The 72,089-nt window shown below is 38.7% G+C and overlaps 1 protein-coding gene across 1 annotated transcript in view; it reads left to right on the forward strand.

Moving 5' to 3' along the window:
* Nucleotides 1-119, forward strand: part of LOC114696907 (apoptosis-inducing factor 1, mitochondrial-like) — a 1,047-nt gene extending 928 nt beyond the window's left edge. Inside the window, exon 1 of the mRNA XM_037205161.1 lies at nt 1-119. This exon is cut by the window's left edge and continues 928 nt beyond it. The gene's annotated coding sequence lies outside the window, so the exon portion shown is untranslated.
* The last annotated feature ends 71,970 nt before the right edge of the window (nt 120-72,089 follow it).

The raw sequence follows: 72,089 nt of genomic DNA on the forward strand, positions 1-72,089 counted from the left end.
AAAGAACCTTTTTTATTTAGCATACTTTCTCTTTATGTAGGAGCAGGAATCGAACAAGCCTCTGTGAATATTTTCATATATATAGATGCACATCACAAATTAAAATCTGATTCTTTAAAAAAAAAATTTAAGATAATTTTTTGCCATTCCACGAGTTCAAGGCCAGCCTAGGATCTGGGATACACGAGGCCTTATCTCCACAGAAACAAAAACAAACTTTATAAGTTAACATTGTTCCACATAATCACCTGTTGATTCCTTTGGTTGCAATTATGTGGGAATCACTGGCTAACATAAATGAATGTAATTATTTCTCAATGATTGTAGTGCTACGTTTAAACTGCTTCTACTGGAATGGCTTTCAATTTGCAGCCTGGAGTTTCAGGACTCTGTTGCTACTGTAGGTAGGACATGGAGTTGAAAGGGAATAGACTCAAAAAGGATGTCCCTTTTCTAGCAGTTTGAGTCTTTACTGAACAACCAGGAAAAATGTCTGGAAGTTGTCTTACCCACAGTCGAAAAGATTCATTGCGGCTTGAATGATATCTTCTTTTATTTTGTTGGTGATTCTGGAGAGCAAGATTTGCCTAATCTTTTTCAGAGGTAAATGAAGAACAAGGAAAGGAGGGAGGGAGAGAGAAATGTCACACACACACACCTCAAGATATGAGAACTGACTCCAGAAAAATTACATGTGCTCTGGTAGATGTGTACTCACACTCACACATGCATGCATACATGTGCACTCACATCCAGAGTAAATAAATCTTTTTTTCAAAGCAAGTAGAAGATGAATAACAGAAGATTGAAAACATCATGACCTCCTTCCTAACTGTAAATGTGTGTGTGTGTGTGTGTGTGTGTGTGTGTGTGTGTGTGTGTGTGTGACACAGACTCAGAAATTTCTGTATTTATTCTGTTCTTCTTCTTCTTCTGAGAATGATAAGTGAGCAGGAAATCTAGGTATTCATAGAAGGTATTTTCTTGAGAGTATACTTAGGAGCTGTCCTCTGAGGAGAATGTTTCAAAGTACACAGAGAATAAATGGCTGTTTCTCAGAATTCCACATGCAATATAACAATACAAAGAAATTTCCAGTGTCTACACTGCAGAGCCATAATCTTCATCACTAACAATGTAGAAACTTAGATGCTTACAGAAAATGTAATTCATGAAGATTAAGAATTTTAGATACTGAAAATACTTAAATATTGAAAAAAAAATATTTCCTGCTTAGTGGAATGGGATGAGAAAATAATGGAGATGAGGTTTGACCCAATAATACATACATTCCAGATAGACTTGCATTTGTGCTTTAATGTATCCCTTGGGAGGAGTTAAAAGTAATGTCTAGAAGGAATTAAAATACAAAATAACTCCCAAAACACAGAATAAACCAGGGATCTTTGAAGGGAGACATATTCAGAGTGCACCTCACAGAGAGTTGGTAAGGATTCTAGCTACTCAGTAAAGGCTTACCCTTGCTCTAGGGTCAGCTTGGCTCTCTTCCCTTGACCTGAGATGTAACCTGTAAATTTACAACCAAGAAGCATGCATGGGACTGACCTAAGCACTCTGTATATGTGTTACAGTTGTGTAGCTTGGTTCTCTTGTGGGACTCCTAACAGTGGGAAAATGGGCTGTCTCCAAATCTTTTACAAGCTTTGGGGAGCCTACTTCTCATACTGGGTCACCTTTCCAGCCTTCGTAGATGGGGAGGTGTTTAGTCTTACTACAACTTGATATGCCATGTTTTGTTGATACTCACGGGAGACCCGCCCTTTCCTAAACAGAAATGAACTAGGAGTGGATTGGGGGAGTGGGAGATGACTGGGAGAGGAGGGAGGGGAAACTGCAGCTGGAATGTCAAACAAACAAATGTATTTATTTAAAAGAAAGAAATGTCATCAGACCATGGCAGCTAGGACAATGTGATGTGTGTGGGAGGGAATGCTGAGCTCCAGAGAAGATAGAGATTAAGGTCAGTCACACAGGCAGTCGGTCCTGTTATTATGGCTGCCCTCAGCATAAACTCTGGACACTCAGGTTTGGGTGTTTTTCCTTGGTGGGCACTCTTCCGTGCTCACTGTCCACAGCATGCTGGCAGCAGTGAGTGCTGTCATATAGTTCATGGAAACTCATATCCCAACAGAGTCTGAACGCTCTCGGTTGGGCCTGCCTCCCATGTCAATTCCGTTGCTTCTCTCAGCCTGCGAGCCCTTTAGACAAGTTAGTGAAGTTGAAGGTGGGGATGGGCAGGGCCTCTGGAACTTCAATGTCTATTTTCAGGGTTGGTTTTTGGTAGAACCAAGAAAAAGAATTAATTCTCTGAAAATTACTGACCAAAGCCTAGATATATCAACATACATTTAAAGCCGGAATTCATAATAATGATATACTCTGGCAAACTTACAACCTTCAGTCTATCCCAGTTCAGTTGAAATTTGACCTGGATTGGTGATTTCTGTGAGATATCTAACTAATTTTTAAAATATTGTTGGAAGATTAGAGAGATGATCAGTCAGGAAATTCTTGCCATGTAAGCAAGAGGACCTGAGTTCAGATCCCCAGCATCTAGGTAAAATATCAGGTACAGTAGAATCTGGAATTCTTGTGCTGGGGAGAAATAGACCAGAGCAGTTTGCCTCAACCTTCCTGATGATGCAACCCATTCATACAATTCCTTATGTGTGGTGACCCCAACTATAATATTGTTTTCGTTGTTACTTCATAACTGTAATTTTGTTACTGTTATGAATCATAATGTAAATCTCTGTGTTTTCCTATGGTCTTACATGATTCCTGTGAAAGGGTCATTCAACCGCCAAAGGGATCATGACCCACAGGTTGAGAACCATGGCACCACAGGGCACTTGGAGTTTGCTGCCCAACTAGTCTTGATCAATCAGTGAACTAAAGGTTTAGTGAAAAACCCTATCTTGAAAATAAGGTGCCAAGGATATTCACCTTACCCTATGTGATGGTTTGAATATATAGACTTATATACTTGAATGCTTGGTCACCTGAGAGTAAAACTGAAAGGAATGTAAAGATTAGGGAGAGTGGCCTTGTTGCAGTAGGTTTGGCTTGTTAGAGGAAGTGTGTTACTAGGGATGGACATTTAGGCTTCAAAAGCCTATGCCAGGCCCAGTCTTTCTCTGCCTCTTTGCTTGCAGATCAAATGTAGCTCTCAGCTACTTCTCCAGCACCATGCCACCTGTTGTGTTGATAATGGACTAAGCCAGTCAAATGATAAGCAAGCCCCCAATCAAATGCTTTCTTTTATAAGAGTTGCCTTGCATGGTGTCTCTTCACAGGAATACATCAATGACTCTGAGGGAGGGGAAACTGTAGTTGAGATGTAAAATAAATGAAAAATTTAATTAATAAATATAAATGTAATATTAATAAAAAAGAGTATGTAAAGCATTTTCCTTGGTGGGATGGTAGGGTGTTCAGAGGCAGGAACTCAGGTGAAGTCCCCTACTATTTTGCAAGCAGTAGGAGTCTCATGGCTGTCTGCAGTTGGCTATCCCAGCACATTCTACAGGTTTTATTTTGGGGATCAGTGGCAGGTTACTAGAAATGAGGCCTTTATTCCCTTGGCTTACTAGAGAGATTTGCTTTGGAAAAGTCATGAAGACCAGAGATGTTTAAGCCAAATGACTGTGGATATTATTTCACATTGTCAATTAACAAATAGTCGTGGACACCACTGTCATATCACCAATTAACAAAACTTTAGTATAAGTTCCACCTTATAGTAGAGGGTTGGTGTTTTCCTCACCAAGACCGAATGAAGCTTTTTCTCACAGCTCCTCATGAGTTCTAGCACTTCAGTGGTTCTGGGAACAAAAGACCAATGAGGTATAAGTTTTTAATCTTTAAGCTTGGGATATATTCCCTTCAAAGATTTTTTTCCTTTAAAGCCTCTGTTTATCATGAGGAAACAGGAAATACTATGTCCTAACCTCATGTCTCACAACCATTTGCTGAGAGAAAGGAATTATGGGGTAAAGAGACTTACTCATGGGGCATCTTAAGGTTTTTCTTCAGGTGTTGTTCACCTGCAAACTTCAAAGAGTCAAGCTGGATCAGGTAAGTTAATAGCCAAAGGTCAAAAGGGACTTAGCTATAGGCAAGCAGCTTCTTTATGACTTTGGCCTGACTGGCTGGAAATGACTCTATTTGAGGCAGGAAAAATATTTTACTCTTGACAAGTTGAAATAATCTGTTGACAGTTCCCTTCAATTCCTTCTCTTCCCCTACCCATTTCTTATCTTTTTTTCATGTGCTCAGTCTCTACTCTGGTGAGCATAAATGACCAAGATGATGGACATGTTAGCTTGGTGTTCCTACAGCTTCTCCAGGCTTCATTCCTTCTCTGCTAACAGTTTTGACTCTTCAAGCATTCATTTATTTTACTCAGAATCAAATTTGAAACTTTGGTTAATTTATTGCTCCAAATTAAATTGCCAAGTGGCTTCAAGACAGTAAGAAAAACCAACTACTTTAAACAGCATGGGTAGAAAGGATGGAGAAGTAACTTTTTCTTGAAATGATAAGTACGATCTCAGGCAGTTTAATTAAAAGATGCTCCACTTTATCAATTCCTGTATCTACAGTAACCATCCCTGGTAATCTGCCTATTATGCATAGCAGCAAGCAAAGGATGTCAGTCTACTATCTATAGTGTCCAGCACAGGAAGTCAGTCTACTATCTATAGCAGCAGTTCTACTTTTGTTTCTTGGTGATGTGATACAATACACTTACAAAAGGTAGAAAGGGTTTATTTGCCTCATTACAGTCCATCATTGTAGGGAAGCTAAGGTGGCAGGCACTTTAAGGAGTTAGTTCCAACTGCAGCCAAGAACAGAGAGCAGCAAATTACCACGTGCATGTTATTGCTTAGCTTGCTTTTTTTATTCTTATATAGTACAGGATCTCCCATCTAAGGGATGATTCCACCCACAGTAGTTAAGTCTTTCCACCTTAATTAATGTGATTAAGATGCACCACACCCCATTAGATATGCCCACAGGCCAACCTAACCTAGCCTGTCATTGAGACTCCCTTCCCAGGCGATTCTAGGTTGTGCAAAGTTGACAAAACTAATCATTCCAGGAAGCCAATCTATAGACTATAGGCATGAGTCTGGGTCCTTAGTGTACTATCTCTACATCTGTTCTAATAAGTCAGTGTATCATACTGAGCACCTGTCCTGGGAAGTTTGTCTATATATCTAGGAGGTCAATTTACTATGTGCATTAACCAGGGCAGAAAATCAATCTACTATCTTTAGCAATCAGCCTAGGTATTCAATCGACCATCTATATCAACCACGCCAGGAAGTCAGCCTATTATCTATCCTGTAGATTCTACAGTAGTCAGCTCAGGAAGTTAGTCTACCATCTGTGCAATCATATTAGGATTTCAGTCTTCTAAATACAGCAACCATCTCAGGAAAATCATCTGTTATCCACGATAACCAGTCCAGGAAGTCAGTTACTTGGTATTACAACTAGCACAGGAACTCAGCCTATCCTCTGTAATAACACTTATAGGAAGTCTGTTGACTACATATAACACATTACCCAGGTACTCATACTAGTATCATTAGTATCCAGACATGGAAGTCACTTTACTAGCTCCAACAACTAGTCCTGGAGTTAGACTACTATCTTTAGCAAGTAGACTGTGATGGCCAACAACCCATATAACTAGTGACTAATACAAACTAGAACTAGCTATTTTGAAGCACACAGGCATCTTTCATAAATTTGGTCTGCTAAGTCAAATATAGAACAGCCTAGAGAGTGCCAAAGATGTACCCTAAATGTTTCACAAGGTGCCCCACTTTTAGTAGCTGGCCTCCAGTTCTCCTATCCTGACAGCCTCCTGGTAGAGTATGATGTCTTCCATTCTTCCTACTAGGAGGTGTTCTGGTTCTCATCTGCTTTGTTTCTCTACCAAGTGTAGTTAAAAAGTTCTTTTTACTCATCTTGGTGAGCCTTCACTTATGTGCATGCCACTGTCTAGTTTCCCATCATCTTGACTGCAGTCTAAAGTAATGACTTGTTAAATGGTCTCTCTTCCTTCAATATTGCTTATTTAAGTGACATTATGTCATCAGTGACCCAGAGATTGTCAGAAATGCAAAGTACAAGATCCTGCTCTCAGTTTTAACACTTGTTTTCTTTGACATTAGTCTCAGCATCAGAACTTCCTCTTATGACGCTCAGCTCTAGGTTTTTAAGGTAACAAAATGCTTTGGTTGCTCAAAATGTACAATATTGTCTTTTACTTCAACACTCTTGTACATACAATTTTTTGATCAAAACAATTTTACATTTTTCCTCATGTGCTGAATTCTAATATTGCCAGAGAGTTGTTTTAGCTGGGCTGGAGAGGTGACTCAGTCTTAAAGTGTACTTCTCTTGCAGAGGACTGAGGAGGTGACCAGCAACCACATTGGGTAACTCATAGGCACCTGTAGCTCCTACTCCAGAAAATCAGTAGGCTATTTTTGAACTCTGTGGGTACCTGCACTTACATATACACATACACATGCACACATCATTTATAAAGAACTGTCTCCTTTTCACAGACTTTTATAACCTTCCCAGTTTGCCCTATCTTCAGCAAACATATAGTTCTACATTTATGCAATTCTGATTAACATTTGTTTCTATGCTTTTTAATATTTGACATGTTGTATATATCAACTAAATAGTAAAACTGAGTGAGTAATTAAAACAATGAATTTTCAGTGAATGAGTTTGTATTATATATCTATGATAAATTCACAGGATCTACTTATTTTTCAGTGGTGGTCATTGTAATAGGGATGACTAAACCTTTTAACAGGCTAGGTAACACAGTGTTGTTTTATATTCACCACGTTTTTACTTTACCATAGGCATCCTGATCTTTGGTATTATTTATTTCCATGTATACATGATGAGTCTGACATTCTAAGATCTTAAACTGTTTGGGAGAACTGGGCATTGAAAGCAAATTAACCTGAAAATCAAAGTGGAGTTTTTCCAAGGAAAAGGGAAATTTATCTTCCCACATGAAACTTGTAAGTATGATCAAGCTAGTCTATAGTTCAAAAGAACATTCTAGAGGTCAAGAATTCTGATGGACACATTCAGTATAAAGTATAATATTGTGGTATAAAAAACATGTTCTCAGGACTTGGAATATAGCACTAGTCATAGATTTTTATTCCTCCAAATTTCAAAGCTACAAATTAATACTTAGATTTTTACCCTGGCTCCCGAATACTGGCTCCTAAGACCTTTGTAATAATTTCCCAAGAGAGGGGACAGTCTGATACAGTTTCCTGACTTCTTGGGAATTTCCTTGATAATAGGAACATCATTTGTTTTAAGGAGGCAGTTCTTATGAGATGCTGGGTGGCCTCATTGTTGAATCTAATTCCCAAAGAAACCTACTGTGTAATTAGGGGATTAGACATTTTGGCCCCACCCCAGGACCTCAAGTGAGGAGAGTCTGAAGAAAGGCACCTAAGGTCTCTAATGTAGTAAGTCTTTGTAAATCCCAGTGGGCACAGGGCAAAGAGCTCTTTAGCGGCAGCTACATCTGGGAAGTACATGAAAGGTCTATGAACATTCTGGGGAGCCTTGCCCTATGCAGTTTTCCATTTGGCCTGTTTAAGGGATCCTTTGTAACAGTTTCCTAAGTGGTAACTTAAGTATCCTAGTTGACATTGACTGTCAACACAGCCTAGAGTCATCTGAGAGAGGAATTACCTACATCAGATAGGCCTATGGGCATGTCCGTGGCGATTTTTATTGATTGTTAGTTGATGTAGGAGTTACCAGCTCACCATGAGCAGCACCATCCCTGGACTCTATGGGGAAGTTAGCTAAGGACAGACCTGCAAAGGAACCAACAAGTGGCATCCCTCCATGGTTCTGGCTTCAAGTTCCTGCTTAAACTCCTGCCTGACTTCCATTAGTTATGAACTGTAACCTATAAGCTAACATAAACCCTTTTGTCTCCTAAGTTGCTTTTGGCCAGAGTGCTTTGTCCAAAGAACATAAACAAAACTAGAAAAGGAAGAAAAGTGTTTCCCAGGGTTCTGTAAGCTGTCCCAGCAAAGTCATGGAAAGCCCAGTTCATGTAGAGCTGACCATGTGGCAACGCTCTATGTTCATGGTAGCCCAAAGTGAGGAGAGCTCTTAAGGAGTGAGCCCTTAAACTATAGAGCTGACTTTACCTCTCCTAAGTCATGTTGGAATTGAGCTGGTGTCTGGAGCATAGACTGGTATCCACTGGAGAACTGTTTAATATGCCCATATAACTTGATCCACTATGTTGAGTATGAGAGTGAAAATTGTTTTTTTTTTTTCTTTCACCATCTGGATAGTCAGTTCACACCCCCAGATTCCATATTTGTACGTTTTCCTTCTTCCTTCACGTCTATGCAAATATCCACAGTATTTCCGTGGTCATTATGGTAAGAGCAAAGGGCCAAAATTTGAGTTGCCTGATTCACAAATCCCAGTGAAAGCAGAATTAGTGACTCTCACTCAGTGTTCCTGCTTCAGCTCTCACGTCCTCACCAAGCATCCTGTCCGTAGTCCATTTCCTACTACATTTCACATTTTGTGATTGTTTTGCAAGTTATGCAAACCCCAAGCCCAGCACAGTGCTGAATGCTCCCGGGTACATGGAATCTGTGCTCTGTTCAGTCAGAGAATGCTCATGAATTGACAATCACACCAGAAGAGGGCTATTGACTGACTAAGGAAAATGTCCTGACTTCGGGCTCACAGGGACCTAAACCCATTTCTCCTGGGAGCAATGGTTCAGCATTCACAAACTCATTGTTTTGGGAGACTTTATATAAATTAATTGTAGTGCATGATGAGATGGAATTGTATTCACTATTGCCTGGAGTGTGACTTTCAATGTTTCTACTTCATTTTCCCTGAGAAGCGATTAAAGAGGGGAATGAGACTGTCTGATTTTGTGCTGTTCAAGGGCTCCAGTGAAGTAAGTGTTTCAGTATGTCTGCTGTGACTCTTCTCCTCAAGAGGCTTCTCCCTTTCCCTTCCACAAGTGAGGGGAGGGTTGTGCTTTTGGCCTAGCACTTGGTTGGGACAGTTAGTTAGAATATAAGGAGTGATTGTCAAAAAAAATATTCTTGACTCCTCCTGATAACACCCAGAAGCCTTTCTTCTCTCCACCAGAGGGACTTGCAGAGGCCCTGAGGGAAGCACTCTGGCATTTTGTTCTAGAGTAGTGATAAGATGGAGGGCAGCTGGCAGATAACCTACACTAGGCATGAAACAGGTCTCAAAAGAAAACTGCATTCTTCTAAGTCACTGCTGTTTAAAGGCTGATTTGTTTATGTAAATTAGCCTCTTCTAGTTGATAGAGTGCACTATTTCAACACTTTAATGAAGATGATCACGCTCAAGGGGAGTCAAAAGGAAACAAAACGTATAAATGATCTTAAGGTAAACTTATGTTAGGATGTTTACTTTTTTTTTTACCACTTTCCCTAGAAGTATCATGGGAATGAATCATTTTTCATATCTTATCCTGCATCAGGACCACATAGGAATCCTGCTAATGTTTCAGATTCCAGACTGGCATGCCAGTTACTGTGAATGGACAAGCCTGAAATAACCACAGAACTCTTGCATTTAGCAGGTCTCCATCCCTAATCTTAAGCTAGTGACCCATGACCCAAACTTAAAAAGCACAGATTTGTTACTTTTGGTTATTATGAATTACTTATAGTTTTGATACTGTATACAATGTTACCTACCCTACTACAAATCTGTAGTTGCTGGGACGACACACCTCTTATGCTCATCATGATATATTTTCCACTTTCACTATAAAGATGAAATACATTTATGTGATTTCTGCCACTCTGTATTGGCAGTCTCTCTCATTTATAAGTGGAGTGGAGACAGCATCACTGCTCAAAGAAGCAAGCGGCAGCAGATGCAGTTACAGGACCTGCAGCAGTTAGCAAGACCACTAAAGCAGAGATGAAGAATCCCCTTAACCAATTGAACTGACAGTGGTTGAGCTGAAGATAATCGGATGGAATTGTATAATCTAGAATTGATTCAGGAAGTGAAAGGCAATGATGGGAGGAGACAGAAAGCAGGCAGGATAGAGTTTTCATGAAATACAGGACCAGTTCATTTTGTATTTTACATTAAAAATATATTTATCTCAAAAATATGGTGTCTATAGCTCACACTCACTAAAAAATGTGATCAGGTGCCCAAAGCCCCTTAAAACAGCACTGTGCTATGGAAACTCATACACATCTACAGAACACAGACCCCCCAACATACGCTGCAAAAGAAAGCTGCATGGGTTTAGTTCTGATTTTTTTCTTTTACCATTTGTTTTATTGTGTCTGCAACAATTTAGTTCTTCAGATTATCTTTAGAGAAAATAATGACATATTTTTCATTACTTAGTGGTCCTTGCACAAATGTGCTCTATGCACAGGGCCTTCCTTTACTATTGAGAATTTCTACCTTGACTCCCACATTCAAGGAATACTTGGCTTATCTTTTCTGGGTGTGACAGTATCAAACAGACAAGAACCTAGACTGTGAAGCAAATAAAGATTGAGATTGTTCAAAAACTTTACTCTTAGAAACATCATCTTGGGATGAGAGTGGGTAAGCGTCTTGGAATGGCACACCAAGTCAAGCTGAGCCTGACAGCCTGTTAACGTGACTTGCCACCAGTGATTGGCCAAAGCTGTGCTCCCATTGTCTTGTAATTCTTGTTACCTTTACAGTGCAAAGCAACTGTGTGTTGCTTCAATTGTGTGACTCTCTGGTTAGATCATGAACTCACTAAGTGATTCATGCTCACTGTTGTGTTCTGTTCCAATTAAGGTTGTTCTGTTTTTCCTGGAAGGAACTAAAGCACACTAAAGTTCAAAAAATAATTATTTAAAAATTCTAAATAATGGATAAAATGAAATAGTGGTTTTCATAAGAATATATGAAATGAAGGACAGCAAGTGAGGAACAGTTGGGCCTCAAGAAGGAATGATTTTGAAAATCACAAATTAAGGTCAGAGCTAGGGTATGCATCAGTGGTAGAACATTTGCCTAAATGACAATGCCCTAGGTTTGACCCCCAACATCACAATTTTAAAAATCTAGGAACATTCTTTTGATGTTTTTGTGACTTCATGGATTCTCCTATTTTTCTACTTTCTGGATATCAGCCTTATTTTTCTTTTTTGACCACATCATGGTGGTTATTCATATCAAATATACATCCTGTTTGCTTTATTTCAGTAAGACACATATGCTGACCAGTAACTTTCACCTGATAATAGAGTAATCTGCTTCTATAGCTCCTCTCTATGCAGTGCAGCATCCCACAATTAGTTTGTGTATAGCTGTCCCATTCAGGCTAATTATAAGAGAACGATACATTGTTCACTTCTAGATCTGCAGTGATTCCACGGATGATCAGGTTGTCTCCAAAAGGGATACAAACAAATTTCTTTGTAACTAAAACCTACAGAGTAACTGAACTTATATGCTGAGTACATAGACACAGCATTATGGCCAACATTGTAGGTATCATGCTCAGCAACAATTGCTTCCTCTTTCTCTCTAATATAACCCTACTTTAGTCTGAGTATGAAGTGGAGGGAGGCTTAGGGGAAATGATTTCAGCTTGGTGGTGTATTAAAGATAGTTCTGTCTGACATGTAGGAACTGACTGTCCCCTGGGTTGTCTAACCAATTTGGTGAAGTTATGTTGATAGTTTCAAATCAGCAATGATAAAAGTTTTTACTGCAGAAGGTAGTCAAGGCTCCAATTACAACTAGCTTTTAAAAATCACCTAATCTGTAGAGTATTAAGCAAAATGTATTGGCTATACCACTGGCCCAGCCTATGAGTCATGACTGCTCTAAGCCAATAATGTAACACTAAACTTTATTTGTCAAGAATTGGGTAAGCTGGAAAGCTAACCCCCACCCCATGTCTGTTATTTGGTGCCTGGGCAAAATAGTAGAGCTGGCCCTGGTGTGTGAGTGTGGGTGAAAGCATGAGAGCAAGAGAACTGGCCTAGCTCCTTGCTGCCTGCTGCACTGGGTGTGCTAGCCAGGGCAATGCTGGAGAGCTCACCCAGAGATGACAATGAAGGAAAGCTGGTGGGCTGACCAACCCAGCTACCATCAAGGCCCAGAACCAGTGTTACATCCTCCTCATCTGTGAACTGCTGGAGCATGTGAAGGGGCCAGACCTGCAGATCCAAAGTTACAGGATGTCCATGACACAAGGCAACAATAGGATATCCAAGATGAGTCACAGTGAGGGCCCATAATCAATAGTGTAGCAGAAGCCAGAAACTAGAACCAGACCAATGACTCACTGCAATGAACACTTACAAGTAAAGATGTATGGACTAAAGGGTATACTGTCTGACTCACTGGCCCATACTACAGCTTCCACACTGAGATATTTTTTTTCTTTCTTTTTTTTTTTTTTTTTTTTTTTGCTTGTTGGTTTTTTGTTTTTGTTTGTTTTTGTGTTTTGTTTTTACTTTTAAATTTTGTTTTGTTTTCGGGGGGGGGGCGCTGCAAGGGCAGAAGGCAGAAGCGAGTAGACGGGAGAAATGAGTGGGATCGTGGGATTGGTTGGATTGCATGATGTAAAATCCACAAAGAATCAATAAAACTTTTTTTTTTTTTTTTTTTTTTTTTTTTTTTTTTTTTTTTTAAGAATTGGCTAAGCAGTGAGCCTGTGACTTAGGTCTACCACTGGGGCCTGGACTTTCTGAAATTTCCTTCTCAAAAAAGAAGCATTCTGATTTCCTGCCTTGCAGCCTATTTATAGTGGAAAAGGTTAAGCTTAACAAACCAAAAACAATGCATAGAAGGAAAAGAAATTAAAAAAATATCTTAATATTTCAGCTTCTTGGGGCAGGTGTTGTAACTCAATAGCAAAGTGCTTTGACTACATGCTCAAGGTTCTGGACTCAATTCCAAGGAATCATTGTACTACATGTGGAACTCCTCTTATTCAGAGTATCTTATTAGTAAGTTAAAAGATGATCTGTGTATTTAAGACTCTTTTATTTGAATAGTCTGTAACTTAGAGTCAAAGTAGTCTGATATAGATAATAAATCTTATTTGTGTATGTGATCATTTATTTAGGTGCCAAAAAAAAATATGAGACAATCCCAAAATACACAAGTATGTGGCAAATGTTCTTGGGATTTCTATGTTATCTCTTTTAACATTATACTATGTACAGAGTTCTCATCTTTAAATCATGGAGGAATAAAGACCTTCTGACTGCAGAAGTTGGTCATTATCCTTTTAAAGGGTATATTCATTAGGAACCTTCTCAATGAAGGGCCTATGTTTTCTTTCACTCAATGACCATTAAAATACTTGAACTTTTAAACAAAAGATGTAGCATTTATGATACGTTTAACTTTCTTTACTAGAAGGTTACATTCTAAAGGGTAATTTGTACATACGTGTGCATGCATATATCTTGAACACAATGGTCTTCATTTCATATTCATTATTCATACTAATGCTATCAAGAGGAAGACTGAAATACAACAAACATCAAAGTCATTACATGCACTGAGGACTACTAAGCAGACTTTTCACTTGGCTTTTTCTTTTTCTATTTTGAGTCTAGGAAGTGCATTCAGAAAAACACAGCTCTGATTGCTGCTTATAATGTTCAGATGCAAAGAATCATGTCAATAAATTAAACTTTCTCCAGGAACTCCGTAAGTTGCAATTCCAGACAAGACAAGGTATTTCCACTGTACTTGAGGACAGAGGCTCCCTTAGCCTACTTTCTGTTCTGCAACAGAATTCTCGAGACCTGGTTAACTTGTAAGGAAAAGTGTCTGAGTTGGAATCATGGTTGTATAAATCTAGCTTCTGGAAGGGCTTTATAAAACCAGAAGGAAAGTGAGTGAATGTGGGCTAGAGGCACTTGATGTGCGAGATAAAGACCCACTTTCAGGATAACATGCCTAGTCCCACACTAGCCAGAAAAAAAAAATGCTAATCCATTTTAAAAATGTAATCACCTCTGAAATTGCCAATACTTCTCAATACAGCTACAATGAGGACCAAGCCCCACCATGTGCTTTGGTAGGAACAAGCCATATTTATACAGTAGCAGATGCCACCTCAGGGACATCTAATGAGAGAAAACGCATCACGGCCTGGGTACATTATCCTTCTATGGAAAAATTAAAAGTTCAGTAGCTAAGGCAAAATGCTCTTAACAGCATTCATTTTTTTTTCAGTCCTCCATCTAAGGACCAACTATTTGTATAACAATAGCTGAAATGTTGTTCTAGATATTTCCTCCTTCAGTTTCTATTAGCGTTGTAACAGTGCCTGCTTCTGTTATACATTTTTCCTTGTGTGTTTCAATCAAAATGTCACTTTGCCGCTGTTCCTAGAGTGCACTTAATATTTTCATTAAAACCAATAAAACCAAGAAATGACAAGGGTGCAGGTGGGAGCAGGCAATTAAACTCCTCCTCTCCGTATTGTTAAACAGCAGTTGGGGAAAGAAAGAAGCCCCCATTGAACACCTGCCCCTTCTTCTTTGAATGGCAGCTAGCAGAAATCCACTTAGCTGGCTATTGTCTGCTTATTTTCCTGACAGATAATGTGAAAAAGCAGGCAGTTATGGGGCCAGTAATTCAGAATTAATTTTCCCTTCACAAGAGTGCTGTGGACACTGAGTGCAGTAATGGTGCCTCCTGATCAGGATTCAGAGGGGTAAACAAGACAATTTGAGATGATGGGCAGGAGATAAAAGCCCTTTAAAGGGCCATTCCTTTTGCCAGTCTGACCTGTGGCTTTTTTTTTTTTTTTGGTACCTTTTATTATTATTTTTAAATGTGTCCCTAGAGAAATTAAGTCTGAAGGCTTAATCACTAAAGATTGGGCTGGTATGTTTATGTACCTGTGTGTTTACATACATGTGTGTATTGAAAGAGAAGACAAAAGGAAGAAGACTGTAATGTTACCCTGCATTTCCCTGCCAGGTTAAAAATGTTAGTGGCTGCAAAAGACAGCTGTGAAGCCACACATTACGATTGTTTATGGAGCTTCCTCCTGTGAGCTTCTACCTCAGTTGAGAAAATTACCACATTTCCTTTAATGAACCAAGACCTTTTGCTAACCTGCCATTATTGCTTATTTCATTCTGATAGAAAACATTCACCCCTAACATGCGTAGCAAACATTGGCTCTCATCAGATCAAATCAAGATTTTTCTCTTGCTCTTATTTCTCCTGTCTTCCTCCCTCTTGGTCCCACCCATCCCTGTCTCTTTTTCTCTCTTTCCCACTACCCCCTTCTTCATTCCTTCTCTAATTTCCTCTTCCCGAATGCTAACCACCCAAATCTTCTTCACAGACCAGCTGAGTGAAGACTCTCTGGGGATGAGGTAAAGAGGAGGATTAGATACAACTTTTGTCTGGCCAGGCTTCAAGACCCCATTGGCAGACAGACTGCAGACAGAGCTTGTGAATTATCTCTCTCCCACTCACTGACGCAAACCACTCAGAATAAATCAGCATTGGAGATTGATTTCCACAGAATTGCTTTATTCCTCAGGTAAAATTTATTGATCTGTTATAGAAGACTAAAATCAAAAGAAGACAAGCTATGCTAAAATAGCAAACACAAATCCTCCAGTAAACCCTGGAATCTGTGGTACTTGGTGTTTTGTGCAGAGTACATCCCTGGGGAAGTCTGTCTTTGTGATGCTTCATTACCTAAGAGAAAACTTACAGAATGCAAGCATCTTGAAGCTCATTCATTAGCTTATAAAATTTACCTTTATAAGGGTGATGTTCCTAATTCACATACCCCAACTAAGGATACATACTTTTAACTATTACATTTTTTCTCTCTCCCCTTAAAATATTAATATGGTAATATTTTGTTCATGGAGATAGTATGTGAGAATAAGACCACTGGACGCTTTGTTACTCAAAACACCTGAGTTACAGACTTTCCTTCCATGGAGTCACCCCTTATCTCAAACTTCTCAATATTAATTGCACAAATTTGCTTCATACACACATCACTCACTATTCAGGCATTCTTTCCTATATGCCTACCACATGCCTATTTGATGCTCTACCACTCTTAAGTTACTAGGTCCCCAAATAGCGTTCACAGAGTCAAATTCTGTTTTCTGTACACAGCAGAAGAAAGACAACGAATTTTGCCCCTGTAAATATCATCAATTCCCCTTCTTAGCCGTGATCTTTTCAGAGCCACATTTGAGGCAGACAACAGGGCATGCAGATCAGAAACATCCTAGAATGTATAGTCTTACATTAGAAACTTAACAGGAGCTATACACTCACATGTGTATAGCTACACACTCACTTTTATTACAGCAGTTCTCAATAGAAACTTACCTAGTTACCCTGTTTTGCACACATATCCATATTAGAATAGATTTAGAGAGCTTGGTGTTTAAAATATGTAACCTGGGGCCATGCCAGAAGGCTTAATGGGTAAAGGTGCTTACAGCCGAGCCTGATCACCAGAATTCAATATCCTGGGCCTACATGGTGGTAGGAGAGATCTGACTCTCTGAAATTATTCCCTGACCTCCTTACACATGCTGTAGTATGCATATACATACCCATACATAAATACATACATATATAAAAACTTCTCCCATATACAGACACATATATACACAAATCATACAAACATATGCAAGTGTTTAGGGTTCTTATTTTACTTGTCTATTATAATTTTATTTCAAAATGTATACAGGTTCCAACAGGTAGGGGGTTCCCATCAACTAAACATGGTAATATAAACAACATATACCTATTAGTGAATTTCATAGTTATTTCTACCAGTTGCTGATAAAACAGCAGGTGTATGATGGAAGCTGATGGAAATCAGGGGAGTGTTCAGGTATTGTTTGCAGTTAGAAGTGATAGCCTTTAACATTAGAAAGAATGAAAAGCTACATCCATGAAAGTTACCCTCAAGCTTCAGAGAGGATTATTATTAAAAATAAAACAGTTGCAGAATGGCTACTTTTGTGTGTCAGTGCACTGTGAGGATATACATACGTGTGTTATGGCAATTCTGCAGTCAGTGAAGCACAGCATATGGCAGTCATCACCAAGACAAAGATTATATACTTATGCCCAGTAGACACATGCCATCCATCATTGCTTTATGGAGAAATCATTCTCACCCAAATCTCCAAGCTTCCTTACATATGAAAGTTAAGATAAGAACCAGGATGAATCAAAATGTCTCTGAATAAGTGTGGTTGCTTGTGGTGTTACTTTCATAATCATTCCAAAAATCTTAAACCTATGTAAATGAAATGCCCAAATTAGAAGAAAACACACTCCTTGCCATATATTAAAAGACAGTGTCTATTTCCATTTCTCTTTCTAAGTCAGCTTAAAAATATAGAAGAAAATTTCTAAGGCATCCCAGGAAAGGAATTTGAGACTTACACAAATTTATAGCAACACCCAGTTTATTTAATGGAACATTGTCCACTATTGGTTATGTTTATCAAATTTCTTTTTGCATGTTGAGTTTCAAAGTATTAATTGCTGTAGATCTTGGAAATTTTTACTGACCAGAGTTCCATTTGAGAACTCTATGAGACAGTGATACATTGAATGATTAAACATATTTTGATGACAGTTGTTACAACTAAAGTGATATATTTTATGTCCTTCCTTATTAAAATACTTGCGGAGCTCTCTCTATAAAGGTAATGATGAAACACTACCACCCTCTTCAACATAACCTCGTGTGTAGCAACACACATTTTAATAGAGAAGAAACAATGGGTTACAAGCTGAACCTTTATATACAAGGTTCTGTGAACTACCATCCTGTTCTAGTTCACAGAAACTTTCAGGAGAACTGGCTCCTCAATTTCTCATGCTCACGTTTCCTTCACAGAGTTAGCAAGTTGAACAGGCAAACCAAAGTTGGTCCAACAACACTCGGGTTGTGTGTGCTGCTCACAAACATGACAGTAGAAGGAGAAGAGAAGACATGCCAGGATGGCTGAGAACGTGCAGGCATGGTGTGCTCCCCGGTGTGAATTACCAGTCATGATCGTGGCTGCTTGGTTACTGTTGTTTACTCAAATACTTCTGAATGCCTGTTGGGGCCCATGTCTCATGACTCCAAGAATTCCTTCCCCTGCTTATCATTTCTGAGTCAAGTCTTACTGGCCAACAATTTTTGTTTTTGTTGAATGTGACATGTTTGCCTAAATAAGCTCCTAAGGTAGATCTGTCTATTTAATTAATGAGATACAACATAGAAAATGGTTCTGAATTTTAGAAGTCAATCACAGATGCTTCTTACTATAAAGGATATTTCCTAAATATATGCAGCTTAAAATTTTAGCATATTTTAACATCCTAAACTGGAGATAGCTTTGTGGTAACACTTCTCATCAAAATCTCATACTCTCTCCTTTACCCTGAGATGAGGGCTTCATTCATAAACCTTACTGGTTTGTTTCAGTCTCACATGATTGTTTAACCATGCATATTATTCTTATATAGAATGGTATCTGAAAGAAAATTAGAACCAAAGAATATGAGTATATTATATATAATAGCTATATTTTAGAGATAGGAGAACAAAAATTGAACAATTTAGGTGATAGGTAAAAGTGAGTTTACAAATCTTTTTTTTTTTTAAAGATGAATTTGCACTGTATCCCAAGTTTGCCCTTCCAACACAAGATCCTCCTGTCTCAGCCCAGAGTGCTAGGACTGTAGGTGTGTACTGCCACAGCTGGCTAGTGTGCTAATCTTTTACAATACAACTTAAACGAAATCTTTAAATTTGTAAAGTAATGAGGCAGAACATAGGTAGATGATTTGTACAGCATGCTGACAGTGATAAGTATCATGTTAAGACATAATTAACATGATTATAATTTAAGAATGAGCGGGCATGAGAGTAGGGGAGTAGAACGGGGATAATTAGTTCACACTTTACACACATCTGTGCTAGTTGGATTCTACTTAAAGGAGATAAATGCATACATGCTTATCTTATAATTCCTAGAAAATTAAACAAAATATATATTCACCATAACTTACACTACCAATAATAAGTTGGAACTTGCTCATCAAATTTCATTCTAACTTTATTGCTGATCTGTAATTAGACACTGAATTTGTGTCTACCCTTCTATGTGAAAGGTCACCGGCTCTGACATTCCCCATTTCTATGAGGGAGACGACTGTTTCCACCACTTGAGCTTTGTTTTGTTTGTTTGCAGTGAAGTCTTGCCATGTAGCCCAGGCTGGGCTTGACATCATGCTTCCTGGCTCTGCTCCTCTCACCTGGAGTGCCTGGGATTACAAGCAGGCAGTGCCTCTCTGAGTTTACAGCTGATCTTGACTATAATTTCCTCCCTGGCTTCTTATGAGAATGGAGAGGACACAAAGGCATTTCAGTGCCTGGAGGACATCGAGAAGAACGCAGATAAAAAAATGTAGAAGTCTTGAGTTCAAGTTTGGATTCTATTGTGTTGTCATTTAATTTCTCCCAGCCTCAGTCTCTTCTGTATAAAGCAGAAGTGATAGAACCCAAAGTTGTTGAGAAGATCAGTAAAACCAGCAAGTAAGGGACTATTTTGCATTATATGCAATGAAGCAATATTGACAATAATAGCTTACTTGGCATGTTTTCCATGCAATCTGCATTTTGGTGATCACTATGGTTGTTTGGGGGTGCCTCTGAGTGCTTCCTTTCCCAGTGTCAGCCTGGCAGGAAGCTTTCTCAGTGGAGGCACTGCTATTCTTCTGATTCTAGCCTAATGTAAGCGAAATGGCTGTTTTCTTAGACGACCCACTTCACCTACCTACACATGAAGAAAAATAATTCTTGGCCTTGCTATATTTTAAATCTAAATTATTTATATTTACTTGGTCAAAGACATGCCCTGAGGGTGCTGGAAGTTAGTACCCTTCCCCCTAGGACATACACTGCAGGAAGAAGAGTGAGTCCTTGTTGACCAGGGATTGCTTTTAGTGGTCATATGTACAGTAAAATTGTGAATTGTAGTCTTCCTGCCTGAGCCCCAAAGGCAGGCTTCCTTCTTTAAAGTGGTTAAGTAGACATTATTGATGAAAACTCAAGTGAGATTTGACATCAAGCTTTAATTATACCTTAAAGGGCAAGAAAAATAGAAAATAAATTGAAGAGTTGATGACTAAGCAGTAATCACAGCCTCCATGCCTCCATGTGTGTTTTATTCAAGTGCTACCCACTTGGAAGATTGCTATCCATAATTACACTCCTATTGCTCTTCTTAAGATATTTTATTCAGACCAAGAGAGGGATGCTTCATTCAACAGTTTGAAACTGTGTGTTGGGAGTCTCCAGCTCAGGCCCATCCAAGCCCCGCCCAGATGTTTGGCTGGGGCTGGGCCCCACTCTTCCCATTCCAGACTCTGCCCATCAAGCAGCAGCTCTGCCCCCACCCCCAGGAAAGTTAAGGTCACTTCCTTGGGAGCAGCCTAGTGGTTTACCCTTTCCCAAGACCACTCAGGGGTGCTTTGCTCAGATTATACCTGGTTTTATTAATTCTGCTGGATTTGACTTATTGTATTGGGAGAGTTCCCTACTGGGGGCTGGGAGGATACTTTACTCATCACTTTGTTTGTGTTTTTTATGGACACACAGACCTGGACTGATCTCCAATGAGTGAGACTGAAGGTACACTTACATTATCCCAGCACTGCTGAGGACATTGATGGTGGCAATCAGAAGCTCAAATTTCAGGAATGTACCTCCCCAGTTATGATCACTAACACATCAAAACCATGGCAAAATACACTCCACACATCAACATTTGCTTCTCCGATTTTTGACAGTTTCAGCTCTATATTACCACTGAAAAATGTGTGTGGGCAGCCTGTGTGTTTCCAGTCTCTGGTAGTATCCGGATAAATGAAGCTACTTATATCTAATATGCAAGAACTGTATAAAAACACCCACAAAATTCAAGAAGCCTTTTGTAAAACTGTAAGAAATTCAGTAAGTTGAACATGACTTATATTCATATATATGTATACACATAGATGTATACTTTCTTATCAATGTGGCGGTGTTGATATGCTTCAACACATTGAAAACAGACAAACAACCACTGAATTTCTCCAGTTCTTAAACAAATCATTAGCCATGACAACCATGGCATTACTCTGGACAGTACTTTCTGTCTGAAGACACCAAGAGCACTAAGATTTATCTGTGGCTACTAAAAATGATAGTCTCAGAGCTGTGTTGGTTTCAGTGATTGTCTCCTCCCAGGTAAAGAGATTTCAGTTACAAAGCAGGACCACTAACAAAAGGCTGACATGGAAACCCAGGTTAACCTTCATCTTTATACTTTACAGCATGTCCTCAAATTTCCTCAGTGATTAAGTATTTTAAAATTGGAAACCACTTATAAATATTAAAGGAGATTTGATTTTAAACATCAGACTATCATCTAAACAGAGGAAGTTTTGTAATAATTGCTAGATTCCTGCAGACAAAATGACTGTGACTAATTCTGAAAAATGGCTTGTCTATTGGTAGGACCAATCCTCTTTTTCCTTCTGTTGACAAGGAGTCAGGGCAGTTGACAGGTCCAGTTTTCCTTGGGCTGATCTGAGACACTTATAGTCAACCAATTTGGAGCACAACGTGCTTTGGTGGTCTAATGCCACTCCGGTCACATATTAACCTCGTTTTGGCTTAAATGCTCCATTTAAATGGGAAACCTTATCCAGCTGGCAGAGGAATAGCACTCACTTTAAATTGGATATTATTTTGAATTACAGTCAACTCTGTAATTCAATTCAGTGTGATGTGGCTGCTAAAAAGCCAAGGATCTTAGACTGCATTAATAAAAGTGTAATTTCTGGTTTATGGGAAGTAATCGTCTTTCTATATTCTGATCAACCACATCTGGAGTATTATGTTCAATTACAGGTCAACATTTTAAGGATTGTGACAAATTAGCATATGACCTGAAGAGGAAAATCAGGATAGGGAAGGATCTGAAAGTTACTGCCATTCTTGAGGATTGGGCGAAGGAAAGAGGGCTAGGTGGTATAGAAAATATAATACCTGTCCTCAAATATTTGAGCTGTTGAATGTAAATGAGAGAGAATATTGACTTGTTCAGAAGTACCACAGATATAGTTTATTTATATGAATGAACAAAGACAATGAAATAGAATGGTTTTTAGTCTCTCTTTTGGCCAAGACACAAAAAGCTAGGAACAAACCAGCATGTGGTAAGTATGTCCACATCTCACATGAGATGTCTGACCAGCTGATCTCCAATAAGGAAGTAGATAGCCCAATATACACAATTGAGTTAATATTGTTGTGTTCAAGAACAATATGTGAGGTGAGAAATTCCACTTCTATATTGCTGGAAGAAGCGGTGCTGGCCATCTCAGAAAGCAAAGAGGGGCAAGTGATTCCTGCCATTGTACCTGACCTCTTACAAGGACCAGGAATCTTATGTCTCCTTCTCTGTGTGTGTCTTGGTGTGTGTGTATGTGTCTGTGTGTAGCTGAGCCTGATGTTAGATCCACATTAGTAAAGCCCAAGTGGTAGATAACTACAGTGAGCTTGACACCCTGACCTGAGACAATAGAACAAGGGAAGCTGCCCTGGGAAGCTAATCCTTTGCTAGATACTGCATAAAGAGGTTTGGCTGCTGGGGTGGCAAGTACAGCTGGACTGCAGTCTTTCTGGCCCACAGAGAGGAGATGCTTCCATTCACTGAAAGGGGTACATTTTCTTTCCTACAAAGTTGCTAAAACACTTCCCAAAGTAAAAGCTCTGATTGCCCACATCTTTCCAGTGGGGCATAGTTTTCAAATTTGCAGTAAGGGTAGATAAAGGCAGTTCTGGCAGAAAGGTGTAAGCACTCACCATGGACCAGATCTGAGGCTTACAGAAGGAAAATGTCAGCTTGGAATTGTCCTAGAAGGAACTTTGCAAAGGGGCCACTTAGAAAGTCATCGAGAGGCCTGTGGAAGAAAGGCTGGAAATCTGAGCTATCTGAGTTGCTGTGAATGACTAAGAAGAGAAAAGCATCACCATGCTAAAGGAAGTTTATGTAAGGCACCCTCACTCACAACACAGGCTCCTGATCTGAACAAGCCAAGCCTTGGAAATTCTTCCAAACCCAGAACCATTTACCTTGAACCTCAACAGGTAAAATCTGCACCTGTATGGGCATCCACTTGATCTCATTTGAAAGGTGTTCCTGGGAGTCTAGAAAAAAAGCACGAGTGAGAGAAACAGAGAAAGGTAACCAATTACTTCATTTCAGGGCTTCTAAGCCAGGGAAAGCTCCGGTGGCTGATGGGAATCACAGTAAGGCTAGATTCTTGGGGATCACTCGTGAATGGACATTTAAGACAGGCAATATCCTGGTGCTACAGCATTCACTAGCATGCAAAGTCCTGGCTTAGATCCCTATCACTGTAAACGAAAATGAATTACAGAAATGAGGCTTTTATGACTAATAATAACTAAGTTTTTAAAATTTCTATGTAATCATGTAAACAAAGTATAGGAGCTGAAATGTTACCCACGTAGCACAAGAAGAATAGGATCCCCAGCACAGCTTGGAAGGGACAATAACAGAGGAAAGAACAGGATTGCTTTGCTTATCCTTATAGACTTTCACACAACTACACACACACACACACACACACACACACACACACACACACACACACACACACCTTTCTTGTAAACAGCATAGGTTTCACATCAAAAGAAGAAATTCTTGATATAAAATCATCTAAGCATACAATGAGCTGCCTTAAAAACTATTGCTCCTTTCCCATCTGGGTCTCGCAAAGGCAATAGCCAAGAGCAGCGTTACAGGGCATGTTCACTTGAAGCTCTGATCTAGCAAGGTGGTCCTAATGGGGGAGACAAGGTAACCTAGAAAAACTGCCAATCCCCAGATCAACCACAGTACGTTTTACTAAGGTTGATTTTGTTTTAGTTATGTGTCTGTGTGTGGGTATGTGCCCCTGAGTGCAGGTGCCCTCGGAAGCCAGAGATATTTGATCCGCAGGGGCTGGAATTATAGGTTGTGAGCTTCCTGGCATGGGTGCTTGGAAATGAATATGGATTCTATGTGAGAGCACTACACACTCTTAATGGCTGAGCCATCTCTCCATCTCCCACTTTTTATTTTTAAAAGTAGAGAGGCACCTAGGATGCTCAGTTTTTCCTGTATCCCTGACCCTTAGATTAGGATATTGTCATTTAATAAAGGGTAAGAGGCGCAACACATGATCACAGCTTGAGGACAAGTGAGGTGCGACCACCACTTGTGCTGTATTTTAAAATAATTACATTTCTGATCGCCATCCCTGACAGAGGAGTTTTCAAAATCTGGCTGACCTAATAAGGTATAGAGTATAGAACAGCATGCTGGCAGGGGTTGGATCTGTATGCTGTTAGCCCCTCCGTTCAAGCTTTGGGTTTGCTTGTTTGGATTCATTTTCTAGGACTGAACTTTAAAAGATATTTAAAAGATATTAGCAGCTAACCCCAAATCTCAAGACAGAAGGAAAGGGGAAAGATTTTACAAATTTGTGTGGGATGTATAGAGAAGAGGCTTATAAAGCACTGAAATGGAGACAGACATGGGTGATTTGATTCTGATGAATGGCACTCGCTGCCCAAACTGAGAGAGAATCCAGACATCTTTATGTCTGATCTCCAATAATCCTGCCAGGAGGTACAGAACCGTCAATTTAATTAGGATGTCAAAGGGTTTGGCTGAGCCCCCAAATAAATTAGGCCATGACGGACTAGGAATTCATTTATTCAATTTCATTCACTCAATAAATATTCACGGGGTACTTATTCTTTGGCAGGTACTGTGGTGGTTACTGGAGATAAATTCAGGAGCAAAGCAAATATAAACTTTTCTGCTGTAGAGCTTAAAGTACAGCTGAGAACACAGATACCAGACAGGGAATTACAAGCATGGTAAGGGCAGCAAGCGTGATTCAATTGTATTAGTGAAATCTGTTGTGCGTGTAACCCATAAGAATACCACTTGCACATGTGCTAGAGGAGGTAGGAGGGAGGTTTCAAGATACTAACCTGTTTGAAACAGTTTGGTAAACCTGTGAGAAACAGGGCCACATCAGTGCTTAGGTTTATAGGCAGAGGTTCACTTCATGGACATGCATATGCATTTGACTTTATTAAGACGTGTTTGGGGAGGCATTGGAACATGTAGGAAGAATCTGATGGACATTCTAGCCTCCCCCTCAAAACCTTTCTTTATGCAAATTCACATTCATTCCTGCACGGAAGTGAGTGAGTGTGCCCACAGAGACAACCTTTGCTGTCCCTGGGGAGTGTTATATTAGGCAACTCACGCTGCTATCAAGAAACAGCATTTGCAATGAGGTTTAGGCATAGATAATCTGTTTTCTCACAATTTTGGAGGCTGAAAGTACAAGATCAAGGTTCCAGCATGGTTATGATTGGCTTCTTTTGAGGACCTTTTTTCTGGCTCATAGATTACACCTTCTTATCTTGTCTTTGCAGAGTAGCATATGAGTCTCTCTCTCTCTCTCTCTCTCTCTCTCTCTCTCTCTCTCTCTCTCTCTCTCTCTCTTTCTTCTTCTTCTTCTTCTTCTTCTTCTTCTTCTTCTTCTTCTTCTTCTTCTTCTTCTTCTTCTTCTTCTTCATCTCCATTTTCTACATTTCTGTTTCCTTCTCTCTCTTTCCTGGAGTCTCTGCTATTTCTTCTACAGTACTAGCGCTGTTCATTTGGACCCTGACTTTATTACTCTTCATCTTCTTCTTGCAGGCCCTATCTCCAAAGCCACTCTAAAGATCAGAACATTTGGAGATAGCACAGTACATCACATTTCATTTTTAATAATGAAAATAATAAGTATACTCAGCCTAGAATTTTCTGAAAAGGAACCTGAATAAGAAAAGATTAATCAAATTCACAACCTACGTCTTTGCACTGGCATAAGATGCAGCTGGGCTGGCTGGGGCTGCTCTAGTAACATATTTGTGACAGCAAAACTAGACACTCCATAACCAGTTTCTAAGTTGGTTCAAATACTCTAACTTATTAAGCACATTGTTTTCCAATGAGGACATGAGGTTGAAGGAGAAGATAGGCATAGTATCGCCACAGAGTTGCTTTTCTGCTCCCTCTAGCCCTGAAGAAACCTATCAGCTCTCATTGGCAAAGTCTGGTGTATATGGGCCATCACAGTAAACTGTGAGCGCTAACAGAGTCACTGTTTGATGGTAAAATCAGAAGCAAAAGGCAGCTTGTAAATATGATGGGTATGTGACAAGCATTGCATTCCTCATGAGCTCAGAGACATTAATGGGAGTAAGGAATAGGTAAGAGGTACACCTGGGAGAAAGATGTGTTGGCAGCTTCCTCATTATCCTATAAAGCAAATCTTGGTGATTTTTCAGCTGGCCAAAGCTGGTATATATGAGTTTGGCATTGTCTAAAGCCAAGGAAATACTAAGATTTTTTTTAACTTTCTTTTTATTTATTCTTTGTGTCTTTCACATCATGCATCTCCATCTCATTCATTTCCCCATCCCTTCATATCCATCCTCTGCCCTTGCAACCTTTTCTCCAAATAAAATAAAATAAAATTTAGGAGAGAAAAATAAAAGAAAAAGAAGAAGAAAGGGAAAAATCAATCTCTAAGGGATGGTCTTGCAGACCCAAAGCAGCAACAACAGAATAACCAAGAGGAGTCCCAGTGAGGGCCCAGCATTGATAGTGTAGCAGAAGCCAGAGGCCTCAAACCAGACCATGACTCTTTGCAATGAACACTTGCAAGTAAAGATAAATGGATAAAAGGGTTTACTGCGTGACTCACTGTGTCACACTACAGCTTCCATGACTAAGAAAATCTTAAAAGTTGTGTATTGATTAATCTGAATGGAAACACTGGGACATCCAGAGGTCAAACAACTTGTTAGGCATACTTTTTTAAAGATTTTCTTGAAACATACACAATCTTATTTCAGCAAGCAAAAGGACAAATGTTACTTTCAATCTCAAAATTTTAACAATTCAGTATCTCCTTTTTGCCCTTTTGAATGTGGAAATATTGTATATTCTGGAGCAGTAAAAAGAAAAAAAAATGGAACTGACTAAGAAAAGGATGTCAGTGCACTAGAAAACAATACAATGAAGAGTCAGGACACAGGGAGCACAAAGCTGAAGGAAGCAGGCAGCCACTCTAGCCCAGTACAGCCGAGTAGCTGGCTTCAACTTCCTTTAAACCTTGAAAAATGACTTTCAGGCAAGTAGTTCTGTCTTGTGTCTCTCCTGCACTTGTGACAGTGCATAAGTACCTACTGGAGTGCCAGCTGTTTAGCCATCTGCCCCTTGGCCACCATCGAGCTTCCTGGAATGCAAAAGGACCTCAGGAGGCTTCAATTAACTGGTGTTCCACAGTGACACCAAACGGCAACAGGAAACGACTATAGCATCAGCTGGGATGCTCTCCAGGCACTGAGTTCCTGGTTTGGTTTGGTTTTTTTCTTCCATGAACTTATTAACAATAAATATTTTTCTCTGGACTAGGTAAACATATTTGAAGTTTCTTTTTTTTTTTTAAAGGTACTTTATGCATTGATGCCCAAGAGGATAGAAATGTTTCCTACAAGTTATAGAAGAAGGGAAGAGGATAATAAAAATGCTAAGTTGATTTCTTTTTATAAATCCCAGGGGGAGTATAAAGAAGAAATATAAAATGCTCCCAAGATCTCTACCTACACACAGTTGCTGACATTTTAACGATTAAGAGTTTTACATGTATATGGAAGCTAAAAAAGAAGGTTTAAATGATACAGAAATATGGAAAATGAGATTAAATAACCCCTATGCCCCTCTTTTCTGCAAATGCATTTAACCAAAAAGGGGGGGGGATTCCATTGGTCTGTGTTCTATAACAGGCAGGCACCAAGGTGGAATTAGACGTGCAAAAACAATTTTAGGGAAGTATATATGAAAGAAGGTGGGAGAAACTGAGATGTGCATTAAAACTCAATGCAGATGACTGAGAAGGGGGCAGGCAGAAGAGAGAAGGGAGGATAATGGCATCTCAGACTCCTGTGCAGTTTCAGAAAATTATACCAAGACCATCTGGGAATCCTAAATCCAGTAAGTTACCCAAGGAAGCCCCTGACCCTGAGGAGGAGTCTATCCTAGTATTCAGACTGTGCTTAGTCCTCAGATGTAGTAGAGGAAAAACATGGCTTCTACTGCAATCCAATAGTGGATTTAAGTTCTCCAGTGGAGCACCTCCAGTTGACAGTGTTCTCTTCAACCAAGACCCTTTGGCCGTTCTGCTAACTAATTTTTGTGAGTTCTCATACAAGATTTATGAATTTAACTTCAATCATTTTAATTTATTTATAAGCATAATCTTCGTCTGAAATAGTATGTATATCTTGCTAATTTAACTTAAAATATCTTGGTCTTTCCCTCTCCTTCATATGGAACCTGCTACGTCTTCTTAGCAATACTTCCCTAATATATCTTATAGTTAGATGATAGATTTCAACTAACCACTTATTACTAAATCTACTTTTAAACTTCGATTTGGCAATTGCAAAAATGATGTAAGGAGAAAACTCTAACTCCACAGTGATAATTTTTAATGATACAGAAAGGGAAAGTGATACTGCATATTCCATGATAAGACAAAATTTAACATGGAGGTTTGGTAAGGGATCACTAAGAATCTATGTGATATGGAGGGATGGGAAGCAGGGCTAGGCAGGAAGAGAAGTTGGATTGAGGTACAGTCTCTTTGACACCACAGAGAATTTAAACCTAGATTGTCCATCATAATTGTTCCATAGCTGGAGCAAGAAGATCTCCATATGTACCCAGTTGACAGCTAACTCCTTGGCCCAAGCCCTCATCATCTTTTCCAGGCAAACTTTAAAAAGCTTCCTGATTGGAATCTCTAGTTTTTCTCCCTGTTATTTTCAACAGTGTGTTGTGCTGATTTGAATATGTTCATGTGTTAGAAGTTTTATACCAAAATTTACTTGCATGTTGAATATCATTGCAAATTTTATTTTCTATATTCTCAAGGGTATTTCATTTAGAATTTGATAGTTATAACACCAAAAATTGTTAAACCTGGTACTATTTCTTGACACTATTTAGACTTTTTTTTGGATGTTCTTTGTTTTTAGGTGCCAGGGAAAACTTTGTGAACTTTCCAGCCAGTTCACTCTGTGAATTTTTTTTCAAAAGTTCCTGAGCACACATCAAAATGTAACCAAGAGCTCAGAACTGGAGCTTTGAGGGCACAGCCACTCAGGCTGTGGTTTATTTGGAAGTATAAAAGTAGGAAGTAAGAAAATAATTCTCTGATTAATAAATCAGTTGGCCATAAAATAAAAGAGGGTTGAGGAGCCAGTAGTTTTAATCATTTGTTATGTGCTAGGTTTCACTAAAAACAAACAAACAAAAAAGCCCTTTGCCTGTGTTTATTTACTATTAACCTGTGGCTTACATTTTTTTTAAAAAAAAATCACCATTACTAAATGGAGGATCCAAATCTAGACAAATAAGTCATTCATCCAACTCTACAACATGTGTAGAACTGACTCAAACTAGAGTATATGACAATAACCAACGATCCTCTAACACCGCGCTAGACTACTTGCACTTACGTTTTTACCCTAGCATGATAATGAAACAAAAACTGTTCAAAATCTCTTTAAACTAATTTACTGAAACTTCATAAGGGAATAGAGATAAGAAACTATATAGAAAGTAATTTATAAATGAAGTAATTGTGGGGTCATGATGGAACAGAGAGACTTCAGAGAAGAAAACAAACATCACTCAGAAAACATCTGAGGGACAGGGAAAGGCAGTCAGCACTTTGCCTACTACATGAAAATCTGAATTGGCACCCAGAGCTTTAAGTGCTTGAAACATTCCAACAGCCTGAACATTCAGTTTGATCACAGTAATGATGAGTTGGGATAATAAATACAAGGTCTAGGTTATCACACTCCCAGTGCGTGTGGAAGAAAAATCAATAAGACCAGCTTCGTATGAAATGAAAGCCCTTAACCTCTGTAACAGCCCAAGGGCAAGTGTGTTTATGAACTGGAAACATGAGAAACTAATGTCAGCCAATGGAGCATCAAGCTCAGGACATTCTTGAAACTCCACATTGTTTATGACTTCCGATTAAGTGTATTTTTTCTAGGCCATAAAAATGACACCAGTAACTAACAATTTGGCAACACTGTGTGTAGGAATACATCAGAACCATGTGCCCCTCCAATTTAGACTGATTCATTTTGTGGTTTCACTAAGACACATTGAAGCTTATCAATTATTTTGGGGCTCCTAATGCACGGTCAGTTCTGTACTCAGTTTCATGACTACAGAGATACCATGACATGGTCCCAGCTCAGGGCAAATACCAATGATACTAGTATTTGCCAAGACAGGCCAGATTTCCAGTATTTTCCAATATTGTTGAAAAATATCTCTTTCTTTCTCTCTCTTGCTCACTCACTCATTCTCTCTTGCTCTTGTTCTTTTTCTTCCCCCTTCTCTCCTTATTCAGAATAGTTGGGCAACAGAAAAATCATAAAGATATCTCCTTATCTCCTCTTTTATTGCCTGGATTTTAGTAATAAACATTATTATCTGAGCTCCCTAGGCTTAAAAGAATTCAAAATTTTGTCCCTACAGTTTGTAACGATTTAATAATGCTAAGCTTTGCCAAGATGACTTACTTTTGTGTCTAAGATAAAGTTTGAACTTTATAATATACTTTACAAACCCATTCAAAAGCCAATGTCTGTTCCTTCCTCTTTGGCCTTACTTCATGGAAGTCCAGCATTCTTGGTGCTCATCAGCCTTCCTGAACATTTTCATCATTATGTTCTCTTTCATGTCTTAATCCTGTTAGTTGTGACTAGAACTGCCATCCTTCTTCCTCTTCCCTGACCACACAGTTTAGGTAACTTAGCCATTTCTACTGTCCTTTTGATATATCTTGGATCTCAAAATTCCAGGGAAGACTTTGTAGGTTGCTATGTTACATTCAAGAATCAAATATCTTTTTATTTGACTTGGTAAAACCAACACAGTGCATTGATCACTTTCAGAATTAATGCATTAAATATGTTACAAGGGTGGAGGATCTTCCAAACTCTTAATAACCAGCATGGTGAGGATCTTCCCTCTCTGACATGTGAGTGCATCATAGGCGAAAATATGTATTAATCATTACCACAGAGGCATGTAGTTGAGTTTGGTTAAGCCAGATTCTTTGCATAAAAATATCTTTCTGCTACCAGAAAGCTAAAGTGAACATTAAAAATATGAGCCTTCAAGGATTTGAAAGAGAATAAGGAGCAATATGTGGATGGGTTCAGATGGAAGAAAGGGAAAGGAAAAATAATGTAATTATATTATAATCTCAAAGATAAAAGAAAAATAAAACAAAAAGAATATACAGGCCCCTAATACAAGCCATTAGTGACATGTGTGAATGAGTGGAGGATTAAGTCCCTGGGTGCTAGTGACAGAGGTGTTGTTTGGAGAATGACAAGGAATCCATGGCCAAGGTCCTGTCCCTGTGTCTTTTACGTCAGTACCAGCAGGCACACACCTATAACACCTGTAAGCCCAAGCCAATCGTCCTCTGACCAATATGCACAGAATAGCTCCTGTCAATTAAGCCTTAAGAATTTGAAAATGGATCAGTGCCTAATTTGTGCTGGGATAAGAGCTTCTGGTACATTTTGGTAGATAGGCATGGAAATACACCACCCCCGCCCCCCGTTACATAAATGAACATTGAAATAAATATTGAAATAAACATTGCTGGGTCTAATAATAGGATGACACCCATCAGTCAAGTTAAAGATTTTGATCTAAATACTTATTTATATTTTGAGAAAAACATCTGTGAATTTACTGTTTAAATGAGAGACAGAAATTGACTCAGGCAATCAAGTGTTTTAAGAGTAAAATAAAGGGCTCGTTATTGGATTATAAAGCTTAGCTGATTATAAAAATCTATACAACTTTAGACCTTTAGATGCAAAGAGAAAAAACATGGCTGCCCCCAGCATTCATACAGTATGTCTATCTGCAGATGCTAAAGTGAATTTGACATCACAGTAAGCAGTTCAAACAATCTATATTGCTGGCAGCTTTTCTCACAAGACATTGATCAACAGCAAGCCCAGAAATGCCCTCCCCCTCCCAGTTGCTTACCATCCCACAAGACTGGGATGGTGTATTTATATCCACTATCTGAGGATATAAAACAAACTTTAAGTGTTGAACTGGAAAAGTTAATGAATGATTTGAGAATTCATCTTGCAACGACTTGAAATTCATTCTGCTAAACGATTACTTATTTTAAAAATTTGAGTATAAGTACCCAGGGGAAAGGGAATCATCATAATTACTGCTTTATATTAACTGTAAGTATCTAGCCAAGAAGACTCTGTGCCCTAAATAAGTTTTGAGGAGAAGAGCTGGGTGGGAACAAGAGAGTCCCACCAAATGGCCATCTACTTCACAGTAACTGCAATGCACATGTATTAAGAGGAAGAAGCTTATATTCTAACTTTAAAAGTGTCATAAACAGAGCTGTGTTTTTTGAAGGACCAATTTAGCGACATCTTATCTCAAAAAGAGGGCAGTGATTGTACTAGTGATTGTAGCTCCAAGGTTTGCTTTTTTGCGGGCATCTCCACTCCATCTATTCAGAGAACTTAACTATCGTGGTGGTGGTAAGGCCGGATTGTAATGTAACATCTCCACATAACTGGCTAGAGTAAGTGACTCCACAACTGTTTGATTGGGTGCAATAGACCCCTGCCCTCTAGTCATGGAACTATTGCACACTCTGGGCTCGGTCCCATGTAGTGGAGCCCATTCTGTTTTGTTAGTTCTGGAGTCTCTGTCCATTAAACACCATGTAGCTTTAAGTCTTAATACTTCATGGTATAATAGGAAATAGGAAAGGAAAAAGTACCTCAAACTTTTACAATTAGACCTTGTACTGTAATTCAGTTTCATCCCAATTGTGGTCCTGCAGCTGGGTGGTACTGATCATGTTTATATTAGTATGAATTTATGAAAATGTGGTTTTTCTCCCTAGGGTGTTTGTATAATAAGTTTTCTATCCAATTATGGCATGATGGCTTTTATTCTCTGAGGAATTTGAGGGGGAGGAAGGAGGACAATTTTGGAGGCAAAGACTTTCCATGGTTAATCTTAGTTTTATTTCTAACTTCTGGGGTGGAATTTTAGGTCACTTACTAAGCAGAATTCTGTCTTTTCAACTGGCATTATAACAATACTATACATTTACCCACTAAATTTTAATTCTCCATGTTAACTTGGCAACACAAAGAAAAGTTTAAAAATGTATTCATAAGAAACTTAATTTTTTTCCTTGAAGATCGACTGTTTTTATAATCTTGGAAACTTCAAACAATTTGCTGTCAGAGTGTGAAGAACTTTGGTGGAAGCGGTTGATTCACAGAAAGCTGCTGCAGGCTTTTATAATGGCTCTGAATTCATTTCAGATGATATAAAAGGAAAAGAAACTCCTACAGAGGAATGGGAATTTAAATAATAAATTCAACAATCTTTTATGGTATCCCTAGGCTTAGAGCAATCATAAATTAGAACTTTTTTTTAAATGAACAGCAACTTGAACACACACACAAATACATCCATAGATGATGAGTTTCACAACAGATATGCTTTCTAAAGTATTGGAACCTGTATGACAATGAGGATCTCTGTATATTCAAGCATGCATCACATCATTCCACTAAATGAGATATTGTAAGTCATAATGTAGCTATGACAAGCAAAGCAAACATTCGTGACAGTGAAGAGGAGGTAAGGGCACTCATGCATTCACAGATGCAGATAACACTAGGTATCAACCACCCCCCAAAGAATAGGTCTTATTTGCTCTGCTCCTAAGACACTTGGTCTGACTACATTTGAACAAATTTTCAAGGTACTTAAAATTTTTTCTTTATTTCTCTTCTCTGTCTTTCTTCCTTATTTTCATTTGTCTTTTGTATTAGTCCTTATTCTCAAACATACCTAAAATGAATTCATTAATGTATAATATATTCAATCATACATTCCACATTATTGTTTTAACAAGTGTGAAAAATTATATAAAGTATTTAAACAAAGAGAACTGAGAACCAGAGAGAAATGAGAAAAAGAATGATAGATGTAACAAAACACTATCTCATTACTAAAATGTGGTCATGAATCTAATGTGAAAATCCAGTTCTGAAAATGCAAAACAATGCAAAAACACAGGAAGAAACTTCTCTCATTGATCCTTATTTAAAAAGGTCTTATACAGGAGCACGTTGTTCTTACATACATAGAATGACAAGTATTACTGAATAGTTTATGATGACATTCCTCAATAGAGGGAGGGGTAATTCCCTGAGGATATCAAATTCATTAGGGGTACTTAGTTGGATTTATGCTAAACAGAAAAAAAGTTTGCTAGACCCAGATCAGTGCACAGTCGAAGCTGTCCTATAAAATTCAGGTAAAAAGTTGAAGTAAAAGGTGAGTGATTGAAGATCAAATGGGCACCTCCTTCCTTCTTACTGTATCTATAGCTGCAAATAGTGATAGCCTCATACTGCATGCAGGGATTTCATTGACTTCCTTTTCAGAGGTACATAGATTCAAAATTTGCAACTGAAATCTAGATCCTTTTCTTGGTTTTAAGTAGGTTTATAAGACTCCCTTCAGCTCAACAAGTTCATTATTACAAATTGAAGAAAAATACATAAATATTTTGGTAGGAACTACTACCAACATGCTGGATGTTTTATTAGTACCCCATTTAAAAGAATCAATACCATGAACACAAAATTAAGCCAAGATAATTAGGCAAATATCAGCCTCTAAAGGGAGAGATCCTTTAGATGTGTGCATATGACCATAATTCCGGCACTTTAGAAGCAGAGCCTGGAGGATCATGACTTAAAGGGTAGTCTGAGCAACATGGTGAAAACTTGTCTCAAAACAAACAACCAGGAGCTAGGGATGTAGCAGCTCAACAATAGAACTAGCATGCAAAAGCCCAGAGGTTCTCAAGCCCTGCAGCAGTAACTACAATACTGAGAATAATAAGATTTAAGATACAAAGGAGAAGGATCAGTCACTCTCTTCAACTACTGCAATGGATATACTCCATTTCCACAGATCAACCTCTTGCCAGGTTGAGATCTAGTCCTATCCTGGATCCTCAGGTTCTACTGCCTCTATTGCGAGTCATAGAGCTTCCTGTTTACCTGTGGACTTTATTCTGGGCCAGCTTGAGCCTCCTGCCTAGGTCAGCAAACTTGTGCCAGGAGTTCTAGAAATCACTGTGCCTGTGGGCCTCTTACTCTGTGTAGGATCCCATCTCCACCCTGGGTCCTCATCTGTCCCTGCTGCTTTGAGTTCTAAACTATATTGACTTTGTACAGATAAATTTTGATATCTCAATTAAGAAAATAATTAGTATTAGTTACATAAAAGCAGTACTTGAAAACTGTTATGGATTACTTGTGTCTTAGTTACATTTTTACTGTTGTGACAAAATATTAACCAAGGCAATTTATAAAAGAAAGTGTTACATTGTTCATACTATTTCAGAGGGCTTCCAGTGCATGATATCAGAGAAAAGGAACAGCTAAGAGCTTACATCTTGATCTGTAAGTATCAGGTAGTAGAGATAATTGGGAATGGTGTAAGTCTTTTGAAAGCCCACTCCCAGTAGCACACCTCCTCCAAGAAGGCTGCACCTTCTAATCCTTCTCAAACAGTTCTACCTTCTGGGAATCCAGCATTCAAACATATGAGCCTATGAGGATTGTTCTAATTCAAACTACAACATCCCACTCATAGGTCTATGGCCACATTATAATGAAAAATACAGTTAGTCCAACTTCAAAGGTTCTCATAGTCTTTTGCCTCAATACCCTTTAAGAGTCCAAAGTGCAACGTCTCTTTTGAGACCCAAGGCTCTCTCTTAATTGTACTCCAATGTAAAATCAAAAAACAAATTGCATACTAACAATGTATGATGTCACGGAATATGCATTACTATTTCCAAAGGGAGAAATTGGGGCATAGTATGGAAATATAATGGACCAAAACAAGAGTGAAATCCATCAGGGTAAACTCCAAGTCCTGTAGTTCCAGTGTTAAAAGGCTTAGATGTTTCTGACCTTCCAGCTTTGCCACACGCAAGACATATCCCTCTTTTGTGCTGGTTTCATTACCAGTGTGCAGCTCTCCTTGGCAGACATCCCATGGCTCTGGTATCTCTGACATCTTTTGGTCTTTAACACAATCCAGGCTTTACCTTCACAGCTCCAAGCAATGGCCACTAAGAGTATCCATGAAAGAACTCCCCTGCCACATTCCTGGCCTCATTGGCTCTTTTTCTTTTTATTATTCATTGTGGTATTGTATTCCCCCAAATATTATGCATGCTAATAAACTTATCTGGGGTCAGAGACAGAGCAGCCACAATATTAAACATAAAGGAGAGGCAGTGGTAGCACACGCCTTTAATCCTAGCATTCCAGAGGCAGAAACCCATGTGTTCAAGGATACAGCCAGGCCTGGTGACTCATCACGCCTTTAATCCCAGAAAGCAAGCCTTTAATCCCAGGGAGTGGTGGTAGAAAGCAGAAAGGTATATAGGGAGTGAGGACCAGAAACTAGAAGCGTTTGGCTGGTTAAGCATTTAGCTGGTTATGCATTTGGTTAGGTAAGCTTTCAGGCTTTGGAGCAGCACAGTTCAGCTGAGATTCATTCTGGATGAGAACTCAGAGGCTTCCAGTCTTGTTCTGTCTCTCTGACTTTCCAGTATTCACCCCAATAACTGGCCTCAGGTTTGATTTTATTAATAAGAACTGTTAAAATTCATCCTACAAATGAATTTTACATACAACCACAGATCATTGGTTCTTCTTAACCAAAGAGGAAGATTCTACAACCCATTTATTCATGTATCCTTCATGACTTAATGTCAGAGGCATATGGATGACACTGTAAGTTTGGTTGCCTACTTGGGATGGAGTTGAGACCTTTGATTTGCATTTGAGCAGCTTTCATTTGTTGTTGCTTTTGAGGAGCAGAAAAAATGCTTAGGTCTTTTCTTTTCATAAGTTGGAAGCTTAGGTAGGTGTGGTCTTACCCAGAGGACACCCATCCCTTTATTTCATTTCAAATGAACCCTTTTATTAATCTTCTTATCTCTTTCAGTACAAGCCTTGGCTCAAACATTAAATTTCCGGGAGCTATTTTCTCCTCAGATTTTACATGTTCTATTTCTGTTTGCCCAACTTGCTCTTCTCCATTATAGATCTTCATAAGAGTGATTACTAATACCCCATCACAGAGTCAATATTAGGCTCTCTTGAAATCTCCTCTGCCAAGGAAATCAGTCCAGTGCTTTTTAATTTAGCCTTAGACAGATTCTTAAAACAAAAACAGAAGACTGCCACATTCTTTGTGAAAATATCACAAGGGTCTCTAACCCAGGTTCTAATATTTTTGCCCTCTGAAACCTCTTGACCTGGTCCTCCATAGTTCACATTGCTCTCAGCACTACTGTTTTCCAAGATCCAACTGAAATGGCCCATTAACTCCTTCTTACAGCATTCAACTGCTTTCCTAGTCCTAGATCCCAAAAAAGTCTTCCATAGTTCTCAAAAAAAAAAAAAAAAAAAAAAAGCATAATCAGGTTCTTCACAGAGGTAACCCATTCTCTGCTACCAACTTCTGTCCTATAGCTACTTTTCTATTAGTGTGACAAAACACCATGACCATGAGAACTTATAAAAGAAAGAATTTAATTGGGCTTATAGCTTTGGAAGGTTAGAGTCTATGACAGCATAGCAAAAGCATGATGGCAGGAATAGATGAGATTTCACATCTTGATCCATGAGTAGGAGGTAGTGAGAGGCACACTGGGAATGGCATGAATCTTGAAACCTCAAAGCCCACCCCAGTGACACACCTCCTGTAACAAGGCCACAGCTCTTCATCTTTCCCAAACAGCTCCACCAATTATGAATAAAGTATTCAAACATATGAGCCTATGGGACCATTCTCATTCAAACAATCACTTACTCTACTAAATTACCTACAAGATTGCCTTTAAAAAGTAACTCCTTTAAGTCTCAGCACAGCCTGAAAGTCAAGTACTGTTATAATAAACATTTCAGAAGTGAGGAGACTGAGCACAGACAGATAAAGTAAATTGCCCGTGGCCGCATTCAGGTTAGAACAGAACTGATATCCAGTAAGAGAATGTAACTCAGTATTGTATTCAGGACTATGGTTATTATGCATTTTACAAAGCAAAAGTTGCCAGAGTATATCTCTCTAATCATGTTAACAATTATCAAAATTAAAGCAGTAACTAAAATATTCAAACTCATTTCTGTAAGTTAAGAACACAGTCAAGTTAGCATTATTTTGTTCTAATTGTGTTACTATATTTGAGACAATTTAAAAAGCAATTAGCTCATGACTAATTGATTGCTTAAGGCCTAGCTACTTTCAGCCATAGTCTCCTGTTTTTACCCAAACTCATTTTATACAACTTTATCATTGATGCCATCTCTTAATCTTTTCTTTAAATGATGTATGTCTATTTCCAAAACCTTTATCTGCCTTTCAAAAATATAATGAACTATGGGTTGGGGAAAGAGCTCAGTGGTAAAGCAATTGCTAGCATGCCCATGGCCCTGGGTTTGATCCCAGCACTGAAACAGTAGTGATGAGTGGTGCTCATCATGACTGTGCTGATTAGTCTTTGTCAACTTGACACAAGCTAGAGTCACCTGGGAAGAGGGAGTCTTAACTGAGAATTTGCCTCCCTCAGACTGCCTGTCAGCAAATCTGCTGGGGCATTTTGTTAATTAATGATTGATGCAGAAGGGCTAGGCCCACTGTCTGGGTGGTGCCATCACTAGGCAGGTGGTCCCAAGTGGTGTAATAAAGCAGGCTGAGCAAGGCATGGAAAGCAATCCAGGTGAGCAGTATTGCTCCATGGCTTCCACTCCAGTTCCCGGTCCAGTTTCCCACTTGAGTTCTTGCCCTGACTTCCTTCCATGATGTTAGATCCGAGATGAGATAAAATCTTTCCTCTACAAGTTGCTTTGGTCATAGTGTTTTAGCACAGCACTAGAAAGCAAATTAGAATAGTACTACTCATCAGATGCATCACTAAGGCTGGCATTAGCACTGAGTAAAGTCCTGGGACACTGATGTGAATAATGACTTCCCCAAATCTTTGTGTTATAAACACAGCCACCCCTTGTCTCCAAAATATACATATTGTGAGTAACACGGGGGGGGGGGGACCTGTGTGAGAGCTAATAGCATAAATTGAGAGTTTCTATATAGGGTCCCAAACAAGTTATTGCTCAAACTAACTTCTGATTTGTTGTGGGAATGATGGGCAGAAACAGATAACATGCCAAATATAAGTAGAAGAAGGATGATGTAAAAGCTGCTTGTGCGGTTTTTGAAACCCTAATGGGTTCTAGAGTGAGGTAGAACATGAGATACAATGATAGAGACTAGGCCACAGAGGGCCTCACATCATTTGCTATAGTTGTTTTCTAGAAGGTACCCAAAGGTGTTGGATGGCTTGCCTGTGTTACCTTTGGGAAATATGGAACCTTTAGGAGGGAGAGCTTAAAGAGACTAAGTATAAGTCATGAGGGTAATGCTCTTGGGGACTATCAGGTCTCCATCCCAGTCCCTTGTCTCTTTACTCCCTGCCTCCAGGAGATGAGAAGGTCTCTTCTGCTCTGTGCTCCCACCAGGACACACTGTGGCTGCACAGGCCCAAAGCAACAGAGTCCGTGACCATTTATTGGCACTTCTAAACCCCAAAGTGAACCTTTCCACTTTTTTTTTTTTTTTTTTTTTTTTTTTTTGTCTTGGGTTTTGGTCTCAGAAATAGAAAGCTGACTGACATAGTTTTAGGATGATGGAAGGGGTGAAGACTACCCCAAAGTCATAAGTAAACAAATGACATAAAGAGGCTGCCATTCTCAGAGCAGCAATTCTGCCAGCAAGATGAAAAGGAGAGAAAAAGTTGGTGGGGAAACAAGACTGGAAAATGGAAGGCATGTTTGGAGCCTATTGAGGTAATCCAGCAAGAACAAGGGCGACTCTGAAGGCACTTCAAAGGAGCTCCAGAGTGCTTTGAGGACTGCCAGTCCTACCAAGCAAGTGCAGAGCATCCCTTGTGAGTGCTTTGAAGAATCTGCAGCTCATTTAGAAGTGCATTCAGGCATTTTTGCATGTGTGGCAAGGACGGTTTTCCAAACAATGGCCCTTGAGTGGAAAATTTCCTCATTGGGATGTGCATGACACTCATCATGCTAGAGATCACTTCCCCTAAACCCTTCAAGAAAGTAGCTGCTCCTCCTTGGAAATCTTCATATGCTCTTGAGAAGATGTGGAGAGCCCCAAAGGTTAGCTGATAGAGATATTCTCTTTCATCTTCATCCAGAATTTTACTGAGGCGCACCTAAGATGTGCCTAATCACAACATCAGGAACCAAATTAAATTAACTCGACCCCACCCTGCATGGCCACATGGTCAGTCCAATTGAGTCAGCAGACAGCTACACTGTGCATCCACTCACACTGACACGCCTGGCTTCCCAGAGCCACAGCGCTTTCAGCAGTTTAGGAGGCTCATTAACATTCACATCTTTCCCAGCCTCATTATCTTACCCAGATGTTCCTGTGACTGCCCCTTTAAAGCATCTCTGTCTATATTTTATTTACATTTGTTCAGCAATATTGATGCTTAATGAATAAATGCACTAAACTGTCAGTACTGGAGACTAATTAAATCCATGTATGAGTCTGAAAAGCTGATTGAAAAATTTGCAACTAAACTGGGTTTAAATAAACACTTTAGTGTAGTGCTTTAATTACACTTTAGTTTGTAATGTAATTTTTGGCTGTTTAAACTATGATTTAGGCTGAGCTAATTACAAATGATTTTCTACTCTGTAATTAATAATAACAAAATTGTAATTAGACAGCTGCTCTGCATCAGGGCAACAGTTTGTGTGTGCTGGCTCATGATGATTGGCCTGGCAGAGGCAAAGAGGAGTACTTAGTGGTTGGGGCAGGCTGTTTTCTCTCCTCAGTTGGCTTTAAGAACAAGGCCAGCTCATAGAGGTGAGTTTCATATTCCCAGATAATGACAAGGAAAGGGGCATTTGCCATCATTAGAAAAAACAACAACACATCTTTTCTTCTCAAATGTGGCTTCCAACCCACTCATCTTCCTTTTTTGTCAGGAATTAAATGAAAAGCAACAAGATTGTCAATTAAAAAACCTATCCATCATCACCACCAGAGTGAAGAGGGTATCTTAGATTTTTATGCTAACTAGATTCGACACATCACAAACCATCTTAAATTTCAGGTCATAAAGCTTCGATTATGTCATTATTTATGGCCTAAGGGTCTATGTATCAAGATCCTGGGGTGGCACAGTGAGTGTGGCTTGTCTCTGGTTCATCATGTTTAAAGACTCAGGGACAATACCAGAATAGCTGGCAAAAGCAAGGATTGGACTCAGGCAGAAGCATTTTACTCACAACAACATGTGACCTCACTGTCCTCAAGTGCCGCAATCCCAGGGTGGGTGGACTCTGCATGGTAGCTCAGAGCTCTTCTGGGTTCCAAACATAAGGTGGAATCTGTGCTGGTTCCCATGGCCTTGCTCTGAAAGTTAGAGCATTGAATCCACCACAGTCTCTTGTCTAAAGTAGTCATATGTTCATCTAGATTCCAGGGAGAAGAAACTGAACTCCAAATGAGTGAGAAAGTAAGTTATGGTACCCTGATTGTGTTCCTAACCAAAACAACAATAACAAAAACCTTTTGTTAATTAAATCCTAACCCAGCAAGGTGCTAATAGGAGGTGGTGTCTTAGGAAGATGCTTGGGTCTTAGTGAAGCATTAATGGATAGGATTGGTACTTTCATGGGAGATGCTGAAAAGCTCCTTTGCCTTTTCAGCCATGCAAGGGCAGTAAGAGGAGATGGCTGTTTGAGAACCAGTCTATGAGCACTTTGATTTTAGACTTCCCAGCCTCCAGAACTGTGTGTCACCATTACAGCTGTTTTTGATCCACCTTGTCTATGACAACTTGTTATAGCAGCCTAAATAACCTATGACAGGTGACATTACTACAGATTATATGGAATAGGAGATGGTGCAGTCAACATCGGAAAATGCCATCCGCTGTAGATTTGTAGCTTATAGCTTCCAAACTTCTTTTGCTACAAATTGAATATTTAAAGTAAAACTAATATGGAAATGCCAGTGAGACCTATCTCTGCTTCACAAACTTGAGATCTATGACATGGAAATAATGAGACCTTATAATATGTGGCACAGGTGACTTAAGAGCTAACATTCAGGTGTTCCCATTGCTACCCAGAACCTTAAAAAGGAAGATCTGTTTTTGAGTCTCTAATTACAGGCTGAATTTTCAACATCCTATTTGTCTGATCCATTTCTACTTCCCCAACTCCATCTCTTTTCCTGGTTGACTGCTCCATATTTATCCTCTGCCACTCTATGTGTGTTGTCTGTGTCTCTACTAGATCCATAAACATGATCTTCTTCTAGTGTCAGTTGAGGTGACACTAGAGAAGTGATCCTTGATAGATTTATTCTAGATGATGGGTACATGATTATGTTACACATAACAGCAAATGTCTACACCTTTCTGTCTATCTCTCCTTTGCCCAGCTTTTTCTGATACCGCAATTTCTTCAGAGGATGAAGCGTGTCAAGATGTAAAGCTGTTGAGTGAATGGAGATTATAGAGAACCATCCCTTCCTTCATATCACATCAATAAGAAACTTTCAGTTGTAACTAATCAAAGCTTATATCTAATTAAATACTGGAATCTGAGGAGGGAATGTCAACCTAAGTTTAGACGGCAGCAATGAGGAAGGAGAAATGGTCTCATTTCATGGGGGAGTTGGTTCAGATTTGCATCTTCTTCTTCTTTTACTAGATATGAAAATTATAGAGGAAAATACTTTGTATGAACAAGAAAACACTATTTTTATTTTTATGCACATGAGTGTTTTGCCTTCATATATGTCTGTGCAGCACCTACAAACTGTGTCCTCAGAGGCCAGAAGAGGACATCTTTTTTTTTTTTTTTTTTTTTTTTTGTTAATCAATTCATGGAGCATAGAAAGTCTAGATTTAATACAATTTTAAGTACAACTTTTTTGACGTTTTAAATTTTATTTTATAATTTAATTTAATTTTACATATTAGCCATGGATTCCCTTGTCCTACATCCCCTGCCTTCCCCCTAGCCCACCCCCCATTCCCATCTCCTCCAGGGCAAAGACTCCCCTGGGGATTGAGTTCAACCTGGTAGATTCAGTTCAGGCAGGTCCAGTCTCCTCCTCCCAGGCTGAGCTAAGTGTCTCTGCATAAGCCCCAGGTTCCAAACAGCCAGCTCATGTACTGAGGATAGGTCCCAGTCCCACTGCCTGGATGCCTCCCAAAGAGTTCAAGCTAATCAACTGTCTCACTTATCCAGAGGGCCTGAACCAGTTGGGAGCTCCTCAGCTATTGGTTCATAGTTCATGTTTCCATTCGTTTGGTTATTTGTCCTTGTGCTTTTTCCAATCTTGATCTCAACAATTCTCGCTCATACAAACCCTCCTCTTTCTTGTCAACTGGACCTGGGGCCTGGCCGTGGATCTCTGCATCCGGTTCCCTCAGTCATTGGATAAGATTCCTAGCATGACATTTAGGGTATTTGGCCATACTATCACCAGAGTAGATCAGTTCGGGCTTTCTCTCACCCATTGCCAGTAGTCTATTGTGGATGTATCTCTGTGGATCTCTGTGGACCTCTCTATCACTTTTCTTCTCCCTATTCTCACATGGTCTTCATTTATCATGGTCTCTTATTTCTTGTTCTCCCTCTCTATTCTTGATCCAGCTGGTATCTCCCGATCCCCTAAGCTCTCTTTCCCTCGACCCTTGCCCTTCATTACCCCCATTCACATCCAGGTTGTTCATGTAGATCTCATCCATTTCTCTGTCATTGGGCGATCCCTGTGTCTTTCTTAGGGTCCCATTTTCTAGGTAGCCTCCCTGGAGTTGTGAGTAGGAGTCTAGACAGCTTATGCTGGAGAGGATGTGGAGTTGAACTCTCCTCCCCTGCAAGCTTGTACTTTGGAAATCAATATGGCACTTTCTCAGAAAATTGGGACTCAATCTCCCCCAAGACCCAGCTATGCCACTCTTGGGCATATACCCAAGGAATGCTCAATCATACCACAAGGGCACTTGCTCAGCTATGTTCATATCAGCATTGTTTGTAATAGCCAGAACCTGTAAACAACGTAGATGCCCTTCAACTGAAGAATAGATAAATAAAATGTGGTACATATACACAATGGAATACTACTCAGCAGAGAAAAACAATGACATCATGAAGTTTGCAGGCAAATGGATGAATCTAGAAAAAAATCATCCTGAGTGAGGTAACCCAGACTCAGAAAGACAAACATGGTATGTACTCACTCATAGGAGGATACTAAGATGTAAAACAGAAGAGGCCATCTTATCCCCTGGGATTGGAATTACAGACAGTCGTGACCCTCCATGTGGGTGCCGGGAATTGAACCCAGGTCCTCTGGAAGAGCAGTCAGTGCTCTTAACTGCTGAACCACTTCTCCATCCCAAGAAAATCAATATCAATTATCAACAAGAAAGAAAGGATCAAGCAAACATAGCATAGGGAGAGTTGTTTTTATAATGTTTATAATGACAAAAGCTGAAAACAACCATTCAATATTGTGAAGCTACTTAATATAATACTCTCTGAGAACCTTAAGTAATATAGAGTTTTTACAACATTAATTCCATCTTTAATTTTTAAAATTAAATTAGCTTACTGATTACATGTATACATACATACAAACTGTGACAGTGTGTGAAAGTCAGCAGAAAGCCTGTGGGAGTCAATTCTCTTCTTGTACCATGTAGGCCCTGTGGATCAAGCTCGGGTTGTCAGGCTTGACAACTTTAACCCACTGAGTCACATCACTGGCCCTAACATACCAATTAAATAGGAAGTTGTTTTGTGGGGTACTTTTAAAGAGTGAACAAAAAGGAAATGGAGGCAGTGTACATAGCTCAATCGTTTAAGTAATTTCACATAAAAGAAAATTATATCAAAATATATTAGAACAACAGACAAATTACATTTCACAGTTTAAGAAATTTGAATATTCAAGGAAGAGAAAAAAGTTGAAAGCAGGAATTCATTACATCATTGAAGGGTCAGGAAGAGATACAGTTACGAGTGTATGTGTTGCTGGGCCATGGTGGCGCACGCCTTTAATCCCAGCACTCGGGAGGCAGAGGCAGGCAGATCTCTGTGTGTTCGAGGCCAGCCTGGTCTACAGAGCAAGATCCAGGAAAGGCACAGAGCTACACAGAGAAACCCTGTCTCGAAAAACAAAAACAAAAACAAAAACAAAACAAAACAAAAAAAGAGTGTATGTGAAAGTGTGGGCATTCTGGAAAAGAAATGTTTGTTGTTTTCATTAGAGAGGGATGGATGAGGGAACAGCTGTGGAGAAACTTCAGGGATGAAGGCAAAGGGAGAAGGATATTCTAGAAGATAATCTTACAACAGAAAGATGAGAGAGCCTATGCTTGGGTAGTTGAGCAATCTACCAGGCTTCTCATACCTTTTTTAAGTAGCCTGAACTGATTAGAAAATATTTTTTGGCTACTGCAGTGAAATTCAAAATATATAATAAAAACATTCTCTTTCATGAAAAATTCTGAGTGTACAGGTGCTTGGTAACTTGGGGACATGAAAAAACACAGACTCAGCTGACCTAGTCTTCCATGCTCACACTGTATCGTTTTCTTGTTCCACACAGTGTGAGGTGGGTCACTATTCTGCCACTGTTCCAACTGCATAGACAGAAACTAGAATGGGAGAACACAACCTTATTGCTCTTTTAAAAGTTTTCATCAGTTGTTGTTTTAGTGAGTAGGTAATCTTTTGCTTAGTTTTAATTTCTCATTATATGTATTCATTGTACATGAGATTGTGTTACATAAGAACATTCTCATACAAGTTAATATTACTCCCCTCTATATCCCATTTTTCTTATCAATCATTCTTCTCACACTTTCACCATAATTAAGCATGAAAGAAGCTGGATATTTATTTTAACTAAAAAATGAATGTTATGATGCTATGGAGAAAGGAGGGTGATATATATTAAGAGACCACAAAGAGTTCCTGCCACAATAAATACAATAATGTTCAGTGCATGAGATAAAAGAATACCCTAAGAGCTGAAGCCACTATCATCAAAAGAGTCTTTGGAGTCACAACACAATTAGAATCCTCTCAAAATTAAATTTAGTCATAACATCTTTAAATAAATATACAACAAACAGAGCTAATGATAAAAGTGCTGGACCTGAACTGCTGCAATAAACTGAGCAATGTGAACCACAAGGCATCAGAGTGTTGGACTGTAACTACATAAGAAGCTGACTGAAACACGTTAGCTGATGTTTTATGAATAAGACCTCAGCTGAAGCTTGTTTATTCTCTGCACTCCAGTGTTTATACAGTGCTTGAGAAGTTCGGGATCCATTTCAGAATCTGAGTCTCATTTCCATTCATTTCTTTTATTCTTTCACTCTGAGCTCATAATAATATCCTTTCAAAAATTAGCGTTTAACTCCCCCAAACTTCTCAGGTTTCTTCTAGTATGTACTCATTAGTACCTCTCAACTGAAGGCTCCATATTCCTCTATTTTCTGTCAAGCTTGCTGATAATATCAGGATGTCTCCAGGTGTGATGGGTCAGCATTTGCACCTGGGTGCCTGCCATTTGTCACATCCACCAACTCTTTCCTTACTAGTTTTTGCAATGCCAGTGTTTTTCTCTTGATCTTATCTCTAAATTTTTCATTTTTTTTTTTTTTACTGTCTCCATGGCCTCAAATGTATTTTATGTCCCAAAATATACCTTGACTTCTCAGACAGCCATTTCTCCCCTGATCCTGTTGTCTCTTCATCTTGTGACTATTCCTAAAATTAAAATTTATTTTATGAAAGTTTGTCTGAATCCATCAGATCTGCTCCATTATTTTTGTTTAAATCAGTCTTTTCAATATCATCTTCAGGATGTGTCACAATTTACACCAAGCTTAATTTTCCCTTTTCAGTTTCAGTTACCATGTTGAGCACTCAGCCCACACACAACACAATGCTTGTGCCCAGCCAGATAGCAGCATCACCTCATCTTGGAGACCTCCTGACCTAGAACTTGCAATTAAACAGGAACTACCTACCCTCAGGTGACTGACATACACTGGCTTTGGTACATAAGTTCCGAACATAAACTAAGACCTTGGTCAATATTAATACGAGTCTCAGTGTTTGCTGTCCTTTGCTTTGTTCTATTGTCTTGTGTACATTGTCGACTAGCCCTGTTGAGTCTCTAATTTGCTTTCCTCTAAAAGCTAGTTCAAGTTTACTCTAAGATATTTTAATGTAGTAAATATTTGACAGCGCTGTGACACTTTTCCAGTATACTTGAGGCAGCAGCAACATAGCCAGTATTATGCTAAATGGGGAAAACCTCACAGTATTTCCATTGAAACCAAGAAAGAGCCAAGGGTGTCTGTAGTATTGTATTCCCCCAAATACTGTGCATGCTAATAAACTTATCTGGTGTCAGAGACAGAGCAGCCACAATATTAAACATAAAGGAGAGGCAGTGGTAGCACATGTCTTTAATCCTAGCATTCCAGAGGCAGAAATCCATGTGTTCAAGGATATAGCCAGGCATGGTGACTCATCATGCCTTTAATCCCAGAAAGCAAGCCTTTAATCCCAGGGAGTAGTGGTAGAAAGCATAAAGGCATATAAGGCATGAGGACCAGAAATTAGAAGCATTTGGCCTGGTTAAGCATTTTGGCTGGTTAAGCATTCAGGCTTCTAGCAGCAGTTCAGCTGAGACTCATTCTGGACGAGAACTCCCAGGCTTCCAGTCTGAGGAAACAGGACCAGCTGAGAAATTGGCAAGGTGAGATAGCTGTGGCTTGTTTTGTTCTCTGATCTACCAGCATTGACCCCAATAACTGGCCTCGAGTTTGATTTTATTAATAAGATCTTTAAGATTCATGCTACAGGTGTCCCCTTTTCCCACTCCTATTGACTATAATGCTTGAAGTCTTAGAGGAAACAATAAAATATGTGCAGGAAATGAAGAGAATAATAAGAAAAGACAAGGCCAAAGTATGCTTATTTACTGATGGCATAATTCTATATGAGACTTTAAAGATGCCATTAGAAAATTATTAGACCAGATAAAAGCTTCAAGAAAACTTACAGGGCACAAAATTATAATGAAAAATTCAGTAACTTTCTTATATATAATTAATAACCATTTTGATAATGAATTAATTCCAACCATAGTTGTCCTAAATATCTCAGAAAAAAACCTAATCAAAGAAGTGAAAAACTACCACACTGCAAACTTTAAAATACTGAAAAAATAATTGAAGAACAAGAAGCTAGAAGATGGAAGGACTTCCCATGCTTAAGGAATAACAGAATTGATAGCCTGGAAAAAAAATAGCCCTACTACCAAAAAAAAAATTCTAGAAATTCAATAAAATTACCATCAAAATTCCAATGTCATTTTTCACAAAAGTAGGAAAATTATACTGAAATTCCCATGAAAATGCAAAAGACCATGAATTCAAAAAGCAAATCTGAGCAAAACGAATAATGCTGAAACTATCTGCCTATTTGATTTCTAATCATACTACAAAGCAATACAAAAAACAAAAACAAAAACAGGATTCTATTGTAACAAAACCAGGCATGGAGACCAGTAGAATAGAATAGAGACCCTAGACGTAAATCCACATAGCCACAGACACCTAAATTTGCATGTCAAAAATACACACTGGAGAAAAGACAGACACTTCACCAAATGGTTTTGGGAAAGCTGGGCAGCTATACATAGCAGTGAGAAACAGGATTTCTAGCTGGTCTTCATTCCATAATCATGCCAAACTGACCAAAAGACCATGATGTAAAACCTGAATTTCTTAGAGGAAAAAATTATGGAAAACACTGCAAAATACAGGCACACAAAATAATGTTGAACTATACATTCACCAAAGACATTATTCCTTACACATTCACTCAAAACTTCTCCACATACATGGTCATTAAATGCTTGATAAAGTATAGCCTAAGGTTACAGAGACAGCTCTACACTTTAAAATTGTTAGCTGCAGGTCAGAAGACCAGAGTTCTCATCCCAACACCCATGTAATAAGATGAGCATTCCACACATGTCTGTAACTCCAGCTCTGAGGAAGAAAGACACATGAAAATCACTGGGTATGGCTGGATTCCAGCCCGACTGGTAAAACTTAAGCCCAAGGTTCAGCAAAAGGCTTTGTGTCTAAAGAATAGGTGGCATGGGCTTATCAAGCACTTGCCAGGGCAGCCCCATGCCCGGAATAACTGGCCAACACAAAGTAGACTCCAGTGGTTTTTGCTTTTTGTTCTTTGTTTTTGTCTGTGTCTTTATTTTGTTTTGCTATTTTTAACCACTATTTTTTGTTTTTTGTTTTTTGTTTTTTGTCTTTGGGGTTTTGTTTTATTTTTAGAGAGAGAAAGTGAGAATTTGAAGTTGGAAGAAGTGTAGGCTGGCGGGGAGGATCTGGAAGGAGTTGGGAAAGGGGAAAGTATATGATCAAAATAGATTGAATGTGAAGATTTTTTAAATAAAAACATCTATAAAAAGAGAGAATAATTTGAAAAAGATAGAGAAAGATACCTAGACTTTGCATGCTCACATACGTACATACACCTGCAACACATATGCATACAAATAAATAAATAAATAATAAATGATAAGCCTTTTTTTAAGGCTCACCCTCACTAGCCATCAGAGAAATATGGACTAAATTTAAGATTCTATCTCATCCCATTCAGAATATCAGTCATTAAGAAACAAATAACAACAAAAGCTGATGAGGATATGGACAAAAAAGAAAGCTTATATACTGCTGACAGGAGCTTAGACTACTCCACCACTGTAGATTCAGTATAAGAAGTTCTCAAAAAGTTAAAAATAGACCTACCAAATGAACTATGCCACTTCTGGATATTTGTCCAAAGGACTTGAAGGCACACTATCACAGAGATATTTGCACATCAATGCATACTGGTGTAGCACTACTTGTGATAACCAAGTTATGACCAGCTTCAGTGACCAAGGAATACAAGAAGAGAATGTGCCACAGACGCACACTAGAACTGTTTCAGTCATAATGAGAAAGTTATATTATCTACAGAAAACATGGATGCAACTGTAGATAATTATACAAGCAAATTCAGCCAGTCTCAAACAGACAAATATGTTTTCTTTCATTGTGGTTTCTAGATTTAACATAGACACATAAAATAATGTAGGTCTATATAGCACAAAAATAGAAATGAATCTATCTAGTGAAACAGAAGAAACTGGTGGAAGCAGATGGTTCAAGAGAAGGAGATATGGTAGAAATTTATCTAATCTACAATATATACTTGCAAGAAAGGTCTCTCTTTATATACCATGTAAAAAGAACATATACAGTGAAAAGATGTGAAGTTCCATTAAAGAAACTAAACAACAGAAAAGATAGTTAAACACATTGTACACAGTTAATTCCCCCCTCTGTAGACGAATTACTAAACAGTCTTATTAATAAAAAAAAAAAAAAAACCCAAAGCCAGATATTGGAGTTAAAACCTGAGAGATCAGAGGAATAGGAAAAGCCACAGCCAACTTCACCTTACCAACACCTCAGTCTCCAAAGAGACCTACTTCCTGTCTACCCATGCCTCTATGCCTTTCTGTTCTAGCTCATTTCCTCTCTCCACCCAGCTACATCATTTCCTCTTCCTGCCCAGCTCTGTCACTTCCTATCTGTCTGTACAGACTTCCAGAACTTTATGGTTAGTTCTGGGATTAAAGGTATGTATCACCACTCCTGGCTCTATTCTCAGTGTGGCCTTGAACTCAGAGAGATCCAGATGAATCTCTACCTTCCAAGTGATAAGATTAAAGGCATGTGCTACAATTGCCTGACCTCTATGTTTACTATAGTAGCTGGCTTTTTCCTTTGATCCTCAGATAAACTTTGATACACAGATAAAATATCACCACACCCCTCCATTTAAATTATCAGAATAAAAAGGAGAGCTGAAGACATAATCTTTGTCTTTACTGATTTCCATCTTTGTGGATTGCAGTATTTAAAAGCTAGTGAATATTTCTTCATTGTGAGCTTTGTTTGTTCCTGATATAATAGCCCAATTATTGTTTCTGGGTAATGGCCTAGCTAGATTTTATTCAGGAAGAAACTTACTGTCAAACAACAGGCAGGGATGCCCTTTGGCCTGAATGAAGCCACAAAGGAAATCTCCATCATTGTACGCAATAAAGTGGGTCTAGGGGAAATTAGGCTCCAGCAGAGAGGAAAGCTTTGTGATGCTGCCATAGGTGGCCCCATCATCAAATAGACCAAGTGCTTCACTGGAAATTTTCATCAGCTTCATTCGTAATTCCCCAGGATGTCACTCATAAGAAAATTATTAAGAGGTCATTTTTGATCACCAAGTAGCATAACCTTGAATGTAATCTGTCACTTAGCCAAACAATCCCATCTTTAAACAGTGATCTCAGACCTGCTTCTGTCCTGTTCTTATTGCCATGTATGTTGTTTTCAGGCTCATTTTCTTTAATTTTAAGAATCAAAGACCCAAACTGGCAAGTTAAAATGTTTTTAATATTTCAAAGTTGATTATTTCAGTACCTTTAATTGTATTTCAATCCTGAAATAGTCACTAACAAAACAATTTTAATTGTAAAGTTTAAATGTATTCAAAACTCCAGTTTACATACTATATGTGTGAGTGTGTGTGTACATGTATATATATATATATATATATATATGTATATATATATATATATATTATAAAGTACAACGATCCATATATTTAATGTAGGGAATAAAACTGTCTCCAGATACACATATTTGAAAATAAAAAAATAAAAGCCAAAATGTTTTTTACATTTATGTATTTACTCATTAATTTATAGATTGTGTGTGTGCCTGCTTGTGTATGTGTGTGTGTGTGTGTGTGTGTGTGTTCACGCATGTGCAGAGGTCTGAGGACAACTTGCAGTAGTTCGTTCTCAACTTCCACTAGGGGGGTCCTAGGATTATTCTCCAACCCTCAGGCTTTGCAGCAAGTGCTCTTACCCACTGAGTCATCTCCTTGCTGCCCAAACTGGCTACTTTACACATTGTTTTCCCTGAGCACTGCTCTCTTAGTATAGAACACACAAAAAAGGAAGTGTTTAACTATCACTTTTATTGAAAGGAAAGCCTAACTTAGAAAGGCACATTACACAGAAATATGCAATTGTTCAAATAATGTTGAGATTTATCATGTGTCTCTTTTCAAACTAAGAACATCCAAATAAGGATTGAAGATAAAACTGAAAACAGGATGCATCCAGTAACTATTGAGGCAGCTGATGGATTTAGGAACACAGGAGGAGGAAACCAGGAAAGAAGTGATGCCAACTTGAAATAATGGATTACTTAACTCAGTGGGAGGGAGGGGCAATGATCATAGGCCACAAGATTCACATGCAATATGAAGGAAGCATGTGGGCTTCCACAGCAGTGCTCTACTGCCAGTTCACCAGTTCCTTTAAAAATGTTTTTATTCTTACATATTCATCATATGTAATAATAGATTTCCTAGAGACAATTTCTTTCAAGTATGTCATGCACTTCGACCATATTCACTCCAACATCCTTTCTTTTTACTCTTTCCCCTTTCCCTCACTACTAGTCTACGTCCTCCCTTTTGGTCTCTTTTTTACATTCACATGCATATATAATATATATATATATATATATGTATATATACACATATACATGCATGTATCTATACATGCACATCTATGCATGGATATGACTTTATGTATCTTCATGCAATCTAGGATCTAGAGGTGAGAAGAGAAACTGTGATATTTGTCTTTGACTCTTAATGTCACTTGCCTCATCCTCTCAGCTGCATGGATAAGGATTGAATCTTTAACTTTTCCCATCTCCAAATATCCTGCATGACTATTTTAACTCAAATGTCAGTGGATTCTACTAAGGAGGTAGTTAATTACTACCCAGATGTTATTCTTAAATTACAAGTCTTGTCTTGTAAATGACAATCTTAACTAATTTAACCCCATAATCTTCTCACCTTTTGCACAGTGGGAAGCTGTATTGTTATCTATCTGTCATGCATGAGTAAGCACACAGTGTCCTACTTGTCTTTGCTGAAGTATGGCTAATTACCTGAGAAGGACAAAACAAATCATAATTATGAGCAGGCTGAAGACATTTTCTTCCAACTCTGACCAAATTCATTTCTCTTCCTCTTATAACCTCATAACTCCAACTCAAGGTGTCTGTTTCCAAAGAAGGTCATGCTTAAAATATGACTTTGGGCTCATAGATTTTATTCAACTGCTCCATTCTGAGCAAGCACACTACATAAATCAAGGTATTATTGCACTTGTCACTAAATCATATTGCTGGCTTAAAGAAATATTTCTCCAATTGTCATGTGACCAACAGCATTAGCATAATCTGGAAACTTGTTAGCAATGCAGATACTTTAGTCCCACCAAAGACTCACTGGACTACAAATTCTGAAGTATAGCCACAAAAATCTGTTTAAACAAGTCTTCAAGGTGATTCTAAGGTACATTAATGTTTTCCCAACCACTGCCCAAAGAGAAACACTGTATTTGAAGCAAATACATGATCATGGCCACAAGGTATAGAATTTACAAAAGGCACCAAGAGCAGTTGAGAATTTAGAACATCCTAAAGCAAGAGATAGCTACCATCAAGTGCATTTGTCAGAAACTCAAGGCACTCAGCAGAGGAATAGGAAGAACTTTTGCAGGTTAAAAAGGTCAGGGGCAGGCTTCAAAAATGTTCAAGTTGGAGGTTGTGGGTATAGGGATGCTAGAGGTGGCTAACAGTAGTGGAAACCTTATGTAATTGATTCCAGGAACATATTTGCCTTTCTCTGCTTGTTTCTGAGTAAGAATCAGGGTAAAAGAAAATAGAGAAGCTGGCAACTTTTGGTCATCTGGGGCAATTCCAGCATAAGTATGGTTAATCTTGCTAATTGGATGTTGCAAGTCTCATTTTCATACATATTCTGGCCACTTTCTGTGGACATATTCAACCTTAAATCCTTCTTCCCCTTTAAAGTGCTTTATTATATTGAGAAGCAGAACAACTCAGGAACGGCTAAAGACCTAGATCATCTTTAAGCCTGTGCTGAAATCCATAGTTATTGTGTCATGAAGTCTTTTTGACTCCTTTGCTGTGTCATTGTAGCAAACATCTGACAAAAAAGCAACTTCACTGAATCTCTTAGGTGTAAACAAGCTGACACTAGAACCACTGGGAAAAAATAAAGAACAGTGAATCGTTTTGATAAAGTCCTTGGAACAAGGAACTCCATTTACTCAATTCAAGAAAGAAACTAATGTCATAGACCCTAAGGATCAACTTTAGAGAACAAGGTACCTTTAATATAGGAGGGTATACATATAACGTATTCTGATATCTGTGAGGCATTGACTATAACAGAACTCAAGGCTCTAGAAGTCTTCTAGAAGCTGCTGATCTTCAGAAGCAGACAGCTAAGATCTTTGAAACAAGCTGATGCCCTTAAAAAAATGATAATTTCTCGCCAAGACTTTAGATCAAGCTCTCTTTCTCATGGTGTGGGATTCTGAATGGCTTCTGCCATTTGGGCTGATTTTGACACAGATAAAGAACATATTGTTATTGTAAAATATCTTGCTGATGTTTTTCAGAGTTTCAGCTCTGAAATAGCTCTATTAACAAATAATTGTTCTCACAGCTCAATGAGAGAGTATGCAATAAATCTGCACAAGTCATATAAAGTTTTCTAATGTAAAATAGTATGTTTTCTCTTTCTGATGGGAGGAAAGAGTGGTGAGGGTGTGGGATGTGCTATATCAATCAATTAAAATGTGTATGAAAGAGTAAAGAATTCTCAAGAGGTTAATTAATTGGATGGCTGAAAGAAGTGTGCTCTCACCCAATGGTGATTCTCTTGTGGAGGTAGATCCATGCAGTCAAATGAGCTGCCTAGAGTTACCTAGGCAAAATTACTAACAAGTTTTAAAGTAGCAACTACTGCTCTAAGACAGGCACCAAGCCCTAATCATTAGGTCAAAAGTGAACCTATTGCAAGTGGTGGGTTTTTGATGGGCCACATGATATTAAGCTCTTAATGGCTTACCCAGACTGTATATATACAAATGCAAAAAGAAGGTGTTTTGTAGATTGAAAAGATATGCTTATATTTGGACTCCAAAATGAGTGAATTTCTACCTGATGAATGGCTAACGCTTTCCATTTTTGTAACATCATTCACAAAATCAAGTTATAGAATCAGCTTAGGTGCCCACCAAGAGATGCCTGGGTAAAGAAAATGTGACATATACACACAAAAAAATTTATTCGGCTACAAAGAACAAAATTATGTCATTTACAGGGAAAGTGCATGGAAGTGGTAGAGACCATAATAATAAGTGAAACTACCCAACTAAGAAAGACAAATACTATATGAATGTTAAATTTTTCTATGTGGGGTGTGTGTATGCGAGTGTGCATGCACACACATGTGTGCACATGAAGGCATGCTGGTATTATATAAATATGAAATGAAAGTAGAAGATGGGCATGTTCATAAAAAGGAAGGTAACTAATTGGGAGGGGCAAGACAGGAAGATAATGGAAGATGAATCAAAGAATGATGAATTTGAACAAAAATGCTATTATAAAGCCCATCATTGTATACAATGAATATATAGTAATAAAAGTTACTAATCAAGAGCTACAGCTATACCAGAAAAAAAATAACATCTATTACCCAAATATCCTGAAGAAAATCCTAGGAATTGTCTCCATTGTCCCTTCTTGAGGAGTTCATGATAATTTTGGACACTCTTTTGTCCATCTGATTCTCCCTTTTTAGAGAAGTCAGACCATAAATAGACTATGCTTTAGGAAATGTTAGATTTTGAAATGTTATGCCCCCATTGGGGCTATGGCTGAGAGCGCATAAAAGTAATCATTTTCCTTAGTTTCTTTGTATGCATAAGGTGTTCGTTTTCTGAATAAATCTTCTATGCTTCATTTCAGAATCAATCCACAAAGGAAATTTAGACCTTTTTAGTCTTAAATAAAGACTTGGGAAATACAGCAGGGGTCTTGAGTGAACCCAACCTCTGAGGCATAACTTTCTTCATTTATCAATCTCGTGCCCAGTTTAATGCAAAAGTGTATTATCTAACAATCATGGGCTAGGGACAAAATGAAAGAAAAGAGGAAAGTTTGTGAGGATGTAACAGATGGTTTTAGGAAGAACTAATGTCAGGATGATGTTCAATTGGGTGCTATTGAGAAAAGAGGGAAGAATGAGTTGTAAATAAACTGAACCATTTTCCACTTGGTTTCTTTGTTGTCAGGAATGTTATACATACTGTGTTAGAGCAGGAGATAATGAGATGACTTTGGAAATAAAATCTTCACTTTAAGGGCTGAGTTTCAGTGAATACTGAAGAACTTTATGTAGCAGTTATGTAGGCTCTATATGAATTTTTATACAGTCTATTCCAATTTATCCTCCTGTGTTAATGAATTTTTAGTCTATAGTGTATTTATTACAGTATTAATACCTTACCTAGGGTATACAACAAATACAATGGAGAGAGAAAAAGTTTATCTGAAGCAGAAACAACTTGATTCTGAATGTTGGAATTCTTTGGCTCTTAATAAGCAGTCGCATCATTTATGTTTAACCTTATAATTACATCTACAAAGTAAGTCTCTCCCATTCAAGTTTTATGTGTGATGCCACAGAGTGAGAGTTGGGGTTGAATCAAAAGCCAATGACTATATTTAAGGGCTAGGAGACAGGAAAAATTGATAGATACTTTTAAAGACAAAGAACAAAAGTTTAATGTAGGAAGTAAAGTGTCCATGGAGACACGGCATGCCAATATTGGTAATGGCCAGGAACTGATGAGATTCACATCTGTTTGTAGTCAATTCACCTGAGCATTTAAGGGTAAGGCAGGGTACTGGGCGTTCTGTATTTGCTTGGTATATCTTCTTTGATATGATACAGATTTTCTGTGTCCTGGTTTATTCTTTGTAAGATGGGATGCTCTGGTTTTGAATATCCCTTCGGTTTAAAATGTCTACCAGTGTCAAAGTCAGTGGGTAGCCTGTTAAGAAATGTATGACCAGCTGTTTGATACACAGGGCTGTGAGTTTGTCTAATCTTGATTTTGTTGAAAACATTCTACATGAGCTTCAGTCCCTATAGTTCAGGTAAGGGAGACATTGCTCACCCTTACTTAAGCCTTCCTTCATTGCATGAAGGAATTATGGTTTAATGGATTTTTATTAGAAATGTTTAATTATAGCTTTTAGGAAATGGTCTCTATTTTGGGAGCTTTTTATTTTAACCACAAGGTTTACTGTAGAAAAAAAATACTATTTCTGAGTTTGTTCAATTATCCTCTTTCATCTAAAATTTTGCATTTGGAGCTCGGAGCAGTATCTGAAAAAGCAGATCTAAATCAGGCAACCTTGATTGTATGCTTCCAAACAAATTCTAAATTCTTCTCTAAAGTAGTTTCTGGCCTCTGCTAGGTTGATGGAAATCCTTAATGATAACTTTTAATACAGCATCCATGTGGAGATTCAATTATGTGTTGCTTGTAGCTCTAGACAGTGGGAGAGATGGACAGGCCTGCCTAGTTACCAACAGAAACTGGTGTTCTGAGATCTTAGGAGGTCATCTAGAAAAGGTAAAGAGTTTGGATAAGAGGGAGTGAGAGGAGCCAATGGAGTGAGAGAGAGAAAAGCCAGAATAACAAAAGCAGAGAGAAATTTGGTATTCGAATGCCAAATAATGAAATTTGGTACTCAAATGGAAGTCAGGGAATGCCAAGATTGGTAATGAGTCCAATCTGTGGTGCCTAAGTTTGTCAAATTGCATATTATGTTTGGTCAAATAACCTGTTAGTGATGTGTTAGTCTGCTCACCACACTATAGCAAAGCACTTGATATAACTGAGTCATCCTTCCTTCCAGTGACCCAAGGCCTCTTTTCAGATTCTACTCTCAGGGCTCCATCACCTGCAATCTTGGCATGCTGGGCAACAGCCCTTTATCACATGGGCCTTGTCCTGCTTTCATTTCTATTGCTGTGATAAAATACCTTGACAACAAGCAACGTAGGAGAGAAAGGATTTATTTTGGATCACAATCCCAGTTTATAATCCATCACTGTTAGGAAGTCACAGTGGCAGGAGCTTGAGATAGCCTGTCAACTCACATCCACAGACAAGAGCAGAGACAAATGAATGCATTCATGCTGCTACTTTTCTCCACATACATACTGCTCAGGATACGGCCTACGGAATGATGTCAGCCTGGTCTTCATATATTTTTAACAATCAAGACAGTCCACCATAGACATGCATACCAGCCAACCTAATTTAAATAATTTCTTATTAAGACTATCTTCCTATGTGATTCTAGTCTGTGTTCAGTGGATAGTTAAAACTAGCCAGTATAGCCATGAAGCAAATTTTCAGTTTTGTGGTCTTCATAAGCAATTTAAATTTATACTTTGATCCTTTTATTTGTTTGGGTGTTTTTGAAAAGAAAATTTTTGTTCTAATCATTTTCCCCAGAGTGGACATTGACATTGACATTAAAGGTTTCTATCATAACTTTGGGGTCAAGTATAGAGATGTTAATGACAATCTATACTCTTCAAAGTCATAAAGCTATATAGTTTGCTCTCAATCTCATATATATATATATGTATATATATATATATATATATATATATATATGCCAAACCATGAGACATGAGAGCAAAAGAATAAAAAATAACATAGATGGAAGGAGAGCCTTATCTAGTTTTATTTATGACCTACAGCAGAAGGTATACAAGAGGATACCCACTTGGTTGATACTAGAAGGGCCACACAATATGCTTGTGTTCCAGTCCGTGGCCCTTCCTAGGAGGAATAGTTTTGGGTAGTACAACACAAATGAAAGCACACAAGGAAGCATCACATAATTGAATAGAAAGGAATGGCCTTGTTCCATGAGGATTCCCAGAAAATGGAATATAAATAAAAACCTGGATACTGAACAGAATCAGTAGCTCTGAAACACAACCCACAGACTGTGGTTAAGACCTGGTTACAAATCACCCTGTCAGTGTAGTTGACAGTCACTGAGACCAGCATGCCTAAGTCTTCCATGTATACTTCAATGGCCAAAACCTGGGAAGCATGACATGAGCACTTCAAGTCTCACAGCAACAGAATCTCCAAGAAAACTACAGAAATAAAGGAAGACTGATCAAGTGAGGGCAAAGGCAATTTCTTTTATTTAGAGTTTTCTGTGTTCTTATTTGCAGAGACTCAAAGGAAGGCACAATAGATAATTATATGGTTAAAAGTCCAGGATTGGTTAAAACAGCTGACTAAAGGGGTGGGTAGATGGGTAGTTAGAGGGGATATTTAGAGGTTGTTGGAATAAAGAGGAAATGAACTAACTAGAAACTTGAGAATATATGTGATTGGTTGCAAGAATGTATTTGCTTTTTTTCTGGAAGTTTTAGTTAACTGTTTTGGGTGAGAGAATTAGAAAATTTGATTGGCTAAATTCTCTGTTACAGACTGTTGTTTGACTGAACAGGGTTGGTTGCTTCAGCATTTGTGGATCAGAGATCTATTTGCATATATGAACTGATATATACATGAATTGTTGGCATGAACTGGTTTATAACAGGAGTTATCTTTCATTTACCCATCTTTTGAGGCTATCAAGGAACTGAGAACATGAAGTAGAAATAGTGCAGGATAATCATTACATGACAATAGATTTATGTGACTTTCTCCTGTTAGGATGGGTAGTATTGACTAATCAGTGAGGACAATGATGACAACAAATATTTCTGAAGGCAAGTCCTAGACTTGTCAGATACTGTGTCACTTATTTAGCACTGTCGACCCTAACTCTAGCCAACATGGACATCACAGAGTTGAGAATATACACAAAAGAGAGAGCTTCTCTCCACATTTCACATTGCTTTTGTTCTTCAGAATCTTCTCCCAGCTCCTTTAAACATACACACACACACACACACACACACACACACACACACACACACACACACACACACAAGGATTTGGGTTGCATTAGCTCCTTTATTTACCAACTTTGCTATCTCACATTTCTAGTCACTAAAGCTAGTTTGTGTCTTGAAGTAGCTCATGGTCAGTGCTACAGGTTTGAAAGGACAAAGCAGCTTTTGCCACTAGAGAAATAGGCTGGAGGTGCAAGTCAGGGTCTCCTTGCCCATGCACACAGTGGACTTCCAGCACTACTGTGAATATGCCTAGCTTTTTTCTCTTTTCCTCAAATATGTTCATAATACTGAGAAACTCAAGAAATATAGCAGACTCTACTGTGTTTCACACAGTGTATGTCTTCATTACTCTACATTAATGACAATGGTGTGATTGAGAGACAAGTCCCATGACCCGAGGATTTTTGGAAATTCAGGATTTCAGGTTGTATCCTTGGTCCCAATTAAGTAATAATTATTTCAACAAGACCATCACCTCTCAAATGATTCATAAGGTAATTGAAAACTTCAAAACATGATTTTGTTGTGGATTTCATCCTTCTTACATATTCAATCACATTGTTGAGGAAGGGCAAGTTTTATATTAGCTTATTGACACACCTTCAATACTTGGGCTTTTCAGACCATACCAAGCACTCTATGATCCTGAATGAATTCATGAAGGAGCTATATAGTGATTGAATTCCTGGTTTCAATAAAGCAATGCACTTGCTGCTGACCACAATGGTCTGTTCAGTAATTTAAAATTTACCTATTTCCATGCTACAGTGCAACTCCAGCATTCTAATTAGACTAGGAAACTGGCCTTTACTTCTCTGTAGCTGTCTAAAGACTTCTCTGTATGGTATTTGTTAAAAAGAGGCAGTCTTTTGGCTCTTCACATACTACTCATAATAAAACATGCCTGTAAACACCTGCTAGCAATCACAACTTATCTCTTTTAGCAGAACACTGATATATAAGCAGAATTCACTTGGACATTGTAATTATGTCTAAGCATTTTTCTATAATGTCACCATTTATATAATTTTCTTAGATTAAGTGGATAATACAGTTGTTTCTATAAAATATTGTTTCTCTCCTGAGTTTTGTGCAGTCTCCTAGATGATAAGATGGTTGCTTGCTCCAATCTGGTGTTACTTTATAATCAGCTCATTATAAAGCTAATTCTGTGCTCCTCAACTCTCTGGTTAGATGCTAGGTGAAGATGCTCATGTTTTTCAGTACCTAAAATGCATTTACAAAACCAGGCATATCCAGTCCTATGTGCAAATCCTTGATTTTTAGAAGTAGTACTTAGAGCAAAATACTGGTTTAAACACATAGTAACAGACATAAAGTAGGATTCACCTTTACCGTCTTCCATTAATATAGCATCAGTTCATTAATCTGCTCAATGTGTATTAGCCCAAATGCATACTATTTACAAATCAGTGCAGCAGATATGTACCAAAATAAGACAATCTTGTCAATGGTGGGGCTCTGTACTAGACAGGGTTCTCTACAGTACCAAAACTGGTTGAATGAATCTCTCTCTCTCTCTCTCTTTATATATCTCTCTCTTATATATATATAAAGGGGATATATTAGAGTGTCTTACAGGCTGTGGTCCAGCTAATCCATGGCTGCCAATGTATGGAAAGTCCAAGAATCTAGTAGTAGTTCAGTCCAAGGAGCTGGATGTCTCAGCTGGTCTTCAGTATACACCAGAATCCAAACAAAGCAGGCTCTACTTACTTTCAGTAAAGGACTGGACTTGCTAGCCAGGTAAGAGCGAGTAGAGAAATAGCAAAAGCTTCCTTCTTCCATGTCCTTATATAGGCTTCTAGTAGAAGGCATGGCCCAGATTAGAGGTGAGTTTTCTCTACTCAAAAGATCTTGAGTAAAGGTGTGTCTTTCTGCCTCAAAGATCCAGACTGAAAGTAGATTTTCTCACTCCAAATTAAGAAAAAAGCCCTCATAGATGTGCCCTCCATTTTTGGGTTTGAGTTAATTCTAGATGTAGTCAAGTTGACAATCAAGAATAGCCATCACAGGCTCCCATATTTACTAAAGCTAATCTTATTTTCTTATACTGAAGAATTTCTAAATATAAGGATGTGATGTAGGCTTCCATTTTCAAGGCTTTACTCCATCCCAATTACCAATGCATTCATTTATTCAAAAAACATTAATACCCAGGATATTATAACTACTAATAAGTGGATAATTGGTAGTAAATGAGACTAGAACTATTACTAGCCCTGAGATTTAGATCTCTAAGGAGAGGTTGAAAATAAACAACTAAGGGCTGGTGGGAGGGCTAAGAGGTAAAAGCATTTCTCCCAGAAGCCTGACAACCTGAGTGCAATTCCCAGACCCCAAGGCAGAAGAAGGAAAGAAATGATTCCCAAAAGTTTTCCTGTGACCTCTACCCAAGCAAGCCATGGCATATACACATTTACATGCATGAGTTTATTCAGGCAAACAGAAAGAGGGAGAGAGAGAGAGAGAGAGAGAGAGAGAGAGAGAGAGAGAGAGAGAGAGAGAGAAGAAAAATCTTATTGCAAGATAACTGCAAAGAGTGACAAATTCTGGAGCTAGAGAGGTGACTCAATGGACAAAGTGCTTGCTGGAAAATTTGAAGACCTGAGTTTAGACAAGCCCCACAAACCCACATAAAATCCAATTGTGCTAGTACATCTGTTTGTAATCATGATAGGTGCTATGCTATGTTTTTGAGAGCAATGGAGTCTTTCCTAGTGAGCTAGAGTTCTGGAATTTGATGCTGTCAAAGTGCTTTGCATTTTCAACAATGTCCTCAGCATGCTTTCCAGGAAAGGAGTACAGAAGTACTCCCTTAGGGGAAAAGATGTGCAGAAAAACCACACACACACACACACACACACACACACACACACACACACACACCTGCCTCCAATTTCTGGTATATCAGGTCTCTAGCAAACCAGAGACATTTTGACATTTTGACTTAAACTTATTGGCTATCTTTGCCTCTGGTAAGGTCCAGGCTGCAGACAGACTCAAGGGTATTTCTGGTTTTCAGTCAAGAAAGAAACTTCTCACTTGGTGGGGTAGGGGGTACACTTTACTCTAAACTGTCTAGCCAGTGTTTAACTCTCACTCTTATCAATTCCAGTACCCTATGTGGGATATGGAAGGCAGAGACAGGAGAATGACTGGAAGCTGTCAGACCAGCTAGCCTGGCATAAATAGAGCAGTAAACAACAGAAGTCCTGTCTCGAACATTGATTGTCCTCTGACCTCCACACACTCACTATGACAGGAGACAGGATTGTGCTGAAAGTCAAACACACACACACACACACACACACACACAGAGAGAGAGAGAGAGAGAGAGAGAGAGAGAGAGAGAGAGAGAGAGAGAGAATATGAGAGTCAGATTATATGACAAGATAAGGAGAATAAAAAAAATCACTGAGGGATAAGATGGTCAAGCTTTGTTGAAGAAAGCAACATGTAAGCATGTGTGTACTTAGCAATATTGAAACAGATATGTGTTTATCTGGGAGAGAGGATCGAGCAAAAACAGCAGCAAAAAAGAAAAACACTAAAGCAAAACCAAGCACAGTAGAGAATGTTCACAACACATGCCCCAGACTAGTTCCACTATGAAATGTGCCTCAGTCTTTAGAGAGATTCTTGAAACTATATTTAATGTTTTGAAACTATGAAGTCTGTTTATTTATATTATGAGACTCTTAAAGCTGGAAACAGGTAATAGGAAGTGGAAATAATGGGGGAGGGAGTTATAAGTGAGGAGAGGGATAGAAGGGCAGGGCAGAGGAGGGGATGGACATGGGTAACTAATTCCAAGTGTGTGTGTGTGCGTGCGTGCGTGCGTGCATGTGTGCGTGCGTGTAAAAGAGTTTATTTGGAGTTAGCCTACAGAGGAATGATTATCCTCCTTCTAGAAGCCTTATGTTACCAAATAAAAATCCCAGTACCAGGTGTGGGATACTTTCCTTCAAGTTTTTGGTCAGAGCTGTATAAGAAAGCTCACCAAAACAATGCTGGCTTTTGTCATTGCTCCTGGTTGCCTACCAGAACGTGATGGTAAGACTTTATTACTGATGTCACTACCTACACTGGTCACTGGACAAGGAGAAATCAAGTTGGCACTGGCCAGGAAGCTTCCTCTCTGATGGCTAGCTCTCAGTTGTGAAAGATACAATGGAGGTGCTAATGACGATACATACTGGGGGTGGGATTGTCAGGGGTAACTCTGTGTGTGTGTGTGTGTGTGTGTGTGTGTGTGTGTGTGTGTGTGTGTGCGCGCGCGCGCACAAGCCATCAACAATCTTACTCAGCTGTACACTCTGTGAACTGTGATAATGACTGGAATGGCATGATATGCCCATGGTGCAATAGCATGAATGTTATAGGGCAGCCAATTGTCTCTGATTGGATTTAAAGCCTGTTCCATAGGAGGAAACACATGCCCCTTGCTGCAAATCTGGAAAACAAAACAGAAAAAAACCCATGACTAGGGATCTCAAAGGCCCCAGGAATGAATATACAACCATTATTTTGCTAAATGGACAGTTTCAAACTGCCTATAAACACATACCACTCTACCCTTAGATTAGTGCAGCTCTCAGACTTCATCCAAGACATTTGTGTGGTTGATGGTAGTTAACACAGAAACTCACAACTGGTCAAGGTGTAAAGATTAAGTGACTATGGTGTGCTGAGCCACCATTGTGACACCTGAATCACACCCCTTCCCCAACGTTCAGGTCCCATGCCAGAAGAGGGGCAGAAAGACTGTAAGAGCCAGTGGTCTGAGAGGCCCAGAGAAACATAGTGTCTGGACCACTGCACTGACGAACTCACAGGAGCTGTGGTTATGGGAAGAGGTTTGTGAGTCAGTTCCACCACCTAACTGAGGAGCTATGGACAATTGATGCCGTCTGGGAAAGGAGAACCAGTGTTTTAGGGTTATGTTCCTGGTAGGTTAACTATACTCTAATTGATGCCCCAGAGCCATGTGTGTGTAGACAACACAAATTATAGTCAATAGGTTATTAAACTAAAATTTTAAAAAAGACAAAGTTGTGGGGTGGGGCCAGCTCTGGTGAAGTTAAGGAGAAAAGTTGGAAGTGAATATGATCAAAATATTTATTATAAAATCACCATATACAGAAGTTTTAGAAAGACAAAATTATAAAGAGATAACATTACAGAGAGAACTTCTACACATTCCAATGGTCACCATTGTCACCTTCATCTCTGTTTGCACACTGACTTCTTCACTGTTCTTGTGAATGGGCTGCTTCTGGCCACACATGCCAGTCACTCCACTTACATGGTAATTCAATCTAGAACACTTGCTTATTTAGGGAATTAGGTCCAGAAACTCGACCCTTCTTTCACATAGCATCAGTTTTACACTTTATCATTGATTATTTTTTATCAACTTTTAAAATCATATATCCATTCTCCTAAAAAAAAATTGTAAAAAGCCCTAGCCTTCTCAATCAGCTCTTCTATTTTTGCTTGTCACATTTTATAGTTCATTATGAAAACTGTACAAGTGGGATTCACTTTGGCCTCTTCATACATGAATATATCACACATTGATCATATCTACCCACCTTCTCATTCCTTCCTCTTCTTCCCCTTTTCCAGTACCTCACAGCACCTCTTCTAACCTCAGATCCTTTCCTTTTGGTATATACTTAACATGTCTTCCACTTCCATACACTTTCCTGCAAGTAACAGAATCTTGTTGTTCATGGCTGAATAATCCTGTTGTTTACACTTCATATCTTTCATTTATCTACTGACTAGCACAAAGGCTGACACTGTACCTTGGCTATTGCGAATGTCCTTGTAAGCATGCACATATCACTTCTGTATGCTGATTCCATTTCCTAATAAAAAGGCCAGAAATGGAATAGCTGAGTGATATGTTAGTTCTATTGTCAATGTTTGGAGGAACTGCTATACTACATTGCACATTGGCTGTAGGAACTTAAATTCCTAGCATATACTGTTATACATAGGGGCTTCTTTTCTTCAAAACCTTCACTACATTGTTTTTTGTTAGCTCCATTGTGAATCAGGTAAGATAAAAATCTTAGTTTTCATTTGCCCACATCCTAACTGAACAGTTTTTATAAAAGTAGGTGGCCATATTTCTTTCTTTCTTAGTGTCTATTCAGGCTTCTGTAACCTTTGAACCACTGTATTCTTAAGTGTTTTGTGTTCTTTATGCAGTCTGTTAGTGTTCTGAGAGACAAAGATGGGAGAGACTCCTTCGGTAGATCATCCCTTAACTTTATCTGTTGCACTGTGCAGAAACTTTGGGTGTAATTCCAGTTGTTGGTTATTGTTTTATCTACTTTTGGAGTTTTATCCAGCAAATCTACCTGTCAATATACTAAAGCATTTCCTTATTTTTATTTTGATGTTTCAATTTCATCTTTAGATCTGAAAATCTGCTGTCCACATTTTTTTTTGTAGTGTGAGAGAAAGGTCTGGTTTCAGAATCCTACATGTAGACATCCAGTTTTCTGATCTGCAGTCCCAGAAAAAGTCTTCCTTTATCAAATGTATGCTAGCACATCTCATTAAGAATCAGTTAAGCCAGTTCAGGCACCCACTCCATCCCTGTTCCAGCTCGACCATCCCATTTCCTTATGAGCTCCAGGAGTCCAGTTGAAGAGAGAGAAGAGGGGTTCTCTATAAGCAAGGGGCATCAAGATCATAATGGGGAAACCTAGAGAGACAACCAAACCAAACTAGTAGGAACTCATGAACTTTAGACCAACAGCTGTGGAGCCTCCATGGAATTGGATGAGGTCCTCTACATAAGTGAGACAGTTGTGTAGCTTGATCTGCTTAAGGGGCCCCCTGGCAGTGGGGTCAAGAACCATCCCTGGTACATGAGCTAGCTTTTTGGAGCTCACTACCTATGGTGGGACACCTTGCACAGCCTTGATGCAGGGAGAGGGCCTTGGACCTGCCTCTACTAAATGTACAAAGCTCTGCTGACTCCCCATGGGTGGCCTTACCTTGTTGGAGGAGGGAATGGGGAGTGAGTTGAAGCAGGGGAAGACTGAAGGGGTGGGAGAAGGGAAGAGAGGGGGATCTGTGATTGCTATGTAAAATAAAAACAAAAATCAGTTAAAACACATTCGTGAGTCCTCTTGTGAAGCACTGGTTCATGTCTGCTTCACACCAGTAACACATTTCCTTTGTTATGGTGGCTCTGACAGGATGACTCTAGTGTGGCTTTTTGAGTAGTTCTTCCACAATTTCAAGTCTTTTGAGCCCTCACATGAATTTGGTATTTTTTCTATTTATATAAAGTTATTCTTGGTGTTAATGTCATCCAATGATACAGTTGACCCTAAATATGTTATCTCTGGTGGTTTGTTTTTATAAAATTAGGTTTTGTACTAACACTTGGGGCTTATAAATTATTATATTTCATTTCAATTTTTTCCAATAGCTTTGAATATGTTTTACTCATTTTTTCTCTTATTTATCATTTTGTAAATTTGATTATTTACTGTATTAGCAATATTTTTTATTCTCATTGGATATCTATGTTTAGTGAGATTTGTTTATATTCTTTTGTACAGTGTAGTATGATTATAATTCCCTTCCCCCAACTTTTCCTAGCTCTTCACCACTGAAATCCACATTGTTTCTTGCTCCCTTTCAATAGAAAATAAACAGGCATCTAAAAAAACAGAAAGAAAGAATAAAATAAAATAAAATTGGAATATGAAAAGCAAACAGAAACAAAAAGCCAAAGAAAAAGCACATGAAACATATACAGACACAAATACACACACACTGACAAAAATTCCATAATAATAAACAAATTTTAATTCTTAATGGTAATATTTACTAAATCTGTTTCTCTTCTGGGTGTAGGTTTCCTTAAGTATCTTTTGTAATTCTGCTTTAATGGTCATGAATTCTGTAACTTATCCTTATCATAGAAGGCCTTTCCTTCTTTGACTGTTAAGAACAAGCTTGTTGGGTACAAAAGTCTTGGTTAGTAGTAGTTTTCTTTCAGAATACAAAATATATACCCTCTTGACATTAAATATGATGTCTGTTAATTTAAGATAATATTCCCAACACTGAGAAAGTATTCTTTCCTTTCTCTTTTTTCTCTAAAATTTCATGAGAAATAGCTAAATTTTACTGAAGGACATTATTTTAAGAGGGCTTTCATGTTATTTTTATTTTAACCTGTTACTGTGTTGAGTTTAATGATTGGATTTAGTTCTCTTTGGTCACGCATATCAGTACACTAAACCAGAATTTTGATGCATGTTAGATCTTTTTGCTTGTCATCTGATTTGAGTGATAAGGCTTGTTTGCTTTACATACTGAACTACAATCAGACCATTGTTTTTTGAATAAAAGCAATATTTTTGTTTGTTTGTTTGTTTCTATGGAAGTGGAAACTAATTTAATCTATAAAATTATATTAGCTGTGATATTTTTCAGTCATTAATCACAAATTTTTCTAGCCCTTTGGTGCTGTGGAAAAAATTCTTCTGTATGCTGTATAAATTATGCTGTGATTGGTTTAATAAAGAAGCTGACTGGCCAATAGCTAGACAGGATAAGGTTAGGTGGGGAAATCATACTAAGGACACTGGGAAGAAGAAGAGTGGTAGAATGTAGATTAATAGAAATGGGTTGATTTAAGTTGTAAGAGCTAGTTAGTAATAAGCCTGAGCTATTGGCTGATCGTTTATAATTATTATTGAGTCTCTGTGTCAGTTATTTGGGAACTGGTGGGTGGGATAGAAACATCTGCCTATACTTTGTTGTCTATATCTTTCATTTTGAGATGGTTTGGTTCACTTTTTCCCACTTAAATTTCTTCATTCTACCAAAATTGCTGTTGCTAATAAAAGATTCATCAAGTATCTACTTACAAAGGTGTTGATGCATTTCTCACATGTGACTCTGTTGTCTCATCACTATAATATACTTTTGTTTTCTCACTTTTTCCCTTGAGTAAACCTTCAAGGCAGGTGAGCACTTTTATTAATTTTTCAATTATTTATTAACCTCATATTTCCTAAACATTAACTTCTTTATTCAGTTTTACTAATTCATTATGATTTTCAATGTTTTTAGATTTTTAGAGGCCTTTTTTTTGCTTCTTGCATTTGAATGTTTTATTCTTCCCTGATATATCACAAAGGGATTCCAGACTATAGATTTCTTTCTAAGTTCAGGGTAGGTTGAAGTACTGCTGTTATTTTAAAAAATACTTGCAGTGATAATTCTGGTGATCACTTAGTCCAATAATTTTCCTGGGGAGGAATTTTTATTTTGATGTGGTTGGGTTTTGTTGTAATGTTTATTCTTTTCAGACATGATTTCCAAAAGTAGGTCATGCAGTAATGCATATGTAGGCTTATCCATTAACCTGGGGGTCCTGAAGAAAGCCAGTGAAGCTATGGACACATTTTCTTGTTTGCAGTGCTCCAAAGCAAACCTATGGACTTACTCATGCTGGGAAAGCACTACCACTGAACCAATAACCAGCCTTTTAGAACCAGTCACCACAAAAAGTCTATATTTTCCATATGAAGATGGACATTCAGAGGGCAGGTAGACTTGTCAAGAATATGTGGAAAGATGCAAGCATGAGATCACAGAAGTCTGAAATGAAAGACACAGGGGACTTTAAGACATCTCAGAAAGTCAGGTTATCCAGATTGGTACTTGACTGAATATGGCTGTGAAGCAGGGGAGTGAATAAGAACTCTGACACCAGCAATTCTACATTCAGCAACAAGTTGACTAAGTCTCAGTGAGCCAAAGCAATGGGGAAAGAAGAAAGTGAGGAAAGAGACAGTTGAAACAGTGAAATTTACAGTTCTCCAAAGCCCTCAGTTGAGGTGTTAGGTAGATGGCAGAAATCACAGGCTTGAATAAAGAAAGAGGAAGAGTCAGGGCGAGAGATGAAGACTAGGGGCCCGAACTGCATAGCTGATTATCCTCAACAGATGAGCGCAATTATCCAGAAATGCAGAAAGAACAGTCTCCAGTAGAAACCTGGATTCTTGGAAAATATCATTTTCTTCTATTCTTCTCTTTACAAAAAAGTAAGTATTTTAAAGCATACATACAATATCACATATTTTTTTTAACAAAATGGAGACAATTTTAGGCATACCTTTCTTTCTTTATTTTAATTCTTTTACTAGTTCTGCTTAGTGAGGGTTTCTATTGCTGTAATGAAACACTATGACAAAACAATTTAGGCAGTAAAGAGTTTATTTCTCCTTATAACTCCCAGGTCACAGTCCATCTTCAAAGGAAGTCAAGGCGGGAACTCAAGGCAGGAACCTGGAGATAGGAACTAAAGTAGAAGCCACATAGGAATATTGTTTACTGGCTTGTTTAACACCCCAAAACCACATGCCTAGGTGTATTACTCGTACATCAATCACTAATTAATAAAATGCTCCCAGGCTTGCCCACAAGCCAATATTATGAAGGCACTTCTCAATTAGGGTTCCTTCAACTCCTATGTCTAGGTTTGTGCCAAGTTATTTAAAAAAAAAAAAAAAAACAAACAAACAAAAAAAAAACCTAGTTCAATTCATATAATAGCCCTTCAAAACCATTGGCCTGTTTCTGTACCCTACCTTTCAATGTGTGTGATATACTCCACAGAGCAGAAGCAACAAATTCTCCAACCCTTCTCTTAGGGGAGCATTTCTCAGTAACATGTTTGCTGTTAAGTAAGGCACTGCAGTGACAGCCTCTGGAAGTCCTTACATTTCAGTATTAGGTCTGATGCTCTAACAGAACCGCGCGGTCCTATCAGTGTCACGGGAGCTTTAGAAACCACCCGTGCCTTGTTCTCCCTCTCTGTTCTGGATAAGTGAGACAGTCGATTAGCTTGAACTGGTTGGGAGGCCCCCAAGCAGTGGGACTGGACCTGTCCTTAGTGCATGAGCTGGCTGTTTGGAGCGTGGGGCCTATGCAGGGACGCTTGGCTCAGCCTGGGTGAAGGGAGGAGGGGACTGGACCTGCCTCCCTGAATCTACTAGGCTGAGCTGAATCCCCAGGGGAGTCCTTGCCCTGGAAGAGATGGGAATAGGGGGTGGATTGGGGGAGGGCGGGAAGGGGTGGGAGGAGGGAGGACAGGGGAATTCATGGCTGATATGTAAAATTAAATTATAAAATTAAAAAATAAAAAAAAAAAGAAAGCACCTGTGTGCCCATAGTACTGAGGGCCCAACTTTGTAAATGGACAACATTCCCCACTAGATAACATCCCCCACTCCCCCACCCCCAGCCCCGCTCATTCTACATTCCCAGCACAGAGGGAGGAAGTGGACTAAAAGCTGAATTCAAAGGTTATGGCTGACAGGCATCAATGGGCTCCTGCACCTGGCTTCCCATTTTCCACAAATTTTTCAGGAATCCCTGGCCTGCAGCAGTCATT

Source organism: Peromyscus leucopus, chromosome 1 (assembly GCF_004664715.2).
Source record: "Peromyscus leucopus breed LL Stock chromosome 1, UCI_PerLeu_2.1, whole genome shotgun sequence".
NCBI lineage: Eukaryota > Metazoa > Chordata > Mammalia > Rodentia > Cricetidae > Peromyscus > Peromyscus leucopus.